Source organism: Chinchilla lanigera, unplaced genomic scaffold, assembly GCF_000276665.1.
Source record: "Chinchilla lanigera isolate Chin_1 unplaced genomic scaffold, ChiLan1.0 scaffold00112, whole genome shotgun sequence".
NCBI classification, from domain to species: Eukaryota; Metazoa; Chordata; class Mammalia; order Rodentia; family Chinchillidae; genus Chinchilla; species Chinchilla lanigera.
In genome coordinates, this window is record NW_004955513.1 from 547,653 (window position 1) to 607,734 (window position 60,082).

At 52.6% G+C, this 60,082-nt stretch overlaps 1 protein-coding gene across 4 annotated transcripts; it reads left to right on the top strand.

Moving 5' to 3' along the window:
- The first annotated feature begins 549 nt into the window (after positions 1–549).
- Positions 550–47,775, top strand: Fubp3 (far upstream element (FUSE) binding protein 3). 4 transcript variants are annotated; one of them, XM_005408344.2, is made up of 19 exons: positions 550–729; positions 14,789–14,894; positions 24,801–24,834; positions 27,047–27,096; positions 27,480–27,551; positions 28,728–28,785; positions 30,702–30,864; positions 31,857–31,955; positions 34,263–34,367; positions 35,206–35,308; positions 37,035–37,135; positions 38,639–38,780; positions 41,837–41,997; positions 42,663–42,736; positions 43,015–43,095; positions 43,197–43,273; positions 44,985–45,053; positions 45,681–45,814; positions 46,426–47,775. In XM_005408344.2, exons 1-19 carry the CDS (start codon positions 646–648, stop codon positions 46,432–46,434), a joined length of 1,722 nt encoding a protein of 573 aa, XP_005408401.1. In that variant the 5' UTR covers positions 550–645; the 3' UTR covers positions 46,435–47,775. The 4 variants fall into 4 exon arrangements, with proteins under 4 accessions (XP_005408401.1, XP_005408402.1, XP_013362170.1 ...); XM_005408345.2 differs by having other exon boundaries at positions 24,804–24,834; XM_013506716.1 differs by lacking the exon at positions 550–729 and adding an exon at positions 2,357–2,448.
- The last annotated feature ends 12,307 nt before the right edge of the window (positions 47,776–60,082 follow it).

A 60,082-nucleotide genomic window follows, 5' to 3' on the forward strand; every position in this document is an offset into this window, starting at 1 on the left:
CGAAGACGTGCGATGTCACCAAGCAACTCAGGCAGAAGTGGTGTTGCCCGTTCTCTTGCAAACATTACCTGGCCTAGGGCCGGGGATTCCCTGCACTAACATCCTTTGGCGATGCTCCTGGCCCTCCACGTCGCAATCTGGTCCTCACGGTGCCACTGCAAGGCGCTTCGTCCCAATATTCTAGCCCAGTGGTCATCCCAGGGCGGGACTGTCAAGAGTCAGAAAACCCTGACAGCTGGGGCGGGGGGTGCTGTCCTAGAAAAGTCACGTCTCCCCATTTAAGTTCCAAACTCAGACAGTCGGGCACCGTCGGCCACATCGAGTCTCAAGCGCTAGTCAAGACATCAGGACCGACCTGTACCAATGCCCTTCTGCCTAACTTGGGTTGTGATTCTCAACGCCGAAAGTGCCCAGGGCCCTGGATCCGCCCCTCGCGCTGCAGCCCCGCCCCTATTTCCGGTTGGACCAAAGTCCCCGGCCCCGACCCCGCCCCGCCCCGCGGACGCGGCTCTCCTCGAGCGAGCGTCCCAGCGTCCCTTCCGCCGGAAGTGGGGAGACTTTCCCTTTCCGGCTACGGGTCCCCAAGCGGGGTGGGAGGCCGGACCCGGGAGCCGAGCGGCGGCGGCGGCGGCGGCGGTGGTGGTAATGGCGGAGCTGGTACAGGGGCAGAGCGCTCCGGTGGGCATGAAAGCCGAAGGTTTTGTGGACGCTCTGCACCGGGTCCGGCAGGTACGGCTGCAGCCGGCTGGCGGGAGCGCGAAGGCCGAGGCGGGGCCGGGCCCTGAGGAGGGGGTCGGGCCTGGGGGCGGGAGGCAGGCAGAGCCGACGCCTGAGCTAGCCCGGGTGTCTGCGGGGCTGCTGCGGCCGGGATGCAGCTCCGCCGCGAGGCCCAGGCCCAGGCCCAGGCCCAGCCGGTCGGGCGGGTCTCCCCAGGTGCCTGAAGCCGCCAGGATAGAGTTTGCCCACTGCGCTTGCCCCAGGGCGTCCCCGTGCCCAGGCTGGACTGAGACACAGGGTCGCCAGCGCGGATTTCGGGGGTTCGCGAGGGCGTTGTGGAGCTCGTGGTGAGCAACCGGGTGTAGACGAAAGGCAGCTGTCTCACGCCCAGTGAGCAGCTTGTTAAACCTTAGAAAACACCCGTCTTTGGACTTTCTGTGTTTCGAGAGTGGAGTGGAAAAAACCCTGGGATATTTTATTTTTAGGGTATTCTTTAGAGGGTGGTGCTTAACCTCTTAAAGAACCTCTTAAAGGATGGTCCTTAAGAAGTAGAACTCGTTCATGGCAGTAATTTTCCTCTACTAGAGAGGTTGTGATGTGGACTTGGGCAGACAGCGAAATTTTACCGTCTGACAATGTCGTGCACTTTTGTCAGATGTCAGCTGGTTCTTAAGAGGTTACAAGCTTCCCTGGAGAATGAATGTAGGGCCCGCCCAAAATACACGCTGGTTTCTGGCATGATGCTTAGAACAGATCAGTATTGTGTCTAAAACTTACAGGTTGGCCCTAAAACTTAAACTGCTTCGTTTGCTTGTCTTCATCTGCTCCTGTAAGCACTGATGCTTAAAAAAATTGGGCTGTAACTAATGACTGCTTGATTCCTAACAGAAAGCCGCAGGACTCATTGTGTTAGAAGAAGGTCTCCACTTGGGCGCTTGAAGATGTGGTTTTTCCATCTCTTTCAATATGCCAAGGGAGGGAATTCCATCTCTCTCCTAGACGTTGACTTTTCATGTTAACACTGATGCTCCTGTAGACATTACATTGGATCCCAGAACTTTGCAAACCTGTTTCCACCTAAAATTTTCTGATGAATCTTTACTTGTTGCTTAGTTGTCAACCAGTACAGTAGTGAGTGTCCATCTTATTTAGACTTCAGAGCAACCAGCTGCCTGTAATGGATGAACGTGCCATCCAGCTCCTTTTCCATCGTTCTTGCTGGGACATTGCTATGCTGTCCTCCACAGTACAGGATCCTGAACCTTGTTTCTCACTGGTTACTAATAATGTAATGGCTTTCACTCTGTGCAGTGTGTGACAGTCACCTTGTTGGTCTTCTGTGTCCAGGAAGATTTATAGTCACTATCCTAAAAGAACCCAGACCCTCAGTTTAGAGGAGGCCTGTAGTTGAACATTAAATGAATTTTGAACTATTGCGAAGACTGTGCTTTTCTTGAGCCAGTGGTTGAACTCGTATTTTTGGACAGCCTGCTCAAGAGGGAGACCCTCTGTTAAATGCTGACCTGATGTGGATTATTGAAGCAATGGTGTTTACTCCTAGCAGTGAAAACTTCATGGGATTTGTCCTCAGCTGTGAGGTGCACCATTGACTGGAGCAGTCATGAGCCCGCCGGAGCCAGGGCTGTAACTGTGTTCCGTCTGAATTTAACAGCTGAAGGTCCTTACTGTGTCCAAGGATTTGATGGCATTTAAAAACTAAAGAAGAATCAGGTTTGTGAGTAATATTAGGTTTACTTTATAGATTTGTATTGGGCAAGGATTGCATGTTAGAAATCTGTAATATTGTGTGCTTGTAGTAAGGCTTACCTCAAAGGCGCTCAGATTATTTAGACCCCTGGATGGGCATGGTTGTCCTTCACATTGAATACACAGCATGTTGTAGAGTTGTGGGGTTTTTTTTTCCTCCTATTAAATGAAAAGACAGTCTATGTTCTTATTTAAATGGCTGCAGAACGTCCCTCCTCCCATTTATCTGTACTCATAAATATCAGTGAAAGTCTGTAAAGAGCCTTCTGGGAAGCTTGTAGGACATTTGTTTGTAACCTGTCTTACAGTCAGTTTTTCCAGGAAATCGTACTAGGGTCCTACTGGACTTCGAATCTGTAGTCTGTTAAGTCTGGTATGGAGAATCCAGCACCTAATCCGCTGAGGTTCCTTTCCGGCATCTTGAAGCCTCGAGACTTATGTATCTCTTGGACTCTTCCTAACATGAATCGTAGATTGCTGTTAGTTTATTTGGGCATTGTATTCTTAGATCAAAAGAGAGTCTTTGAGGATGTCATATGAAATTGAAATATTTTTTCCAGTAGGTCCTGGGAGGTCCTGTGAATTAATAGTGTTTGACACAAATGGGTAATTTACGTGCATTCTTAGGAAACGTGATCTGATTTAGTCCTGTTGATGAAGATCTAAAACTGCGTATTTAGAAACATCATGACTGTCTCTTCCAAGTCATTGGTTAGCATACATGAAATGTCTCTTCAACTGGTTTAGAGAAGGCGGGATCATAATAAAGGTGGGATGTGGGCTCAAAGCTAAGGTACGCATCATCCTGTTCCATGGCCATACTGTGTACCTGTGTCCTATAGTCTTAAATTACAAGGGACATCACTGAGATTATGGGCCAGCAGATACAAGGCTGTTTTATTTTCTTGCAGTTTCCCCAGGAAGTCTACCAGTAGTTAGTAGCACCTGTCAGTGAGTCCAGCCAATCAGATGTTAATGGAGTAGTGTGCTACTACCAGTTACAGATTCCCAAGAGCCTTCTGTGGGCTGGGCCAGTTGTCTTTCAGGCCTCATCAAAAGATAAGAGATTCTCTTGCCAGATTGCTAGTACTGTTTTGTGTGTGTGCGTTATTGGGATTGAACCCAGAGCCTTCACACTAAACCACATTCCCTACCCATTTATTTGCTTATTTATTTATTTATTTATTTTCCGGTGCCAGGAATCCAGGAATCGAACTCACGACCTCGTGCTTGCCAGGCAGCCGCTGAGCCGCTGAGCTAAATCCCCAGCCCCCTTGCTTTTTTATTTTTGAGACAAGGTCTTGCTAAGTAACTAAGTTGCCCAGACTGGGCTTGAACTGACAATCCTCCTGCCTTGATCTGCCAGGTCTGTGCCTGGCTCTGCTATTGCTCTTTAAGGACTTTAAGCTCCTGTTTTGGTTGAGACCCAGGCAGTGCCCTTCCACACTGCACAACTGGCATATTCTGTTGTATAGAGTGCAGTATCATGGTGGCCCTGCACCCAGATGACTGTCACCAAGCCACTGTAAAACCAATAGAAGGAATGTTTTGTTGACTTTTCAGGCTTAGAACTTAGTCTTTACTCATACCTTTCGTGTGTTGCCTCAGAAATTCGCAGTCCTCTGAAAGTGCTTTCCCATGCTGCCGTTTCCCACGTTGTGCCTGAGCGGTGGATAATTGGAATGTGTCCTTATACCTTGGGCTAATTAGTTAGTGCTTTAAGATGCTGATTCTTCTACCAGCGTTGAATCTCCTTTGAGAGAACAGTGTGCAGAGAACAAGCTCCATTCATTGGCTGTTGGCTACACCTTGAGAGATTCTGCCTTTGCCCATTCAATATACACGTGATTTTGACTCATGGTACAACTCAGTGTGCTGGACGCTCAAGAGATTTCAGTTGTATGCTGTTGAGACTGTCTTGTGGACAGTCCACTGGTTGAGTCACTCAAGTAGGCATTTTACAGGGTACTTAACTCCTGCCTGGGCCCTCAGTAGCTTTCTCAGGAAACCAGTGTCTGTGTGCAATCTACGGACCGCTCCTGTATCTCTGCTTTGATGGGATCCAGTAAAGTATCCTGCAAAGAGCGAGTCCTCCTTAAAGAGGGGGGCAGTGATGTCGTGGAGCCTGTCCCTGTGCGTTAATGGGAGTGCTGAACTTTTTACTGGTATTGAGAAATAGATGGTAAATGAACTCCATTTACCAACTGCTTCTGAGATGTGTCGTTTTCAGCTGAGACTTCACTCAATCTGATATTCCAGGTGTACTGTCAAACTCTGCTTTCTTCTGAAGCTTCAGTTATCTTTTCTTTCTTTTTTTTTTTTTTTTTTTTTGGTACTAGGTATCAAACTTATGACCTCAGGCTTGCCAGGCAAGTGCTTATGCCACTGAGCTATATCCCCAGCCCGCTTCAGTGATCTTGTAGATATCTAGATCACAGTTCTCTGACTAGTGGCCCATGGGCTAGAGAAGATTTACATTGGAGGCTTGCTCTGTTTGACCCACACAATACTAGTACTTATAAATGAGAGTGATTTTGCATAAAAATTGAGATTTTAGCTTCTTTAGCAAAGCTCTGACCATTTTACTCTCACATTCTGCATGGCAGTCACCGGCAGGAGCCGGACAGCTGCCTCTTCTTCCCATGGGCTTCAGCTGAGTTGCTTTTACTCCCAGGCTTTGGTATTCTTTCATACCTATTGAGATTCCTGATGGACTGCTGATCACTTTCCAGATTGCGAGCCCACCATCTCGCCTTTTTCCTTGAAATTTCTGATGGAAAGAACTCTGGATGGTTGCTTAGGGGGGTCTGAGTCCTGCAAGTAGTTGCAGGACCTTGAGCTAGGTTGCCTATAAAGGGTTTGAGTATAGGCTTTTAATTACCAGATTATCCATGGAAGAGTTAGGGGGCAAATAAGTTTGGGATATACCTGGGTAAAGTTGAATTGGCTTCTATACTGCAGCGCCTCTGGGCATGTTTAGTAGGTTATATGCATTAACTCCTGCATGGCTGGAAGGTGTGCACTGTAAGTGTGCTGCAGTTACATGGTGCTGTGCCCTCCTTTCATGGGACCAGGTCATACTCTGTGACTCAGACTTCACAGTGCGTAGCCTGTGGATATAGCGAGGTGGTACGGTACTTCCTAGCATATACATAAGCCCTGGGCCCAGTTGTAGTAACACACACCCAGAGGCAGCACTTTAGGGGATGTGTTAGATGCTGTCAGCTGTCCCAGATCCATGAGCGTTCAGAGCTTCAGTCTAGCTGGAATTGAAAAAATTTTTGACCATATTATTGTGGTTCTTTTTCTTCCTATATTGGATCTGTATTCAAACTTCCTCTATCCTGTGTTCTGTGCAATCCTTTTGTTGCTTTACCTTAGAATTATTCCAACTGAAAATGTTTTGCAGTTGGAATTTTATTATAAAGATTGGGAAGAATAGCTGTTACCACTTTTGGAGTCATGAACTGTACTTTTGTTCCAATAATGGATTGTGACAAATCACTTGCAAGACTGAGTGGTGCTGGTAGAAGCAGTAGTGTGGTTCAGATCACTTTTTTTTTTTTCTTTTCTTTTTGAGACAAGGTCTTGCTATGCAGCTCAGGCTGACCTTGAGCTCACTTTGTAGCCCAGGCTGGTCTGGAACTCGCAACAATCCTCCTGCCTCAGCCTCCTGAGTGCTGGGATTACAGGTGTGCGCCACCACGCCTGGCCCTAGATCACTTTCCATTATTTCAGGAGCCACCAAGTCTGGCCTGTGGCTGGGTGCTGAGCCAGTGCGAAGACTCAGACAACTTTATAGCTGTTTCATCTCATAATGGAGCTAGATTCATCCTCACAAACACCGGAGCAAGGGCTGTGATACTTACTTCATATTTGAAAATAATGAGACAGAGGGAAATAAAGCTATTTTCTCAAAAAGGCACATACGCAGTTAATCCTGTACATGCAGTGGTTCTTGGACCCAAATCTTCCGCATGTTGAAAAGTGGTTTCCTTGCTAGGTTAGTCTGGTCTCCATCATCATAGGATTGCTTGTTCTGATTTATGCCAGTAAATAGGGCAGGATGGGCAGGGCCTCTTCCCTGATGACAATAGCTGCCATTCAGGGCGCCTGTTCTGTGCTGGGTGCCAGGCAGGAATTCTTAGATCTGTTCTCTTCATTTGATGGTCCTAAAGTCCCCATGGATAGCAATATTGTGAAGTGGCTGACCTTGAATCCAGGCTTCGAAGTCAGTAAAATTCTGATCTGCCACTTAACTAGCATGGTGACTTGGACAAGTCATTTAACTTCTTTAATCCTCAGTTTCCCCATCCTTGAAATGGAAATCAGGCTGGGTGTGGTGGTGCACACCTGTAATCTCAGCACTCGAGAGACTGAGACAGGAGAAGCCCTGTAAGTTTGAGGCCAGCGTAGGCTACATAGCAAGACCCTGTCTCAAAAAAGAAAAAAAAAAAAAAAAAAAGGAAATGTGCTGGTAGTAATTTAAAAACAATAGTAAACTGGAAGAAGTGTTGCACACCTATTATCCCAGCTACCCTGGAGGCAGAGGCAGGAGGATCTTGGTTGGAGGCCAGCCGGGGCAATTTAGTGAGACTATCCATAAATACATAAATAAGTAACAACAGCTAATCTTGGGTCTCTGCCCTAATGGGTGGGGGTCATGGTGGGGAGTAGGTAGTGCCTGCTGAAGGGAGCCTGAGGCAGGCGTCTGGCGTGCCAGTAACTTTCTGTCTCCTTCGCTCCCTCCCGTGCTGGGCTGGAACCCAGGGCGTCAGCAGTGCCAAGCGCATACTCTGCCAGGTCTGCCACTGAGATACACACCATCCGGATGTTCTGTTTTTCCATCTGGCTGCCAGCTATGTAGGCATTCTAGTTTTTGAAGATACAGTGAGCTGTAAATTGAAGGTGTGTGTATTTTTCTGTGTCACTGTTATACTTCGGTAAAAGGTTACAGTTGCAGACCTTCAGGGTTCCTTACTTTGTGTCCAGGGTGTTGCTGGGCGCTTTATATTTGTTACCTTGTATCCCCATGGATACAGTGCCAGGCGGACTGGCTCCAAATCCCATAGTAAAGAGAGCAGCAGCTACTTTGTAAGGTCAGTGAAGATTAAACGAGGGCACTGCCAGGCACTTAGTAAGTGCTCGATAAATCTGAGCTACTGTCTTTTGTGACATTAATGGGAGTGGGGTGGGAGAGTAGGACTTGGCTCTGGCACCATTACTCTGGGCCCTCTCTCTGGGACTTACTCCTAGCCACACTAGGCTCTCCTCCCTCGCACATACCTTCTCTCCAGCCTTGGGGAGCAGGGGCTGCTTGGTCCGCCCTGCGTATTTGCGTTCTCCTAGTCAGGGTGGCTCTGGTGGCTGCAGAGCCCAGGTTGCAGTGTTGTGGGCTGGGCCTCTGTGCCCCAGGTGTAGTGAGACCCTCTGCTTGCTGTGTCCCTGGGAATCAACTGTATCTTTATTACGTGGTGAAGTCCTAAGAATGTACGTTGTAGAGGGTGCCACAGCTTCCCATTGGAATCTGTAAGGTGAGCTACTTTATGAAATCGATATTTTCCCTTCAGGAGTTTTACCATAGCAGTATACCCTCAGTATACTACTCACTTCATGCTTTGTTGTTTTTTGTTTTTTTTTTTTTTTTTTAACTTAGATTTGTTTAAAATGTTTTTAAAAGCAAAGTAAGTCATTATCATAAGTGGAAAACATTGTCACACATAGAAAGTTACTAAAACAAGCCAGGCATGGTGGTGCACACGTGTAGTCCCCGCAGTTGGGGGCGAGGCAGGAGGATCACTGTGAGTTCGAGGCCAGCCTGAACTGCATAGTGAAACACTGTCTCAAACAAACTGCCACCCAAAAAAAGTTACTAAAACAAGGCATTAAGTTTTCAAGCACTGATGGGTGCACCCCCCAGAATCACCTGCGTGTGTCTCTGGGAAATGGGCTCAGCCTGCCCTGTGTTGCACAGGTGCCATGCGGCAGGGCCTCTGAAGGACTTACCCAAGGTCACGTGTTGGAACCGCTAGCTGGAAAACCAGGACTCCGTTCCTGGGACGGTGCTCCCATCCCCCACATCTTCTGAGTAGTGGCAGCGGAGGCTAAATGTCTGGCGTTGGTTTACTTTTCATCTATCACTGTGCTGAAAATAGTGCAGGGAGTGAGATAACCCATTGTCTCCCCCACACACAATGGGGGAGAGTGCCTTGTGAGGTAGAGAGAGTCCCCTCAAGGTCACGCTCGCAGACAAGGGACTAGAGTGGTTGTTTCAGTGACTCATCTTCTGGCAGAAGGTGCTCTTCCTGAGCTAAAGGCTGGAGTAGCTACTGTTGGGAACCATCAGCTGGGCCAGGAGGCCAGGAGTTGAGATGTGTAAGGAAGTAGTAGGTGGAGGACAGGGAGGGAGCCTAGTGATTAGGGAGCCTAGACTCTATAGAGCAGTGGTGGTGAACCGGTGGCACGCATGTCCCAGCCAGCTGTTTGTTACCATTAAAAGCTCTAAAAGGTTTACCATCACTGCTGCATAGCGTCGGGGCGGCCCAGGTTTTGGTACTGTGTCTGCCTCTTCTACGATGGTGATGGCTTTGGGCAGGTCCCTCAGTTTCTCTGAGGCAGTTTTTCTTGTCTTAAATGGACATAATAGAGAAATGATGTTTGCTTACAGTATTGGAATATAGTGTGTAACAATATAAATGTAAAGTACAGCATTATTATAGAGTTAATGTTGAGCTCATAGCTGACATTTATGAGTTCTCTGGCTTCAGAGCTATGCCTTTTAAATATCCCGTGCTGCTCCACCGCAGTGGAAAATTCCAAAGTTATAGATGACTGAAGCAAGTATGAATTTAAAAAATACAAATCTGAAAGCTTTAGTTACATTTTAGGATACCTGTCAGTTTAATAAAAATTAGAAATAGGGGATTAATATAAACTTCTAAAATATCAGCTATTGGGAAAATGACATCAAGAAGCATGACACTACTGTATAAATTATAAGGGAGCCTGAGGGCTCAGTACCATGTTTCAGCACCTTCCTTCCTTCCTTCGGTACTAGGAATTGAACCTGGGCCTCATGCAAGCTAGGCAAGTGCTGTACCACAGAGTTATATGAGCTATGTCCTCAGCCTTTTTTAATTTTTTATTTTATTTGGAGACAGGGTCTTTCTTTAGCCCAGGCTGGCCTCACATGTGTATCCTTCTGCCACAGCTCTGCACTGTCTGGGGTTACAGGTGTGTGCCACTGTGCCCAGCTCACATTCCCTCCCTTAGAAAGAAGGGCAAGGAGGCGGAAGCTAGGAACTGTCCTCAGAAAGAAGCGGGGATGTTGCGGCTCATGCGTGTGGGGTCTTGTCTGTCTGGGCATGCGATTCGATACGTAGTACTGTCTGCTGCTCGGGACTTCACCGAGAAGCATGGCGCCTTCGCTCCTTTTTGTTCTGTTCTGCAATCACTGGAGTCACCTTCACTGTTTACTGGGAATGTTTGGGGCCTGTTTTGTTTTGTATTTTTCAGTTCTAGAGATTGAACCCAGGGCCTCTACTCTGAGCTACATCTTCAGCCGTGTGTTTGTTTTTGCAGTTCTGGGCAGTGAACCCTTGGGCTTTGCCATGAGCTACATCTCTGGCCCATTTTTTATTTTACTTTATTTTTTATTTTGAGACAAGATCTGAGTAAGTGACGGAAGTTGCCCAGGCTGAGCTCAAACTCCCAGTGCTTTTCCTCAGCCTCCCAGAGTCCTGGGATTGCAGGTGTGCGTCACTGTGCCTGGTGTGGGACCAGTAATCTTGACAGCCCTTACTCTAGCCGTTGACTGCTTAGCTTATCATGCCACTGTGAAAGGGCCTCTGTGGGGTAGAAGACGTTGCAGCGCTCTTACCTTTTTAATCCATCCGCTGTGCTGGCTGAGGCCTGAAAGCAGCGTTTGCATCTTGAGTAGCCACCCAGCACAGGCTTATCCAGAACACATCTGGAGGGAGATTGCAGGCAGGGGCAGAACGCAGTGGCGCAGGATTTCTGTGTCAGAGTCCTGTTCTAGAGCAGACGCTCCTACCCGGAGACTTGGCTAGGGGAGGGGGGCTGGTGTAAACAGGCACTTGTCCAGACTTCCATCCTCTCCGGCCTAGACAGGGTGAGCCAGGTGCCCTTCGAGGTCCGTGTAATAGCACGCGTTGCATGCAGGCTTTGTGCCCGGTGCGATCTCCGCAGCTCCTGGTGACGCTGCCATCATGCAGAGGCAGCCACAGACCACACAGAAACAGGTGAGCGTGCTGTGTTCTCCTCAGGGCCGGGACACCACACCCAGCAGCTGCAGCCTGAAGGAGAGGCACTCTGGCCCATGTTGTAGTCTGTGGTTGGCTGGCTCGAAGGCAGGAAGGTGACGGGGAAAGGCCTGGGCGGAGAAGAGCTGCTCACGTCACAGCAGACAGGAAGCAGAGATGAGGGAGCCTGGGGAATGGGAGAGAGCCAATCAGGCGACTCCCCCATCCCGCCTCAGCCAGGCCCGCCTCCTAACATCACTTTCACGTCACAGCACCGAGCTTGTTCAGTCACCTTTCACAAGCCCCGCCTATGAGCACCTGAGCTTTGTGGGGGACATCTAAGATCTAAGCCATAGCACGTGCTAGGACTTTTTTCCCAGCACTAGAGGTTCACCTGAGGGCCTTTGCGTGGGTCTGTGTCCCTGGCCCTTGTTTGGTTGTTTTTTTTTTATTTTGAGACAGACTCTTTTTTTAAAAAATCAGATTTTATTGTACATTTTAGATACACATGATGTTCACATTCATCACAGAGAATTTGTACCCGCACATGATATAACTTGTTTCTTTTTTTTTCCCATTTCACTAACCTCCCTTCAAGTGTCCTCCCCTCCCCGTGTACAAAAGCTTTGTTTCCATTTTTTTCCTGCTTTTCTCACTTGTTTTTTATTTTACCCTTCTTTCTTTTCCCTCTTCCTCCTCCCCTTTCATCCTCCCCATTTGAACATTTTCTTCTGTTACATAATACCTATTATACATTTTGGTCCTTATTTGCAGTTTGAGTTTCTCAAACCAGAGAAACAGTGCATGTGTCTGATTTATTTCATGTAAAAATATGGTCTCAAGGTGCATCCGTTTAGCTAGGAATGTCTTGAGCATATCCTTCTTTATGGCCGAGTAGTACTCTGTTGTATTGAAAAACCACATCTTCTTTATCCATTCACCAGTTGATGGGCATTTGAGCTGTTTCCAAGATTGGTCTATTACAGACTGTACTCTGTAAACATGGGAGTGCATATGTCACTGTGATGCTTTTAATTCTGTCAGGAAGATACCAGGAAGGGGAATATCTGGGTTAAATGGAACCTCTGGTCCTAGTTCATTGAGGAATCTCCCCACTGATTTCCACAGTGGTTACACCAATCTGCACTCCCACCAACAGTGGAGAAGCGTTCCTTTTTCCCAAGAGCCCCGCTAGCATTTGTTGTTGGTTGATTTTTTTTTTTTTTTTTCTGGTAACAGGAATCGAATTCACAACCTTGCACTTGCCAGGCAGGCACTGTGCTGCTGAGCTAAATCCCCAGCCCTGTTGTTAGTTGATTTCTTGATAACAGCCATTCTTTCTGGAGTGAAATGAAATCTTAGCGTTGTTTTAATTTGCATGTCTCAAATGACCAGTGATGTTGAATATTTTTTCATATATTCATTTGATTTTTGTATTTCTCCATCTGAGAAGTATCCATCTCAGATGCCCTTTTTGGGATTGGGTCTTTAAATTTGGGGGAGTCTGATTTTTTTGAGTTATTTATATATTCTAGATGTTAGTCTTTTGTCAGAAGAGCAACTGGCAAAAAGTTTTTCCCACTCTGTGGTTGTCTCTTCACTCTGTTGGTGGTTTCTCTTGCTGCGCAAAAGCTTTTTAGTGAGATCCCAGTTGTTGATTCTGTGTGATAGTTCCTTTGCAATCGGGCTTTTGTTCATAAAGTCTTTGCCTACACCAGTGTCTTCAAGAGTTTTACCCATTTTCTCTTCCAGTAGATTTAATGTTTCTGTTTTAATATTTAGATCTTTGATCCATTTTGATTTTAGTTTAGTGCATGGTGAAAGATATGGCTCTAATTTTAATCTTCAGCATGTAGAAAGCCAGTTTTTTCCAGCACCATTTATTAAAGAGGCAATCTTTGTTCCAGTGCATGTACTTGGCACCTTTATCAAAGATAAGGTGGCTGAGTATGTCTGGAGTTGTTTCTGTACCTTCTAATATGTTCCATTGATCCTTGGGTCTGTTTTTCTTTTGCCAGTACCATGCTGTTTTTATCACAGTAGTTTTGTAGTATACTTTGAAGTCAGGGATTATGATGTCCCCTGCCTTGCCTTTGTTGTCCAGAATTGCCTTTGCTATTGTAGGTGAGACAGGCTCTTGCTAAGTTACTGAGTTGTCCAGTGTGGGCCAAACTTGCAACCTTACTGCCTCTGCCTCACAATATGCTAAGATTACAGGTGTGCACCACTATCCCTGGCTTAAAACTTATTTAAAAAACAGCTGATTCAGCAGTCATGTTGCCTGACCCCTGACCTGGACCACAGCAGTGCCTCCTAACTGCGTCTCTGCCTTTGTCCCCTTACAATCTGTGCCCCATGTAGCAGTCAAGGAGCTCTTTTAAATACAGAAATGCAAGTGTTTATCCAGAAACTTAGCGCGTTTCTCCACTGATGAAGGCCTGTAGTAGCCTCCCATCAACCATTCCGTAAACCCTGAGCTCCTTACAGTGGCCCACAGTGAACTGCCTGTCAGAACGCGGCTGCTTCCTACCACGTAGCCACCCTTTTCTCTGCTCACACTTGCTCTAGCCTCAGGCCTTCAGTATGAGCTGTTCACTCTGCCCAGGACCGTCTTCCTTTTGTTTGCTGTGGCCAGCTCTTGGTCATTGTTCAGGTCCCACAGGGACATTGCCTCTTCCCAGTGGCCTCCCAGGACCACATTTGGTTGAGGAGTTGCTTATTTGTGAAGCATTTCTAGTGTCCAGAGTACTCTTTGTACAAGAACTGTTATCATCTTTTGAGACACTGAGTAATCAGCATCATGCCCAGGGGATCTTGTGCATTGAGAAGAGAGGCTGTCTCCTGTCTCAGAACTAAAATCGGCCGGAAGGAGACCAAGGAGCCCCTGACCCCAGCGTGCTGGGCATCTTGAGCCCAGTGCTCGGTTTTAAGCATCACAGTTTCTTTGGCCGTTTATTTGATGAAGGTCGTGTATCTCTGTGTTGGTCCCAGGCAGCCGCAGGCTCCTGGGAACCAACTCAACACAGCCAGTAGGGACTTTGCTGTACGGGAGCTGTGCCAGCTGCTTCTCCACCCACCCTGTGTGGCAAGGGCAGCCGGGGGCTGTGCTGAGATCAGTAGACAGGTCTTTGCTACCTTTGCTTGTAGGAGAGTTGGCTTATTGTGAAGATCGAGTTTAATTTCCTGCTGTGAACAAGGTAGACAAGTGAGTCCTGTTTCCCATTTATTTCTGTAGAAAATTGTCAGTAGCTGTGTCCTTTTCTTTCACTGATGGCATTAGCAGCGAGGAAGCTCGCAGACGTCTCCCTCTGTCTGACGCAGGCATCGGGAAATTGCCTAGACACATCCTTTTAGAAGGAGCTTCATGTGTCTGTAGCTTACACCCTCGGCTGAGAGACCTTAAAGTTCTTAGGATGATGGATCTGAAGAGTTGTCACTTCTGAGCAAACAAGGGGACTGGGGGAATGGGAGTTGAGTCCAGGGCCTTTGCACTGAGCTACATCCCCAGCCCCTCTCCCTTTTTTTTGTTTTATGGTTGGTTCCTTTTACTTATTTTGAGACAGAGTCTTACTAAGTCACTGAGTTGTCCAGGATAGGCTGGAACTTGGCAGTCCTCATGCCTCAGCCTTCCTGAGTGCTGGGTGTACAGCTGAGCACCACCATGCCAGGCTTCCTTTCTGAAATTCTTGAGTAATGTATTGCACAAGGGAAGAAATCCTGTGATAAAACCTTTCCAACAAAGAATTCCATATTGTTTTCCCACCACCACCCCCCCCTTAAACTGTGGCATACCTATTCTGTTTAGTAGCTACTTAAAATACTTCGCTTATAGAAGACACATTTTGGAAAGTATTTTATTTCTAAAGACACATTTTTATTAAGACCATAAGAAAGCCACGTTAATTAGGGGGCAGGTTTGTCCCATCACGACAGTGGTGTGCGTTTTTCCAGGTCGGGCAGAGTTGTGGTAAGGGCCCCGTACAGAGGACTCCGCCCTTTCTCCTGTGAATGTACTGAGCATTTAAATCTGATTCTCTCTGTAGATCGCTGCTAAAATTGATTCAATTCCTCACTTGAATAACTCCACACCTCTCGTGGACCCCTCGGTGTATGGATATGGAGTGCAGAAGCGGCCCTTGGACGATGGAGGTAGGTTGCCACAAATGTCTTGCCTTTCAAGATGGCAGTGCACCTGCCAGTTTAGCTTGACTGTGTGTCAGGCCATCCCCTCCCCAGCCTCTCCCCGGCACCCGTTAGAGGAAGAGCAGATGGGAAGTGTTGAGGGTGGTATTTTCAGCAGTTCACCAGCCTTTAAGTTCCTGTTCACCTCGATACCGTGGGAAACCTTTCAGCTGCACCCCGAGGCAAAGCCTGGGCCTCCAGCATCTGTTCGGGAGTCACATGAGAATTTTGTTCGATTTCGCCCCATTCTTCCGGGACACAAGTGGGGCTGAAGTTCCCACTTTCTCCAGAGGAGAACAAAGACGGGGTACGTGGCCCTGAGGAAGCAGTGGCTGCATCCTGAGCTCCAGAAGAGGGAAGAGAGGCAGTGACCTTTCCGCAGTTTCACTGCAGGGTTGTCGCCATCCCTGTTTGTGACAGGCCATTCATTCATCCATTCATTCATTGTTTTACTGGTTGGTTTGTATTGCCTGCTCCATGCCAACAGGAACTTGAGCCCACTTAGAAGTAGTGCTTGAGCAGAGTTTGCCCATGTGTTTCTGCACCGTGCTTGGCTCCCTTTCACGTGTCTGTCTTGTGTTGCTCTCCAAGGGGTAGAGTGCCCTAGGCTGCGCGTGAGTCTTCTCTGCTGTTCTTTCTGCTGGTCTGCATATGTACCCAGTGGTTTGTGTGTGTGTGTGTGTGTGTGTGTGTGTGTGTGTGTGTGTGTGTGTTTGCTTTTTTTTTTGTTCCTTCCCGGTACCAGGAATCAAACTCACGACCTTGCACTTGCCAGGCAGGCGCTGTGCTGCTGAGCTAAATCCCCAGCCCCTGTGTGTTTGCTTCTGTGATAGATCAGGTGGAAAGATCAGGGTGCAGAGTAGTATACATTGTGTAATCTCCTTTTCCAAAACAAGTGCGTGCTTTTCTGTATGTAGAGTACAACTTAGTGTGACTGAGTCCTCTGGTCTCTGGGAATTCTGAAAGAGGAGATGGCCATTGTTTTTAGATGTGGGAACGTTTTGGGGATGATTATTGAGATTCACAGGGTGAAGCGCTTTAAGGCAAAGTGCTCACTTGATTGTGGAAGTTCTTGTCTATTTAAAGCTGTTTGGGGCTGGGGATATAGCTCAGTGGCACAAGTGCCTGCCTGGCAAGCACAAGGTCCTGAGTTCAATCCCCGGTACCACAAAAAAAAAAAAAAAAAAAAAATCTGTGTATGATCGTACACACGGATGCTGCACTCCAGGGCCGTTGAAGTGAGGTAACTCTTGGAACTGCTGCTGCACACCAGTGCCCTGTGAGCTTTTTCTACTCGACTGGTGTTGGAGGTGTCTGCGTGCTTGCCCAGTGATGAGTTGCAGTGCAACGTACGGTCACCTTGGTACCTTGCACACGGAGGGCAGTTGTGCTTTCTCCCTCCCACAGGATGTCAGTGTAAAGGTAAAACAACTGTCCGCTCCTGAGCACAGGTCTCGTTGATGAACAGTGTCTCCCCGGCCCAGTGTTTCACAAGTCGAGATCATTGTGTTTTACAACTCGTTCGGCCTTCCCTCCCTGACAGCTCAGCCTTGTCACCCACTGCCTGCTGTTGAAGGGCTGACCCTTAGGTGGGCAGCAAACAGGTAGTCACCATGTCCTTGCGCAGGGAGCCACGCAAAGGGAACGCCTCATGTTTGCAAATGGAGCCCGACAGCCTGGTGCAGACATTTGCCTCCCATCAGTGCTCTGCACACCCATTTGAAAAACCCAGCAAAAGGCCCTGCATTCATCAATAGAGAGACGCAGGCAGCAGACGGAGCTGATGTAGCCAGGGCTGCCAGGCGGCCAGAGCCCCACCTGCAGCACCGTGTGTTACAGCTTTCTTGTGAATCCTAGTGCTTCATGTCTGCCTTTGGAGAGTAAGTTCTCCAAACAGGAGAAACGTGGCTGCCCTTTCCCCTCGGCACAGTGACAAGGCCGAGCAGGAGCCCGGCTGTGTTCTACAGATCTGCAGACTTCTCCGGACACGCACGGCCTGTGGGACAACAGACTGTTTGAAGGACAGGACATTTCCTCAGGCCTTTTATACTTTGCTTAACAGTTTGATAAAATCATTCCTCTTGTTTCATTTTTTTTTTTTTTAATTACGTATCCCAGGCTGGTTTCAAACTCACAGCAATCCTCCTGCCTCAGCCTCTAGAGTGCTAGCATTACAGGGATCACCAGCATGCGTCACCACAGCCAGCCATTCTTCCTCTCCTGTTGAGCACTTTTAAAGAAGAGTTGTACACATTTGTTTTCTCCATGTGTAGAAATCGGGCTTACTGTCATTCACTGGGAGCCTGGGAGCCCGGGAGCCCTATGTGGGGCCTGCCGTAGCCTCACAGTGTCCGTTGTCTTCTGGTGGCAGTGAGGATGGAGAGGAAATCAGCCACAGATTCCGCGGGGCCGGTGCTCACGTGCGCACCTGTGCTGGCTACTTTGTGCCTCACAGCGTGGGGGCTCTCGTGTGAGCAAAGTCTGGAAAAGCCCCGAGGCGGAGCAGGACACACAAATCCAGCACTTCCTTCGTGGTGGCAGCGATCTCCAAGGCTTTTGTTTGGTTTGGCCAGGGCTTTTCTGGACTGAAGCTCCCAGATCGCTTCTTTAGCAACCTGAACTTTCTCACTCTCCTGGGAGCAGAGTTCTTTAACCTTTCAGAGGGCAAGGTCCCGTGCCCCAAAACATGGAAGGTGCTCTTCAGGCCCACTTAAAAACATGTTAGCTTTGACTTTAACTCGAAGGAACCTGACAGTGGGATTTATTTGGGGTGGGGAGGTTTGCGGGCAGGTGCATGCGTTGGAGCAGCGAATGTGTGTGAGACTGTGATGCACATCGTCCTGATGTAGAAAGGGCGGGGGGAGAGGCATTCCGAGCCGCCTGTGAGAATCCTCTTGGAGCCCGTAGCCCGGCTTTCAGGGCCTGCTGGATGTCCTTCCTGGCAGCAACAGCCCTCCTGCGGCCCCCAGCCTCCGACTGAGCCACTGTTACTATTAGCATCTGCATTCTTGACACCTGCACGTTGTAACGGTCTGAAGTGTGCCGCTGGCACCGCACCAGCTCGGGTCCCGCCCTGCTCTTGCTGGAGCGCTCCGTCGGGTGAGTTCGCGCTGCTCTGGAGCCAGTCTGACCTGTTGGAGTCCTCCTGTGGGGTGGGTGTGAGCTTCGGCACCCAGGTAGTTCCGATCTGCCCGCCACCTCGCCGTCCTCCCAGTCTTGCACTCGGCTCGGCCCCTGGCTGCCTTCTGGCTGGCAGCTGTGACTTCCTCCTGGGGATGTCTCGCCTGCCTGCCGCTTCCCGGCCCCTCCTCACACTCGCCTCACCGGGAATACTCGGTCACATGCCCTCCGAGTTGCAGAAGTGGCCCATTGTCACGTCCTTTGCTCTGCAGGGACTAGCAGCTCTCGCGCACCTCTTGTACTGGTGTCTCCGAGACAGCGATCCTTGTTTCCGCAAGCACAGGCAGTGGAAGCAGGAACTGTCCTGCTTAACTTTTCCTTCACTGAGTCCAATCATCAGCATTTTCTTCTCTCTTTTTTTTTTTTTTTCCAGTCTTTTTGAGACAGAGTCTCGCTATGCAGTTCAGGCTGGCCTTGAGCTCACTTTGTAGCCCAGGGTGGTCTCGAACACTCAACAATCCTCCTGCCTCAGCCTCCTGAGTGCTGGGATTACAGGTGTGCTCCACCACGCCTGGCCATTAGCATTTTTAGCATTGTGAGAGGTAGGCTCCCAGTGGAAAGGATGGTGTCAGCAAAGTATTAGCTAACTTAAATTCAGCCAGGAATTGATAAGTTTTTTCCTAAAGCACCAGGCAGTAAATAGTTTGGGCTGCAGGCCCTGTCCCACTGCTCAGCTGTGCAGCTGCATCTCTGGAGCAGCCAGACACAGAGGTAAACAAGCCATAGCCACGTTCAGTTGGACGATGCCCTCGGGCGTAGAGCGCTAGCCCTATGGCAGTTGGTCCTCACACCTGCTTGTCCTCCGGAGAGTCCCTGCCACTGTCCTTAAACCAGTCTCCTAAGCCATGGCAGGTCCTGTCACTTTGCTGTCCTCGCCCCGCAGAAGCCAGGTGACCTCGTGTTTGCTCCTGAGCTGGTGGACATATGGAGAGGCCAGTGTCCTCTCAGCACTCCTAGCAGGGAGTGCAGCCTTGGGGCCATGCCTTACCCTCTTCCCCACACTATGACGGGCCCAGATCCTGACCTGGAGGTGTGTGGAGCCTTGCTCTTGCCAAGTGACTTTGAAATACAGCCACCTTCCGTCCCAAGGACAAGTCTCTGGTGCTTTTGTGATCCTGTTTGGTGTGGTACAGCACAACCTTGGGTTTTGTTCATTGAAACAGGGTCTTACTGTGCAATTCAGGCTGGCTCTGAACTTGTTATGTAGCCCAGGTTGACCCTGAACTCTGGGAGATCCTCCTCCCTCAGCCTCTGCAGTGCTGAGATTACATTTGTGCACTACCATGACCACCTGCTTTTATTTTATTTTATTTTATTTTATTTTATTTTATTTTATTTTGTGGGGGGTACCAGGAATCTCATTTTATTTTGACAGTATTTTTTGAGGCAAAGAAAGATTTCTTGGGCATACTATCAGATGAAATATTTAAGGAAGATTGGAAGAAAATACTTTTATGATCCTTCTCAGGTCTCGTTTCAACCCCTGTAGCACAGGGCAAAGAGAAAGAAAAAGCAGAGGGAGGAGGAAATGTTTTTTGTTTACTGGGTTTTTTTGGTGGGCTGTTTTGTTTGTTTTAGTTTTCTGTACCGTGGATGGAAGCCAGGGCCTGCACACCAAGCTGCACCCCCAGGCCCCCTCCTTTTTGAGACAGGTTCGCATTATGTAGCCCACACTGGCCTTGAACTCAGGATCCTCGTGCCTTGGCCTTGCAAGGGCTGGCATTACAGGCATGTGCCACTGTGCCCAGCAGAAAGGTTTTTTAAATCCCAGACTGAGAAGAGAGATGATAGCCAGCCAGTGGTGTACACCTATGATCCCAGCTACTTGGGCTGAGGAAGGATGATCTCGAGTTGGAGGGAAACCTGGGCAGCTTAGTGAGATCCTGTCCCTCGATAACATTTTAAAACAAGACAGGCGAGGGGAGCTGGCTGTGCCGAGGTCTAGGACGGTTGCTGCCCGGCGGCCTAGGCCCACAAGTCCCAGAGGTCCGGTTAGGGGAGAGAGGTGGGACTTTGCAGTGCAGTGCTTTCCCTACCTCAGGGTAGCCGCTGGAAGGGTGGAGAGCAGGGCCTGAGCCCGTGCAGAGAGTGGGCCCAAGAGCCGGGTGTGAGGGGCGCAGTGAGTTGGTGCCTGGGCACTGCCCTTGGGCTGCTGCATAGGGAGCCGGTGACTGCTGCGAGGCTGTCCATTGGCTTCTTGCCCTTCCTGGGCAGGTGTGAGGGTCTTAGACTGGGGAGCCCCAGGTGACATGCAGGAGTCTGACTTTATCAGCAGCAGCCCTGCCCCAGCCCCATCTGCCCTTCTCAGGACGGAAATTCAGGAGCAAAGGGGCATTGCGTGGGGCCCGTGCACATGTGAGGAGGCAGAGGGATGCAAGAGCCTCTTTCCTGTGAGGGGGAGCGGGGCGGAGTAGGGCCTGGCTCTCACAGGAGTCCAGCAGGTCTGCGCATGCTCAGCCCCTTAGCCAGGGCAGCAGAGGCGCTCGCTTCACGGGGTCCCTGGATTTGCAGAGCTCTTAGGGAGTAGCTTTTCTACCCCAGGTGGATGTGAGAATCCATCCAACCTAGGAAGCTTGTAACACTTACTGTGACAGTATGGGCTCCCCACAAGAGTGTTTTCACAGTCCTACAAAACTACACACGTGTCCCATGCAGCCCATGGTTGCACCCCTTAGCCTTTATCCCCAGGAAATGAAAACTCAATGTTTGCACAAAAGCCTCTCCACAAACCTCACAGCAGCTCTATCCTGACAACTCCAGAATGGATGTCCTTCTGCCAGTGAAGTGATAAACAGTCAGCTGTGTCACAGAGTATTACTCAGCGGGGAAAAAGGAACATACAGTCTGTGCAGCACCCTGGACACAGCTCCCAGAAGTGTGCCGCGTACAAAAGGCCAACCAACATTTTTGGGATAAACAGTAGATGAGAGATGGCAGGGGTTAGGGTTGAACACTGCAGGAGGTACAGGAGGGGTAGGACAAGACCACATTGCAAGGGAAGCTGCATCGACTGGGGCTTAAGTCCCAGCTCTGCCGGCTGTTAGCTGTGTGATTCTAGGCAGGGATTAACATCTCTGAGCCTGTTTCCTCACCTGTGAGCTAGAGCTCCTTACATTTATGTCATGAGATTATCCATTATTTATAAATGCCACTAACAATCTGAGTAAACAGTTTTCCATCAGAACTGGTCGGCATATACATATTAAAGCATGTGTCATTGAAAAGGTTTAGGAAATGTACACCCTTACTGTATTACATTCTGTTTTCTGTGTCAATTTCAAATAAAGCTCCTTGTGACTCCCTATCCTGATTTTACTGGCTTAAATGAAGAAACAGCTTAGTGCTATGAGTGGAAGGTTGCAGAGTTGGTGTTTGCTCACTGTGGCTGCACGGCTTTTCGGGGAGGCCGTGGCCCGCACTCCTCAGGGCGCCTAGTCCCAGCTCAGCCTCCCCCAGCCAGGTGAGGCTTCCAGATCACGCAGCTCTTCGCCATCCCGCCTCCGGATCTCAGCCTCTCCTGCACTGTTGCATCCTCGGGCCTGGCCCCGAGCTCAGCACCTGCAAGGCCCAGCCGTAGCCACAAAGAGTGAACGCAGCCCAAGACAGCAGGCTGCGCCCTCCTCTCAGGCAGGCGGCGCGGGGCTGTGCAGGGAGGCACCGGCGGGCTGCAAAAGGGCGCGAGACTGCCAGGAGGAGCGACAAGGTTGGGATAAACTTGAATTTTCTCTCGCATTTGAAAAATACGTAATTTGCAAAATTAGTAACAAATTAGTAAAATTAGTGTCTCAAAAAGACAAAAAAAAAAAAAAATTAGTAACCGGTTACTTGCCAGGGGTCTTCCGCTTGAACTCTGGGAGGCAGCAAGACACAGGAAGCCTTTGTGTCTCCCCAGCACAGTGGGCGGAGGGGCCGTGAGGACTCCCAGGCGCCAGAGCAAGGTTTGCTGAGGTTTTGCCGGGCACAGAAAGTGCCATCCCCCAGCTGAGCTGTTCACCTGCGCTTCTGCAGACCCCAGCCATGCCGCACCTGCCGTCCTGAGCAGCGCTGGCTGCTCCCCTTCCTGGGGCGTGTGGGGCCAGCGGGTGACAGGGCTGGCACCTCTTAGAAAGCTGGGTGTGTTGCCCAGTAAATAACTTTGTTAGCGTTTCTTTGGGAGAAGAAAAAGGCTTTTTTCCTTCCTCACTAATATCTCTGGCCACCTGACTTTTTTTTTCGGAGCATTATTGAAATTGGCAGAGTATTACTCTTTAGAAAGAATTTCGTACGTTGTAGGATGACTCTTTCTCTGTGAGATTCATTTTCCATGCGCAGCCCAAGCAGCCTCTTATTATGTGGTGTGCAGGATAAATGAGAGCTGCCCCTGTGCACGTGGGTGCGCTGGAATTGAGCTAAGGGGAGCTCGGAAGAGGGTGAGGCATTGTCGGCCAGCTCGCACCATTAGCAGGAAATAGGACTGATTTTATTCAGCCTTTTCCTCCTTTGCAGTAAAATGACTGCAGTTACATTAAATTGAACTTGATAGGCTTTCCCGCCGGCCTCCCTGCCGTGCCCCTCCTCCAGGGAGAACTGAGGAGAGGTCCTGGTCCTGGAGCTGGACACCCATTTGCTGTGTGAGCCGGGGCCTCTCCTGGCCATGCTGGGTTTCAATTTTAGGCGCCAAACGCGACTGTGTCCTAAGGGAGGGGAACCTCAGTCTTGGGTCACAGCGTGTGCCCCAGGCGAGGTGGGGGAGGGGGCCCCCCTAAGCCTCCCGTCGGCCCACCGGGTAGACCGGGTCTGGGTTTGGTTTCTCTCCTGGGTGGTGTGGCCCCCACAGTCTGTCTATTTGTGGAGTGATGGTGTGTGCAATTTTACCTTCCATCTCTGTGGGCACCTGCACTTGTCAGAGTGTCACAAATGGTACTGTGTACGTGACGCTTCCAGTGTACACTTTGTCAGCAAGAGGGAATTTCCATTTTGGTGGTGAGTAGAATGGTTACTTGGGAATGGCTTTTGAGCGGAAGTGTTCTGCCCAAGCGGGGTTCTTTGCGGCAGCGCTGCCCTCTGCTCTGTTTCTGTAGCTCTTCTGAGACTGCTGAATCCAGAGGTCCTGGGCCGTTTGCTGTCTGGGACCCAGCAGGCGGTGGCCAGGGGCCTGGTTAGTGGGCAGCTCTCCTCTGACCTCGTAGTTCTAGACATTCAGCTCCCCAGACTTCAGCGGTTCCTTTACTCCCCCGAGACGGTCCTGATGGCAGTTAGGGGAGCTGCATTTGCCTCAGGCCAGAATCGCTATGCAATCCCACAGGCCCTCTGCCTCGCTGTGCTAGGTGTTTGCTGCCTTCCCTCTGCCTTCAGTGTTGGGCAGTCCTCCGGAGGAGGCAAGGCCTGTCCTGGGCTAGGGTTTGGGGTGAAATAGTCGTGAGCACTCTCTCTCCCAAGCAGCAGCATTTGTTACAATCCAAGTAGATGTGCATAGAGAACATTTTAAGAGTCTGTTAGAAAACAATGCTCTTATCCCTGAGACAAGCAGATTAACAGTATATACTGTCAATAATTTGGCTGCAGACCATTATCTTGCTATTGATCCAGAAGAGATACCTGGTGGAATGTCAGGGAGCTCAGTAGCTTTGCCTACTTTTTGCTAGTGTTGTTTCTGTGTGCTCTCTGTTCTTTCAGAATGTCACGACATGCTTTCTTCTCCTTTGTCTCTGACCAGCTCCTGTCCAGACTGACAAGATTACATTTGAACAGGAAGAAGAACAGTTGGAGTTGTGTGTTTCCTGTATCAAACCGCTTTGCTCTTTGTCCTGAAGTTGATGTAATGGATCCTTCCCCACTTTCCTCTTAGCTATTCTTTAATAACTTTCTCCAAAGACACATATTTGAATGCTCTTTTTAGCATCTTGGAAGGTACATTCAGTTCTTTGCAATATGTTTGGGGTTTGTACTTATTGTCTGCTGACTATATTTCCTGAGCTGCATTTTTCAAAAGAGAAATGCCACAGAATCATTTTTGCTGATGGCCAGTGGAGGAGACACTCATCAATAGCTGAAAGAAGAGAAACTGGAACAAAAAGCGTAGCTAAAGTGGTTTTGTGGGAATGTGATTACAGAGTCGGTTTTAATAATGAGAGGCTGTTGGGCACTGTTGTCTCTGTGAAATGGGCTTGAGAGGCGGCTGCGAGTTCCCGACGTCCACTGTGTGCGGACGGCCGTGTGGGCCCGCGGGGAGGAGGCCGGGGAGGCGGGCCGCCAGGGACATATGCGCGTGTTCTTAGTGACTACAGCTGCCGCTGAGCATCCGTAACAATGCTTCTGAGGAGGGTAAATCTTCTCATTTGTTTTTAAAAGAGAGAGAAGGAGCCCTCTCCTCCGGCTTTACATTGAGTTGGGATCCCAAGCAGGAGGGCAGTAGGAAGTTAGAGGGATTTAGGCGGGCAGGATTTTCTCCCAGGCCTCTCAGCATGGGGACACACAGATCAATTTCTTATCCTGCATTCAGCTGGACACTGGGTTAGAGACTGTGCTGATCAAGGCGTCCCCTCCTGTTTCATATCATGTAACGCATTCATCTCAGCCACTGAGCCTAAATTACTGTTTGCTTTCTTTCTGCCGTCCTTTCTCCCCCTGAAATGGTAAGAGCTCGTAGAAGGATGAAGTTAGTTTATCCTCGCTAATGCTTTGATTTTTCTTTTCTCTTTCTCTTTGCCACAGTAGGTAACCAGTTAGGGGCCTTGGTACATCAAAGGTAAGCAGTGGGTTATGTTTTATTATTTATTGATCATTTCTAATTGTTTATTGATCCACCATCTGTACTAGAGTGTTAGGAAGTCAGAGGTTGGGAGTGTGAGAAACCATGGGCTCCATTTCTTTAAGACTCAGGGTTTCCTGCAGCCCCTTCCAAGACAGTGTAAGCCCAGGACGAAGCGCTGGAGGACACTGGAGATCGGCCCCTGATGCACAGCAGCGCCAGGACTTTCAGAGTGCTGGAGTTGCTGTCTTCTGACAGTGTACATTTATTTTTAAAGGAGAGAGTGAAATTGCCCATCGGGTTTGAGGGTTTTGCCCGTGTCTTACGAACTTCAACGTCTTCACTCAAAAGCATGAGGCCTTGGGGTCACAGAGAACACTCCTGATGCTGCAGATGCCAGGGTGCCAGCCTGCCTTGACCATCGGGATGTGGCAGAGCCTCAGCCACGTGCCCGCTGAGCCTCTGCCTCTGTTTCCCCTCACAGCCTTCCATTAACTGCCGAGGAAAGACGGCTGAGCTTTAGAAAAGCCAGTTTGTAAGATCAGCTGTCTGTTGTCACAGTGCCATCCCCAAAGGGCAACAGGACGCTGTGCCGCTTTCCTTCCTGTCCCGTCTCCCTTAACCTTCACTGCCAGCACCACAGCTCTGACCTCTGCATTCTGCGTGAATTTTGGAGCGTTTTAATAAGCAGGCATCCGTTAACCAAAACATTTATCCCAGGTTGTCTTGTTACCTTCTCTTTTTTTATGAATTAAAATAATTTAAACAAGGCTGTTAGTATCAGGCCTTTAATTTCCTGTTACACCATAGTAGAGTTTTACTTTCCCAAACAATAACGCTTGGTGCATTAGACGGGTCCCAGCCTCGCCTTTAGGAAAGGGCTTTTCTTCCAGGAAGCCCAAAGCAGTCATCTTGGGATGTTTCTTCCCCAGAGAGCCTGTTAAGGTTGCTGGAGGCCCGGGAACTGCCCCAGCTGTGACACTGCCTGACGCAGTGCCTTGAAGACCTCTAGTCAACCCCCGAGTACTGTCTCCCACGAGGAGACAGCTCATGCGACCCACGATGGGAGCAGCAGCCAGCGGCTCTGTGTCAGGGCTGCTGTCACCCTGTGGAGCAGCCAAGGGGCGCGGGCTGACAGCCGCCAGCGTCCGCTGCAAGATGTTAGGCCTGCGGGGCTGATTAGGAAGCCAGGCGCTGGCTGCATCGGGGTGACGCCGAGCATCCTGAGAGAGACGGCGCTGCTGTACGCGGGCTGGGGGTGTACACTGCACAAGGAGGAGACTGTTTGCTCCCATCACAGTGACAGAGTGGCAAGTGCTATTTATGCTACTGCGTTTCTTCTAAGTGCCGCACTTTCCCGAAAAACATGCACTTTATTCAATCCTCCTCGTGATGGGTAAAAATCCAGCTGTGTGAGAGATGTTTAAAAATGCTTGCCTTTTTTTTTTTTTAAACTACTCGCATTTAGCTTCCTCCCAAGGTAAATGTTTAGATTTAATTGCTTTCTGGGGTGTTGGGCAAATTGGATATTGTCCACAATACACTGTATGGCCAATTTGAAGGTTTGCTTGAAAGAGCCAATGCAGTAGTTTAAAAAGAAGAAAGGCGCATAATGGATGGGCTAGCATTTGGCCGAGTTCCTCAAGGGGCGAGGGAGGTGATTCCCTGGTCCTGCTCAGCACTGAGTAGGCCCCTGTTGGGTGCTTGTTCCACTTGGGGCACCTCACCCAAAAGACATAGATAAATTGCAGGGAGACCAGGAGGCGACAGCAAGATTGGGAAACAGCTGAAGGAGACCGAGGGTTTCTTCAGCTGGGGCGGGGTCTGTGACAGAAGTCTGAACACCTCCAGAGACTCAAAAGGACCTTTAAGGTCCTGGGGCTCCATGTGCCAGGGAGGACCTAGTGAGAGGTGGATTAGGCAGCCGAGTGCAGCTGTGCAAGGCAGAGGTAGGTCCTAGAGGAGTTGATGGCTTCAGAAAACCCAGAGGTTTCTTCTCTGATGGGAGAAGATGAAGGCTTGATCTTTTCAGGAAGCGACTGAGCAAAGGGCTCACCAGCCGACACTCTGTAGAGGCTTGCGGTTTATTGGTCGGCTGGCATGGCTTGTTTCAAGTCTGACAGCATTGCCAGTATGGGAAATTGGGGAGTCTAAAATAACTGCAGAATTTTTTTATTCTACAATTTTTCCAAAATGTTTTTGTTTTTAGGGCAGTCATAACAGAAGAATTCAAAGTGCCTGACAAAATGGTTGGGTTTAGTAAGTATCCACCTCATCCTTTCCCCTCGTTTCTGTCTGCCCTGTTGCTCTACTCGCTCTCACGTGAGCCATAGCCAAGTACTTGTCGCATGTGTTCACACAGCCGAGTGCTGCGGGTCTCTCGGGCCACACAAGAGCCCGAAGTGTTGGGTGGGGTTCGCACGCCCTCCTTCCCTCCGTTAGCGTCCTCTGTGTCTGTCCACTGTGTTTAGCGTGTGGTGTCTGCCACAGTGGTGCCCGTAGCGTGCACGTGAGCTGAGGACACCAGCTTGGTTTGTCGTGAGCTGTGAGCCAAGTGTAATGTTTGTTGAAGTCATTAAGCCATTTGTGCATGGTTAAATGTGAGCTGGAGCTGTATTCTGACTGTGTTCAATTTGTTTCAGTTATTGGCAGGGGAGGTGAGCAGATTTCACGGATTCAAGCAGAATCTGGTTGCAAAATTCAAATTGCCTCAGGTAAGACTTCTTTTTCACAGACCTCAGTTCAGTACAAATCAGTATTTTGCAAATGTTTCCAGCTTCAGTACTTTGGTTTGTTGCTGAGAAGGCAGGGGGCTTAGGTAAGTATGTGTCGCTGCTGTTTCCCTGTACTTCTGGAGTCGGGCTCCTGCAGGATCGCTAGAGCCGAAGCCAGCTCAGAGACAGCCTCGCAGAGAGCGCCGTGACAAAGGCCTGCTGCCTAGGACCTGTGTTTTCTGCACCAGAATGTTATGCCGGGCATAGTGGGGCCTCAGGAGTCCCGTGGCTTTGGGGTGACTCTTCGGGGACTGCACACTGGCTCCCCTGGCCGAGACCATCCCGTCCGTCCCTTTGTGGAAAGAGGACAGCTAGGGGTTCTGGCCAAATCAACATGTGTCAGACATATTTCCAGCAGGACCAATTTGGGTCATGTGATATGGAGAGAGACAGATTGAAGAACAGTTCTTATTTTATTTGCCATTGTATCATCTCATTTGAGTTTGACCTTCTTCCAGGGGGAAGAAAGGGGCCTGGGGGTACTTGATTAGAGAGATGTTTGTTGTTTTAAAAAATGCTGATTAGAGTATCTCAAAGGCAGTAACTGCTATTAGCTATTTTCTTCTCTGAGGAAAGATTTTAAGAAGCAGCTTTTTAGAAACTAAAGCATCACGTGTGGTGTTGGAAAATAAGGTTTGCGCCTGTGTCAGATGGCCAGGACCAGTTGCACATAGCGTCGCTGATCTCTTGGGACAGGCATGCAGTAACTGGTGTAATGGTCCTGACATGCTTACCTCAAGTTCCTTACCGGTGTGCCTCAGGGCTGTGTGCAAACATGCAACCATTAAACTCCTCTACAGCGGAGAAGCTGAGGACTAGCACAGTCAAGTGGCTCAGCCAGTCGGTAGCTCACGGATGGTACCGAAGCTGGGGCTGGTACTTAGGACCAGTTCACAGCCCTCTACCGCGTCCTCCTGACTTCCTCTGCGGGACTTGTTTCTCTTCTGAGAACCAGCTCATGTTCTGTCCCCACGCGAAGCAAACTGTCTTTTTGGGAGGCTGGGCTGCTGTGGGGCTGGTGTAGGAAGCAGCCCCAGAGAGCCACTCTGCACACAGGCAGAGGCACCCGTTGCCTGATGCCCACCAACACACCTCATCTTCTTGATTCTTCTCTAGAGAGTTCTGGGATTCCAGAGAGGCCCTGTGTACTTACCGGAACCCCAGAAAGTATTGAGTAAGTTTGTTTTATTTACTTTTTCCTTTCACTCTTTTTTCCTCCTTCCCCGAGTGGGGAGAAATGGAAGGGCAGAGTCCTTACTGAACACTGTCGGTCTGTGCTGCAGCCTGGCCACCCAGCAGATGCTCCCGTAGGAAAAGACTGGGAGGGCTCCATGCCAGGGGAGCTTTTCTGTTACCTTCCCAAGGTGTTGCCTCTTCCTCTCACCCTGCAGAGCGCCTCACAGCTGTCCTAACATCTCCTTTGCAAGCGAGGCCAGGTCTCCTCGGGCTCAGACATCTCCCCACCTGAGGGTGCTAATCAACTTCCTCCTTCCTGTTAGCACCGCCTTACCTGGGCAGGTCCAGATTAGAGGGCCTGTCCCTGTGACTGCAGAGTCCTGGCCCAGGTGTTTCATCGGGGCTGACCCTTCCGACATTAGTGAGCCCAGTAAATCCACCGTGCGTGGCCTTTGCTCCTCTCAGAGGGCTGTAGGGACCAGCAGGAGGCCTCTTGACTTTGGGGCCCTCACACTGGCCATAAGACTGGCGCTGCTTTTCTGTCTGGGTCCGCATGCTCAGAGCCTCGTGCCAGATACAGGCCCCCTCACCCCAGACCCTCCTGGGGCAGGGCTATGCTGACTCTAATCACCTTACTTTTCTTCTCCAATCTACTGAGTGGCGCTGCATATGGGGACGGGGCGCTAAGATTATGTCTGGCTCAATAGGTACGGTTGTTTTATTGTTTCCATTTCTCGGGGAGTCTAGATGAGTTTAAATTCTCTTGTTCTGCTGCAGCATTGCAAGTGGTGAACCAGAATAAATACTGCTAGCAGGAGTGCATTAGAGGGCAAACTGGATGGTTTGGCTGGAGTCCAGGCATTTTTTTCTTCCAGCACAGGTTAATCTAGTGCACCAGCAAAATACTAAAACGCCGCTGTAACTGAGAAGATAGCGTGGAGTGATTTTGTACACAAAGACTACAAAGGCAGCATCTATTTCCTGTCTGTCCCTCCTCTCTTCCAACTCTGCTAACACTCCTGCTTCACACCGACCCAAGGAGTCCAGGCGATGGGATTATAACTTGGGGGAGCCGCTGTTTCCTCCAGGGAACATACAGCGGCCTGTTGAGGGACTGAGTTCTGTCCAAGGACCCAGAACATAGATGGCGTACGGTGGTTTGAAGGATAAATTCTGCAAGTAACAGCCAGGAAAGATTCTGGTGCAGAAAAGAGAAGAGGCTGGCCCAAGAGATGACACTGGTGGGCTGGCCACACCATTGCTGCGGGGCGGTTTCCCTCCCGACGCTGGGTGGCTCTCGGTAGCCTGGCACGGGAGGCTCGGGGTCCCTGCCGGGCAGCACAGAGCAGCTGCCTGTGAGTGCGCACCCAGCGGGCTCGCCTCCTGCAGCCACACTGGTGACTTGTGGCCCTGCTTTGAAAGTCAGAGCAGTTCTGTTGGTTGTGGAGAAGTAGTTTGAGAACTGGGGGTTCAAACAGTGACGACTAACCCTCGCTTTCTTCCTTCCGTCTCTCATTTCTCTCTCCTGCCCTTTCTAAACAAGCGTGTGGTGAGTGCGTACTCTGCAAGAGCGCTAACAGGGTTGGTGAGAGAGATGTGTGCAGGGCTAAGAGGATGTCCCTGTCACCAGAGCAGCTGGCATTCAGTAGGAGGCAGCCACGTTTGTGGAGACACGAGGAGGCACGGGCAGGGCAGTGCCCTTCTCGGCGCAGCGCCCCGCTGAACGGTGGTGTCATGGTGTGTGTTGCTTCTGAATTCTAGCCTAGTAGCGTGGCGGATGGCAGAGCGACCTCCCGGGCTGTGGGGGCAGGAGCTGGAGCTGGATGGAGGGCTGCCCTGATGCCTTGTGCTCTCTCCGCCTGTGGCCCCAGAGCATTTAATACTGATTCCCCTGTGGTTCTTCTCCTCCCAAAGACAAGCCAAGCGACTCCTGGGGCAGATTGTCGACCGCTGTCGGAACGGCCCTGGCTTTCACAATGACGTGGACGGCAACAGCACGATCCAGGAGATTCTTATCCCTGCATCGAAGGTGGGCCTGGTCATCGGCAAAGGAGGAGAAACAATCAAGCAGCTGCAGGTACGCGAGCCCTACACAGCCCCGGGCGGAGCAGCCGGCAGAGCAGCCAGGCTGACCTCGCCCGCCTCCATCCTGCCAGGCTCCCGTGAGCTCTCAACAGCGAGGCTCTGCGGGGCGTGCTTCACCATAAATGGCAGCATCTCTGATGAAGGGCAGTGCCGGACAGGGCGCCTGGCCCGCCACGCCCTTGGTTAGTCCCGTGCTCTTAAGCAGTGTCCTCCATCCTTGTCTCTGAAAGGGGGGCACCTGCCTCTCATGGCAGAGCTGAAAAAGCACCCAGTGTTTTATGTGAGTCTGGCTGAGTATGTGCTCCAAGGAGCTGCTGTTGTCTCCAGCAAGGTTTGGGTTGGGGTGCACAGTCAGATGCATATTCGCAGCCACGCGAGTGGCCACTCTGGGTGAAAGGAAAGCTAAAAACAGGCGTATGTGAGTCATTTCTACTGCTGCCATGTTAGCTGGGAACACCTTGCTCTCAGAGTTGTTTGGCGTTACAGTTGCAGGTGAGGGCTGAGGCTCGCTGTGCTTGCGCTCTCGCAGCCCAGGCCTTGGATCATGGAAAGCAGCCTCCATGGAATATCAGAGCTTAGGGCTCGGACTCCGGAACCGAATTGCAGCTCACTGCGGTGAGCCCTGGCTCTTGGGCAGCCCGCTTGAGGACCGTCTTCCGCTGAGCTCACGGCACAGGCCGTCCTCCCATGGCGCACCTGCATGGGAAGTAAAGCGCATATAGCATTGTGTAGAATGAGGAGAGTCCCTGGCGTTCAGGTGTCCTGGGCGCCAGAAAGAAAGAAGGAGAATTGTTTCGGGAAACGGTTTTATGAGTTGCATTTGGATGTTGTCTCGCACAACCTGCTATGTGCATTCCCAGAAGCCAGCTCCACAGGCCAGGTCACACGATCACAGTGGCTGTGGCGGGTGGGACCTGGGCTCTTCGTGGACGTAGCCCGGCCGTCCTGCATCCCTGACGGTGAGGGCTGTGCTGGTCCCCACAGGAGCGCACGGGGGTGAAGATGGTCATGATCCAGGATGGCCCGCTGCCCACGGGCACGGACAAGCCTCTCCGCATCACTGGGGACCCCTTTAAAGTGCAGGTAGGGATGAGGCCGGGGCGGTGGGTCCTGGGTATGGGGCTGTCGCCTGGTGCTGGCCTGGGCTTCGGTCTTACATCGTGTTATGCGTGCTCCTGTTTGGAGTAAGCCGTTTTCCTGAGCAGGCATGTGATGCAGAGGACATGGTGCTGTGCTACCTGGTGTGGAGCTGCCAGCTGCAGGAGGCTGTCAGAAGCACTCAGGTTGGAGAAGGGCTGGTCCCTTGTCTCCACGGGCCCTGTGTCACGTGCTGGGTCGTAGCGTGAGTAGATGGTCCTCTGGGATGGAGCAGAGCCGGGCAGTGTCTGTCAGGACCGAAGGCTGCGGTGGCCGGTGCAGTCAGGTGGCTCAGGTCAGCGGCCATGGTGAGCCCAGTCGCGGCTTTTTTGGCTCTTACGTCTCATCCTGTCCCTGTCAGCTGCAGCAGAAGAGGGGCACAGGTGCCAGAGCCACATGGGCACATGTGGGGCCTCACACAGGCATGTTGTGCCTGAACCCCCGGGACGACAGCTGTGCTGCCCGAGAGCATTAGGGCCTTGGCCTTCACTCGTCCAGCCCCTCCCCCTGCCATCGGGAATGCGATGGGGCTGCTGGCTGTGGACTGGGGCAGGGCTGTCTGCAGTGAAATGTGAATGCTCTTCCTGCCGCCTGCAGCCCGCCTCGCCCTGGCTGCGTTAGAGCAGCTGCCCAGTGATGGCTCGGAGAGCCGGGCCGCCGTCCACCACCGTGCCTCTTTAGGAGCTCTGGGGCTTCTTACCCTTCTTGGCCTTCTCGATCAGCTGAGCTGGTCGTGATCCACATGTGAGCAAAAGACCAAGGGCTGGTGGTGAGCCGGGGGCTTTCCTTGGGTTTTAGTGATGTGACTCCTCTCCTTCCTTTAGGCCTGGGCCTTCCTCTTCATCTTCTTTACGTATAAATGGGGGCGGGGAGGGCAAATTTAAGAAAATCAAATTGCAGAGCTGGGCATGGTAACATACTCCCAGCACTCTGGGAGGCTGAAGCAGGAAGATCACAAGTTCCAGTCCTGCCTGGGGAACTATTGAGACCCTGTGTCAAAATTTAACAAAAGGGCTGGAGATGCAGTAGTGTGAAGGCTCTAGGTTCTATCCTCAGGACAGCCAAAATTTTAAAAAACCAGATTGCACCAAGTCCTGTCGGCATTTACCCATTGCAGTTCATGGGTCCTGGTACTGTTAGGCCCTTGAGCTCCTCCGGAGGCACAAAGGGGGCCTGCAGCAGGCTGTGCCAGCCCCAGGCCGTCTGCCATCTTTCTGCCTACCTGGCAGCCCTTCGGCCCTCTCCGGCACAGCCTGGGGTTGTGTCTTGCAGGGGAAAGGCCCGAGCAGAGTGTTTCATTGCAGAAAATAACGATAGCCTAAGGTTTTCAACATTTTCTAATTTTAAAACCATATATTCACTTTATTTGGCAGAAATAGTTCCCTGTATTCAGGTTAAATTGTTTTTCTCTCCCCAGGTTTTATGAAAAACTTAAAATATTCGTAAAAGGAGAAAAAGTGCAGTGAACAACTGTATGCCCTCAGCCTACTCAGTGTTTTGCTGAGTGTATATTTTTTTCTCTACCATTCATAATATGCAGATACATTTCACCCCAAACCCTAAGAATAACCAGGCCCAATCCTCAGTGTCACCAGAAAAATAAAAACAATAAAATAACCAGGCCTGAAAAACTTAGCGGTGATTCCATAGCATCAGCTCATATCCAGTCCATGAGCCCATCTTTCCAAATGTCCTCAGGCTCCGCTTACTGCTTGGGTCGGTTGGTTCGGCTTTTTCTGGAACCACGACTCGGTCTTGGCGCCTGCATCCCCTCACGGTGCTGGGTACGGCAGGCCTGGTGCGGGTGAGGGCAGCGGAGTCACCTTGAATGCTGTTGGATCCACAAGGCAGCCTTGCCAGCATTTCCAGCCTGTTTGCCATCCCTAGCCAATTGTACCTTACCGCAGGGCCTCTGTGAGGACCCTCTTGGGGTCTTTGTCACCTTGGCCACCCCTCCCACTGGAAAGGCATGACATCAGAACCTGTTTTGACCACACAGCTGTGCTGACGTGGTGTGGCTTAAGAGCTGGGCCCTCACTGCGCAGACCTCTGGGCCACCTGAAGAGCCCGTTGTTCAGGATTTGAATCTGCAGCCCTTACCAGCCGCCTGCCCTAGTCCCACAACTGCTGTGCTGAGTTCTCCCTCAGCTGAGCACCCTCTGAAACTTTAAGCCCGCTTTGGCAGGGTTGGACTGGAAAGTTGCACCTGGTGCAGTCTGTTCCCCATAATGCCTTGCATTTGTATTTACACAGCAAGCAAGAGAAATGGTACTGGAGATCATCCGAGAGAAAGACCAGGCTGACTTCCGAGGTGTGCGCGGTGACTTCGGCTCCCGGCTGGGTGGAGGCAGTATAGAGGTACGCTTGAGTCCGGGGTGCAGTTGTTGGTCACTCTGCTCTAAGCACCCTAACCTGAGTAGGTTAGTTAGCTGGCCTTGTGTCTCGGAAACTCGGAGTCTGCCTCTGGCCGGGGTTTGAGCACAGACGCTGTATGAAAGGACGGGAGGGTCTCTTCCCCTGACCTTGGGGTTTGGCTCTAAAGGTTATCGTGCTCCCCGGATAAAAACCAAAGTCCAGCTTTTCGCAGTGATCTGTTGTGATGTGTTGATGCCAGCCTTGAAAGCCCATTTCATGGATGAGGTGTCCATCTGATACATGTCGCAGCGTGGTGGACCTTGGGGACGGGCCTGAAAGCAGCGAGCCAGCTGCAGAGACCGATGCAGACCAGGCAGACAGAGGGGCCGGGGCCAGGAGGGAGAGTGGCTGCTGGCTGGTCAGAGCGCGGGGCGCGGAGACGTTAGGGCGCGGAGGGCAGTGGCTCTGTGGCGCCGTGAAGGGTTTAAGGCCAGTGCAGATGCACGGTGCACCTGGCTGCGCATGGCTGAGGGGACGTGCTGTTGCTCTTTCCCTCGTACCGCCGTGCAGAAAATGAAGACCGTGTGCAGGATCGTCGCTGTATCGGTGTGTACGGTATAATTGTACTTCCTTTATAACTTTTCATTAAATCTTAGACTTATTGGATGAATATTTCATTGTCAAGAATGCAGTCCTTAGCGATATTATTCTTGAGAGGAAAACAAAATTCTTTATTATGTTACTTCTAGCATTATACTGTCGTGAAAGCCAAATTATGTTTTTTAAAAAATAAAATCAGATTCAAGAAAGCTCTGACGAGGTCTTGTTTTTCTGTACTTAGGTGTCTGTGCCTAGGTTCGCCGTTGGGATCGTGATAGGAAGAAATGGGGAGATGATCAGAAAGATCCAGAATGATGCTGGTGTGAGGATTCAGTTTAAACCAGGTTGGTTTTGATGATTCTCAAAAACCCTTAGTGATAGAAACCGCGGGGCCTGCGCACCTGGGCTCTCCTCGCCCCCGCCCCAGCGTTCGGCCGCGCGCTCGGCCGGCATGCACCGGCCTGGCTGGCTCCCTCATGCCGCCACACGTCGGTGCTCGGTTCACAGGCTGCATTCTCCCCACAGCCCTGACCTAACCCTGTGCTCCGAATGCGGTTGTAACCAGAATCCAATTGCAGACGGAATTCGGCGCACGATTCTGGTTGCAACCAAATTCCAGGCGTAGAGTTAGGGTTACGACAGTTGGGCAGAGTGGATTCTGCCACCAGACTATGGAAGGAATTAAGTTCGTGAACCGAGCACCACTGCACTCCATCTTAGGGGTTTTCTCTCCTTGTACAGCATAGCACTTCCAGTTCATAGTTTTGCTAAGTAAAGATTTTTTTTAATCTGTTAGTTTGATTTTATATAGAGATAATTTATTATGATAAGAAAGGATAAACATTGTAGGGGATTTTATTTTTTTTATTTATGGGGGAGTTTGTTTTTTGTGTTACTAGGGATTGAACCCAAGGCTTTCACACTAAGCTATATCCCTCACACCCCACCCGCTCTTTTTACTTTTTCTTTCTCCTTTTAGACAGAGTCTTGCCAACTTACCCAGACTGGGCTCAAGCTTGGGATCTTCCTGCCTCAGCCTCCCAGAATGCTAGGATTACAGGCAGATGCCACAATGCTCAGCTCTTTAAATATTATTATTTTTTTTTTTTTAAAGAAAAACAGTAACAGTGGTACAAAATTTAAAAACAAGCTGAACATGGTGGCTCATACAGGTAATCCCAGCACTCAGGAGGCTGAGGCAGAAGGACTGCAGCAAGTTTGAGGCCAGCCTGGGCTACAAAGTGAGTTCAAGGCCACCTTGAACTGCATAGTGAGACCTTGTCTTACAAATATAAAAAAGGGGGGGATGGAATTTCAAAAGATAATAGAGTAACAATGGTTAATACATTGCATATTGGTATTTTCAAAGTATTTGCTCAGATTATAAGATACAGGCATGAAAAATGGATCAGACAGTATAAGCGCAAACCTTTCTTTTCAGTCAACTAATTGAAATTAGTAGTGTAACTGTCTTAACTATCTCGTATATTTATATATTTTTTTCTTTAAATTTTATGAATTGGGGCTGGAGATTTAGCTCAGCGGCACAGCGCCTGCTTGGCAAGCCCAAGGTTGTGACTTCGATTTCCAGTACCGGGGGAAAAAAACCTAAATAAATAAATAAATAAGTAAATAAATAATAAATAAATGAATTTTATGAATTTGCTTGTATGGGAAAAATTTTCTACACTGCATGTGTTTTCTTTGTTTCTCTGAAGAGAGGGAAGCATTATGATGAGGTATGCGTTATGATGAGGTATTTTTAGATACTGTTGCCTTAATGCCATTCTGATTTCTTTGGCCTTTTGAGTTTTGCTTTGCTTTTCTGTTGATACCTTTTTAAAATAGCTGCATTTGTACTTGCTTGAGAATTGAGTATTGACTTGAAGTAGGCAAACAGATGTAATCACACATCTCCCTGTCTTCCAGACTCGCCATAGCACAGGCCCTTGGCCTGGTGGCCGTCTCACTGCCCGTGTGGCACCAGTGAGAACGTCGACCGTGCATCAGCCTGGCCCTGCTTTCCTAGTTTGGGGCTTTCTTAATCCCGTCTCTCACTTGGCTCTGCAGATGACGGGATTAGTCCAGAAAGAGCGGCGCAGGTCATGGGCCCTCCAGACCGGTGTCAGCATGCAGCACATATCATCAACGAGTTGATCCTCACGGCGCAGGTGGGTCCCGTACTCTGCTTGTCCTGTGCAGACCGGAAGTGCACCCAGAGGAGCAGGCACACCCTGACCCAGCCTTATCGGAGACCAGGGACCTCTGTGTGTCCCTCTGTTTCCTGTTTCCAGCTCTCAAACAGTATTAACATGTCCTCTCAGTTCCATAGTCCTGGTGCATCCTCAGGCACCTAGGGCCAGGCTTGTCTTTGAGACATGCAAGTGGTGTTCCACCCCTGCCTCACTGTGACCTGTGCTGGGAGCTGCTGGAACCGGCAGATTGGCACATCCTCCTGTGCAGGGGCTGATTGAGGAAACTTGTTTTGAGAGCGACTTGAGCCAAAGCAAAAGCAGCTGGTTAGATTGGAGGCACAGCTCCGCCCTTGGCCCTAGGACCTGGGACAAGCCTTGGAAGCTCCCTGACCTCATGGCCGACTGCGGCTTTTCTTTAGGAGGCGCTGCTAGGTGGCCCCCTGCGAGCCCCCAAGGTCCTTCTAAAGTATAAGTGAATGGGCCCACCCGGAGCTGCAGGAGGGGTTCTCTGGAGAGGCCGGGCTGTGACCAGAGAGCCAGGCTGCGGTGGTTAAGTGGGACCCACGGCTGGCTGCTGTCTGAGCGGGAGATGCCTGCGCTCTCCGGCTGGGCGTGTGCATGTTTTAACATAAATCCCTCAAATTACCTTGTTTACTTGTCAGTTGTCTCGCATAAAAGCAGAGCGCAGGGAAAAGCACTCCAATTATCTCTGCTCTCTGCTGGCTCTGACTCTGGTTCAGTTTGCCTGTCATCGGCATGAGCAGGCTTTGCCGAGCATTGCTTCACTGTGTTGAGCGGCGACACTTGGGCTTCTTGGCGTGAAGGAGCTTGCAGCATGGCCAGGTTTGCCCTCCGTACTTGGCAGGTCTCAGGTCCTGCAGCCCCTGAGCAGCGCAGCAGTTGTGTCTGGGACAGGGCTTTCTGTGCGCTGAGGGAAGGGACTCCTCCTGGGAGGCTGGGATTGAGGCTGTGCTCTCAGCCCTGGCCCCTGGGCTGGCGGCAGGCCCCTCCCTTCAGCCACCCTCAGCAGTCGCTCTTGAGCAAATTTCTGCTTTTCCCAGGCGTAAGACAACCTGTTTTCTTATATCACTTTGTCGGCTTACTGGTTGGAGTGCAAGGTGCTGGACAGCAGTGACTAAATGGTCCCACATTGCACCACACGTCCGTTCCGAGTGCCCAGAGGTCCTTGGCATCTAGGATCTGGCTTCAGACATGGGGTAGAGCAGCTTCAGCTTGGTAGAAAATACCCAAGTCTTGATGCCTGTAGGTCGAGTGCTGTGATCAAAGCTCCAAGGCCACTGGGCTCAGGTGCAGCTGCGTGTGTCCACTGCACCATCCTCAGGCACACCTAGGACATGTGTCAGTCCCGGGCTGAAGGTGCTGGTGGGTGACGCTGATGAAACCCTGTCCCTGAGCCTCCTCCCCAGAGAAGGAGAAGAAAAGTGGCGACCTGTGTCCCTGAACCCTTGTCCTTCTCAGGAAAGAGACGGCTTTGGAGGCCTGGCAGTAGCCAGGGGAAGAGGCCGTGGCCGAGGCGACTGGAATGTGGGTGCCCCTGGTGGCGTCCAGGAGATAACGTACACCGTGCCAGCGGATAAGTGCGGCCTCGTCATAGGCAAAGGTGAGTGGGAGCAGTCGGGGGGCGGCCCACAGGCTTGGGGGCTGCAGCCAGCTGGCGCGGCGGTCTGTGCCATTGGCCTCCTTCTGCAGGGGCCCTACCTGGTGCAGGCCTTGTCTGGGGCCCCAGCTCAACCCGTCTCGAGGGGCAGGTGTGAGTGTGAGCAGACCTGTGGTCCTGCGTGGAGTGACTGGCTGGTGACGGACACGCCTCGGGGGTCCCAGGGACAGTTGTGCTCATGGAGAGGGCGCTTTCTGGCACAGGTGTTGCTCGTTGGGTTTGAGCGCTGGGGCTTCATTGATGAAGAAGGTGCGGATGGGCTGTGTCCTCTGGACACAGCACTTACGGGGAGCAGGCCATGTCGGGGGACATACAGGTGGACTTGCTGGCAGGGCCGCGCCTCAGCCCTGACAGCTGGGAACTTGGACGCAAGGCAGAGCTCTGGAAGGAGCTGCGCCTGCGGGGATCCCCGCCTGCTGCAGGCCTGGGGGGAAGCGCGGGTGGAGGGGGCCTTGTCGCAGCAGGCCTTGTGTCTGAGGCTGGATTCTGTACTGTCTTCATTGTTCATGTGACAGCATATGGAGGAAATAAATGCCGTCTGTTCCCCAGAGTTCCTCAGATTTCTTGCATCACCAAATACCTCTCAGCTGTTTCGGGGTGGTCACGTTGCAGGGAATGTGATGGCAGCAGGCCTCGGGAGCGCGTGGGTGCCGCTCGCCCCTCGGCTGAGATCCGCGCTTGCTCTGCTGGAGGACAGAGTGCGTTCTGTGTGCTTTCACACCTGCTTCTGCGGTGTAGACCTTGCCATTCAGATCAAGCCATTGTACCGTGGGGACAGTGTGGGTGGTGATTTTTGGCGCTGCTGCTGTGACCTGGCTGTCACTGCTGCTCGAGTGCTGCAGTGTGTGTGTTGCACACACCACCCAGACCCTCTTTGCTGATAGGAGATTAAAGTCTGTGGGCACCTGTGGGAGGACGACCAGAGCCTGGTACCCCGGCCTTCTGAGAGCCATCGTGTCCGAGGTTTTCACTCGCCTGTCTCCAGCAGGGAGCGCTTGCGGCCACAGAACAGCCCACGCATGTGCGTGGATGTCACCTGCCGCAAAACCCCCCAGGCAGGCCCTGAGGGTGGAGATGCAGGGTGGAGTAGTGCCTGCCGCCAAGTCTGCGTGTGCTGCTTGGGTAGCAGCAGCTGCAGGAAGTCCAGCGGGAGCTGTGCCGGCCACGCGGAGGGTCTTTCCCATCACCCCACGGGTGGCGCGGCTTGTTTCCTTTCTGGGGGAAGCATGTGGGTGAGGGAGAGGGAGCCGAAGCAGCCGGGCCAGCCCTCCTGGGCTCTGGCCCTTGGACAGACGCATGCCTCCCCGGGCCCCTGCTGGATTTCCATGATAAACACAGCAACATTGACAGATAGCGTGGCCAGCCCTGCTCTTGTCAGCCAGGCCTTTTAGCAGCGTTGATTAATTGCTTTACGATTTCACGTCCAGCCGGGGGCCACTGGTGGGTCGCTTCTGCCCCCCCATCAGGTGGAAGAATGGAGCAAGCTGCTGAATGAGTCGATAGATGGCCACCATGTGCCAAGCTGGTGACCTCATTTTGAAGGAAGATGAACTTAAATTAACTCCTTCCGGCCCCGAGCAGCTTGGCGGTGCCTCCTCGGGCATTAGCATGCTCCCGAGGCCTGTGGGTTGCGTGACCAGGCAGGGCCGTCTGGGCTACAGATCGCTAGTCCCAGCACTGCCTCTGTCCTAACCTGCAACCAGACAGCTCGGGGCTGGCCCCGAGAGCACCCCGGAGTGCCCCCCCACAGCCTCCGTCTCTTCTTTGTTCCTCATTGTGCCCCAGAAACTTGCCTTGGGGGCAGAGGTGCTCACTTTTCCTGGGGCACAGAAGATAAAACCTCTGACCTCAGGAAAGGGCCCAGGCCGCTGCACACCCGCCTGGAGGAGCTTTTGGCTGGCTCGGCCCGGGAAGGCCCCAAGCCAGGGGACAAGAAATTCTAGCTGTTCTTTAGGAAAAGCAGGAGCGCAGAACTTGGGTGGGGTGTTTCTGGTGGGTGGTTTGTTTTCCCTTAAATTGAAAATGGCCCTAAACTAACACAATACACACCAGCCAACACTGACTGATTCTTTGCCCGGCTGCCGGCTGCCCCTGCCCTTGCTGAAGGATCGCCAGACCCACCCTCCGCTTTTTCCTCTTGACCCTTGTGGAATCCTGTCGCCCTCTCAGGATAAAACAAAGTGTGTCCCCTCCTCTCCTGCCCTGCTTTGCAGAGATGCAGCTGCAGGGAAGGCTAGGGTGCTCACAGGGCCCGGGTGCCTTAGGGGAAGTGATCCATGTCGCTTCTGGTTGGTTTTGACTGGGTGGGCAGTGTTGGCACCAACACTGCCGTAGGTCTTCGCTGTCTGTTATCTGTTGCTCCTTGCTTCCCTGTATCAGGCTTCCAACGTTTTGTCTTTTGCCAAGTTTGCAAAAACTCTGCTGTAACTTTGCGGTGTATTCCAGCTGCTCCTTTCCTCTCCAGGAGCAATCTAAGTTCTGTGAAACTTCAGAAGTAGAATCAGACCATTGTTACGCTTCTGGAGCTTTTGTTACGCAAATTTCAATAAGAAACTGGGACTCTTGCAGGTTTTTGAAAGAGTCCAACTGTGTCCTATCAGCCCCACCCCCGCCCCCACAGAGGCAACAGGGACTTGCGAAGGGACGGGGTGGATATCCAAGGCCCATCTGACCACCGGAGGAGAGCTGCGCAGTGGCCCACCCAGCTGAAGGGCCCCTTTGTGCTTGGGCCCTCCGAGTCCCTGGTGCCTTCTGTAGGCTGCGCCTGTGGCCAGGGGATCATCAGTGGCTGCCTCCGGGCCAGGCTGGAACACTGTTGGGCCTCAACCCAGCCCTGGGGCCGGGGCCTGTGCGCCGGGCTCTGCATTCCTCCAGGCAGCAGGGCTGCTAAAGGGTGAACATTGGGTTTTGTTAGAGCCCTGGGGGGTTCCCAGTAGAAAGCACTGCTGGGGGCATTGCGGCTGGGTACCCCTCCCTTACCCCCTGCCTCCTGCCTGCAGGGGGCGAGAACATCAAAAGCATCAACCAGCAGTCAGGCGCGCACGTGGAGCTGCAGCGGAACCCCCCGCCCAACACCGACCCCAACCTGCGGATATTCACCATCAGGGGCGTCCCGCAGCAGATCGAGGTGGCCAGGCACCTCATCGACGAGAAAGTCGGTGTACGTACCCGCCCTTTCCCCACCTGGCCAGCTGCAGCAGGACGTTCTGTGGGATGTCCAAGGTGCCTGTCCTCCCTGGAGCCTTGCACTTCCTGTGCCTTCCATCCCTGCATCTCGGGAGTGCCCCGCTACTTGGCCGAGGCCAGGTCAGAGGCCCAGGGAAGGCAAGCTTCTGGCAGGACTCCTGGGGCCGCAGCGGCTCGGTCCGCAGCGCGTGTCCTGTGCAGGCTTAGATGACAGCGGGCGTCGCCTGCCCCCAGCCCTGCAGCCACAGCTGTCATTGACTCTGGCTTTAGTTTCAGGCACCTCAAAGCAGATAAAGAAAGGGAGTGTTGATGGAGGACAGATGGGCCACTGATCACCTCAGTGGGGACGTAGAATGGCAGAAAGAGCCCTGGGCCAGCCTAAGTTGACGGGAGAGTCAAGCAGGTTGGTCCTCCCCCAGGGTGACGTGCCAGGGCAATTGTGGTGGTGCCAGGATTGGCTGTGTGGTGGTGCTGGTCACTTGAGGGCAGCGCCATGGCTGCCCGCGCAGTCGCTGTGGAAGGAAGGCTAGTGTGAGTGCAGGGGCATCTCCTTCACAGCTGTCCCAGAGCGGGCTCACCTGGGGCCTGGGCGGAGGGCAAGCCCGCCACAGGGGTGACAGCCGCTCTCTGCCCACACAGGGAACTGGCCTGGGTGCCGCCGGAGCCTTCGGACAGAGTCCCTTCAGCCCGCCACCTGCCGCCCCCCACCAAAAGTGAGTTCTGCGCCCACCGCCCAGCGGGCCGGCACCACAGCCTGGTTCCCAGCCCTCAGCTGCCCCAGGCTCTGGGTGCGGGCAGCTCTGCGTCCCCACGTTGGCGTGCCTCTTGCTGAACCGCCACATGCCCAGCAGTGATGGGGCAGAGCCCCCAAGCTGGAGGTCCCCAAGCCCGCCACTTCCAGGGAGCCCCTCCCTGGTGGGAGGAGGGTGGCGAGCCCGGCCAGCCTTGACCCTCAGCGGGGCTTTGCTTGGCGTCCCTTCTCTTCTCGCAGCGCCTTTCCTCCGAGGGGCTCAGGTTGCTTCCCCAACCTCGCTGCTAAGGTGAACGGAAACCCCCACAGCACCCCCGTGAGGTAGGTGGCGGCCAAGGGCAGTGGGCCGGAAGAGGCGGGCGCTGGGCCGGGGCTGGTTGGAGAGGCGTGCACAGGTGTGAGTGACTCTTCGTTGTCCACAGTGGCCCTCCTGCCTTCCTGACCCAGGGCTGGGGCAGCACCTACCAGGCATGGCAGCAGCCCGCACAGCAGGTCCCAAGTAAGTGGCTCGGGGGTGGGGCGCACAGGGCTGCTCCAAAGGGTTGGTACCAGCAGCCTGTGGCTCGGTGGGGACACAGGCTGCTCTCCGAGGGCCACCTGCCCTTCTCAGAGCTGTTCCTTCTGCCCCCCAGGGGCTGGGTCCACCCAAGCCTCTCCTGCGCCTGGGTCCTCTGCCCTGCAAGCGTGGCCCCGCTCCTGGCCCAGAGCTTCGCTGCACTGCTCTCCCAGGCTGTCCCCTCCTGTCCTCAAGGTAGTCTTTGCCAGTGTCCCTCTGCTGCAGCGATGGTGAACCTTTCAGAGACGCCCAAACTGCAACCCCAAACCCACTTCTTACCACAGACACTGGCACTGCGACTGAACCCAAATACTGAGGCTTTAGTTTAGGAAGAACAACTGTGACGGGCTGCTCAGCTGCTGGGGCGACGTGGCTCCCGTGCCGACGACAAGGGCTCCTTACGCCCGCGGCAGCCTGTGTGCCACAGCTTTGCCACTGCTGCTCTAGGTCCCTTCACCCGGGCTTCCGTCTGCCCGACTGGCAGCATCTCCCCCAGAGCCAGCTGTGAGGAGGGGGTGCTGGGCAGGATGGAGTCACTCAGCGCTCCCGTGAAGGCGTCCCGTCCCCGTCCCCGTCCCGTCCTATGCGCTCGGCCACCAGGAGCCCATCTACAAAGTTCTGTTGGGCCTGGTTGCAGGTCCTCTGCACAGCACACAGCTGATCGCCAGTGTACCCTCGTGTACCCCTAGCCGGAGCGAAGCCTCAGCGCCTACACTCGGCTCCTATGTCTCTGAAGTCAGGGTCTTAGCTCTGGAGCTCTGTGGTTGCAGTTTTTCCCTTTCCCGCCAGTGTTTCTTTGTGTGACCCTTTGGGTCTGGGGAGAAGTCTGCTGGGAGCTCCTGAGCCCCCAGGCCCGGCCGTCGGTGCTCGGGCTTGCTGCCTCCAGGCCTGCTGCCCGCAACTTGGCCGCTCCACGGCTTCCTGCTGTGTGCTCTGCTCGCCTGCACGGGTGCTGATCTCTGGACCCCAAGCAGCAGGGTGATGGGAGCCCTTGTTTTGCCCCTTTGTGCCTAGAGGACCTGTGAGGAGCCCTAGACTGACGGCACACTGTAGGCACAGAGGAGCCTGGGCCTTCCCTGGAAGCAGCCTTTGGGGCCACAGGTGGCACCTGGTTTCCTGGCCACGGTCTTGAGTGACTGCCTCAGGGTGTAGGAGTAGCGTGGGCCAGGTCGGGGAGGAATCCAGGAAGCAGAGCCCTGGCCACCCTTCTCTCAGGGAAGAAGGGAGCCGTCTCGCCCCCATCTCTCCCCTGCCCGAGTCCTTGCCAGCCCTGCAGCCTGCACTCAGCCCACACTCAGCCTGCAGTGGTGAGCAAAGCAGAGGGCGCCCTGCCCGAGGGTACCTGCCACGCTAGCGGGGCTCGTGGACAGCGGAGCGCGGCCCTCTGCAGGCGGGCACTTGAGCCAGCCTTGTCTCATCCTGCTCGCGCTGAGGTCTGTGCCCCTCCGTACGGCCTGGCCCTGAGGTCATCTCCCTTGGCCCAGCACCGCACGGCAGGCAGAGAGGAAGAGACCGCGTATGCCCTGTTCCCTCTCCCCCCGCACCCAGCGGTTGTGTGAGCCGTGGGCGCGCTGCGCGTGTGGCTTCTGTTCTCTGAGGAGGGCAGGGCATGTGCGCTGGGGTAAGCACGGGGGACGCCCTTTGCTCTGCACAGGCCAGCAGAGCCAGCCGCAGAGCAGCCAGCCCGACTACAGCAAGGCCTGGGAGGACTACTACAAAAAGAGTGAGTGCCGTGCGGCCCGCCCCCGCCTCTCCCCTGCCCTGACCGGACCTTGCCTGTCCCTAGAGTCCATGGGGTGCTGCCAGGCCCAGGTCCAGGCGTCCTGCTCCCTGCCGCTCCCGCTGCTGCCTGTCTCTGTCGGGCCATTTCAGACCGCTGAAGGGCAGGTGGCACTTAGCGAAGGGACCCACCGGGCCAGGTGCAGGCTGGAGACTGAGCAGCCAGAGTGCCTGGCAGCGCTGGAGAGGTGGCGCTGAGCCGCGTGCGTGTCCCGTGCACAGCGGCCGCTGTGTCTTGTGGCCGTAGCACCTCGCTTGGTCCCCGTGCTGGCGAGCTAGGCCTTCCCATGGCCAGGGCGGAGGTGTCAGATTGCCACCAGCAGGGGACCCCGTGGAGGTTCGGATGCTTGCTCGCCTTCCCCAGCTCCCGAGGCCGGCGTCACCAGCTCCTAGTGGGCTCTAAGCACGCTGAGCAGACACCCACGCCGGGCGTCCTGATCTTCTCCCCAGAGCTGTGGGCGGGCGGGCAGGTGCCTCTGGAGAGGAGCTGGGCGGGCGGGAGGGCGGCCTCACAGCAGGAGCCAGCGCGTTGGTTCCCACCGAACTGACTGCCTTCCTCCTCCACCCCCAGGTCACCCGGGTCACGCCCCCAGCGCTGCCCCTCAGGCCAGCTCGCCAGACTACACGATGGCCTGGGCCGAGTACTACCGGCAGCAAGTTGCCTTCTACGGACAGACGTTAGGGCAGGCGCAGGCCCACAGCCAGGTCTGTACCGTCCCGGGCCACTCCCTTGCCAGATCAGCCCGGGGGCCTGCCCTGAGAGCCCAGCTGCAGCCGGCTGTGTCCCAGCCAGGCACAGGAGGGGGACAGCAGCCTCCGAGGGGCTCGCGTGAGCATGGCTTCTCCCCTCCGGGCCTGGCTCCCTAGCTGCAGCGCGCTGAGCATCCATCTGCCACTGCAGGCTCAGCTGCTGCCCCGGAAGGCCGTGGGCAGCATGGGGGACGGCGGCCCGCACACGCAGGGCAGGGCAGGGGCCACACCGGCTCTTGGCCTCGCACACGGAAACCTAGAGGGCTGTTTCAGCCAAAGCTGGGCGTGATTTCTCTTCACAGGAGACAGGGAGTCAGGGGCCCCTCGGGGTGCGTTTCAGGTGACCTGCGGCTGCCAGCCAGCACCCGGGGAGTGCGAGGCCCATTACCAGGGCTGGCGCTCACGCCGTCACCCTTGTCCATTATCCCTGGCAGGAGGGAGCCCTCCCCTGCCCCAGCCGCCACTGCTTAGACCGGACTCAGCGGCGTGCTGGTTGGCACGTGCCACCACCCACCCACAAGGGCACCGAGGCGCCGCCCGACTGACCACTGTCCTTCCTCTCGCAGGAGCAGTAGAGCCCGATGGCGCCGGCATTTCCCCTCGAGATCAGTGTGAAAGAAACCTGTTTGTGACAGAGGTTTTAGATTCGCGGACCTTTTGATGAAGAGCTTTGTTTTGTTCTGTGAAACACTATATTTAGATTAACAGAATATTTCTAAAATCCGGGAAAATTAGTTACTAAAATTGCTGATAATTTCGTTTCATTATTTTTGTTTGTTATTTCAAATGTGTAAGCTCTGGGATTCTTTTTGGAGCAGTACCTGCAAATCCAGGTGCCAGAATGTGCCTCGGAGCAGTGACATTTCAACATGGTATGTTTTGTTTTGTTTTGTTTTGTTTTGTTTTTGTCTTTTTATTTACAGAGTTTTTTTGTTTTTGGTTTTGGTTTTGTCTGTTGCAACAGAAGGTGGCTTGGAAGTCTTAGGTAGTATGTAACAAATTCTTTTTAAAAATTTTTAAACAGTATTTAAATATTCTTAAATGTGTAAATTCATTAAGTGTTTTACTTCTAATTTCTTGTATCTTGGCTGTCTGATTTTATTGCATTTTTTAAAAACCTGAACTATTATGTATTGTAATTAATTATGTGAATTCTGAATTGAGACAGATAATTGTATTGCTGTCCAACAGGGCTTGGGAGGGGACGTTTTGTAGAGTTTATATAATTTCTAGAGTTTTAAGGGGTAATATAAACACGTGTGGATGTATTTAGCAGACGTTTTTTCATGTCTCATTACCGGTTGCGATTGTGTATCTAAGACCTCCAAGCTGGTTTTAAAAACAAAACAAAAAACCTTTATTCTCTCAGAAATATAAATACTGTTATTTTTAATATTAAAAAGAAATTCAATATAACTTTTAACAAACACTGTGGAACATTAAACCATATAAAAATGTAGTAACTATTTTTTAATTCCAAGGTGTTTTTTGCTTTTTTCTTTTGAATATTTTCTTAATATTTGTCGGATTAACTAGATGAATTAATAAACCTAGTATTAACCACAGTATGAATTAAATAATTGTGATTTAATAAAGGGATATGATTTCCAATGTTTACTGTAGTGTATCTTGTACAGATAACATGTATTTTTAAAGGAAAAAAACGGAACCGAAGCTATTTTTTCTTGCATTTGTAATCGACCTGAGGGACATTCCGTCTGAAATGTACTGAAGTCAGTTTCTGGTTTTTCCTCCTTGTTTTCCTTACAGTGCTTGAAATGTCTAACTATTACAGAGGACTTGGAGAATGTTATGCATGTTGTTTTAAAAGGTGTTCTTTTTATTTGACTGACAATTCATTTTACACTCTATATAATAAAATCCCCGCAGGCCACAGGTCTTGTGGATGCAGCGTCTGTGGTCTGTGCTGGTCTGCGTGCTTTGTCTCTGCCGGCCGTCCCCTCCGCGCCCTGCCCCGCGCCATGTGGCCCGTGTGAGCGGCCTGGGCGACCTAGCCAAGCTCCCTCCGCCCCTTCAGGGCTCTGCGCAGGTGGGCCTGAGAGCCGCGGTTGCTGCCAGCCCTGTCCCTGTCCTTTCGGAGGTCGGGGAGCGTCCTGGCCGCGGGCGCCCTACCCTGAAGCCTGAGAGTGCAGCGGCCAGCGTGGCAGCTGTCCTGTGACCCGGACTGCGCCTGCCCCCACTCCGCGGCATTCGTTCCTGCCGCTGCTGCTGTCGTCTTCCCGCCCCGCTCACCGGTGGCTCCCACGGGCCTTGGGCAGCCCCAGGAGGGAGCCTGGGGCCTGGGAGAGCTGCTGGGTGTGGGTGCTGTGGGTGTACGTGCGCATTTTGTTTTGTGTGTTCAAGATGGGAACAAAGGGAGCGTCCTCCCTCGGGCCTGGGCTGCAGGGAGCAGAGGAACTAAAGGCAGCCTCAGGCTTCTTCCTGTCCCCGTGGCCGTGGCCGTGGCCGTGGCCGCAGGACTGGCTTTGTGCTCAGTTGTCCACGCGGCCCCGCCCTCGGTTTAGACACATGGGCCCCTGTCCTGCTCGGAGCCCTCCTCTGCCGCCCGTGTGCGCACGCGTGCGTCTGCCCGTCCCGTCCGGTCTCCACTGCAGGCGTTAAGAGTAGGGAGAAGACATCTGCGGCTCCTCCGGCCCGAAAGGGGGTGGAGAGCGGCCCAGCTGGGCCACGCTGCGGCCTGTTGAGAGCCGGAAGACAGCGGAGACGAGGCATCTTTAACTACACCTCTAGAGAATCGAGGTTGACGTTGAGAGATTGAATAGTGCAAGCCGCTGTGAGGGGGGCGAGGGAGGAGGGCGCCGAGGACGGTAATGGGGACTGGGGAGAGGGCATTACGAAGACTTCCTTCTAATTCATCTTCCAAGCTCCGTGCCAAAACAGCATTTGGCATGGTTCACAGGGAGCGAGTGTGTGATAATGAACCCGAAGGTGTCCCTTAATTGAAGACTGAGCATTGCGGTCTGTGCCAGGAGTCGTAAATGGCGCAGGCTTGCGGGAGGATGCATTTTCTTAAATGTATCGGTAAGTACAGATTAGCGCCTGTCCCCAGTGAAATGCCCGTACTATAAATTATGGAAATCTCTCTCCCTTTCTCTCTGATGCAATCTTTTCTGGGGGGGCGCAGGCCCGCAAGAGGCGGGGGAAAGTTTGCAGGCGGATGAGATTTGGCCTCGCATTGACATGGCGCCCGCCCGCCCGCGGACCCCGTTCCATCAGCCGTCAGCAGTCTGCTGCCCTGCAAGGCTAAAGTGCTCCGAGCGGGCCACGCGCAGCGATTGCCTTCCATTAAGAAAGCTGCGTGGTCATCACTGGGGCGGCCTCCGCTTGGGGAGCTGGTGCGGGCTGGGCTGTCTGCGAGTGCCCAGGTCAGGCTCCTGGACGCCTCTACCAAGCCGCGCCCACCCCCACCCCAGTGTCCGTGTGGCCTGGGTTCCCCAGCTGATGGACCCCTGGTCTCCACGTCTTCCCAGGGTCCCCCCGAGTAGTGACCCCCCCATGGTGTCCGGGGCACAGGTGGCACCTTAAAATGTGACATGCAAGAGGGCACCAGGCACCCTGGGGCCCCCACGTGCAGCAGGCTACAGCTCCTCTTTCGCAAACCCACTTCTGGCCCTCTGGGGCCCAGCTGGAGTTTTGAAGATGGATAATGCAAATGGTCCTCATGGACTCTTAGAAATTAATGGCCAGAAAGTGGCCTGACAATTCCACAGGGGGCTGCTGGCCCCGGGCCCGCATCTTGTGCAGTGCAGAAGGATGAGAAGACCCCTCGCCAGGCTTGAGACAGGGTCACCTTTGCTGTTCCTTGTCCTGAGAGCCTTTCTCTGGCACCTTTCAGGAGCGTTCCAGAGCTGCACCGGGAAGAGGGGACTGCGGTTGCTGGGTCCGGAGGCTCAGGGACCGGCCCTTCTGCACACAGGCATGGAGGGCAGGTTCTGGGCCAGTGCCCCTGCCCTTTACCCACGGCGAGGGTGGCCGCGGCTCCTTCGTCATGATGTCCCCAAGGCAGGTAGCACCGGGGTGGAGAAGCAGCCCCTCAAGTCAGCAGACGGCATCCTGGAAGCGAGTGACAGTCCTTTCCAAGTCCTCTGCAAATCCACCTCGAGTGTGTGTGACCTCAAGGTCACTACTCAGACACTTCTGCGCATTTTGTGGCCAAAATTGAGTTCCCGCTGGGCCAGATGCAACAGGACGGTGCTAAAGCCCTGCGTGTGGTGCCACGTTCCTCATGTTTCTCTGCCTTTTACTGGCGATGTTGCCGTTTAACCCCCGAGTGCAGGGTCCAGGGCCCAGGAAGGCTGCGTGTGCCTCACAGGGAGACACAGGTGCCAGGTAAATCGGCTTGGCCCGAGTGACAGAGCCGCTGGCCGTGAGTGTCACATCTCTAGAGTGGGCCAGGGGTCTTCAAACAGATGCGCGAGACGCACTGGGAGTGGCCTGGTGGCTGCTGACTTCTGGGAATCCGCCCATCTCCCCTGCTGTGGCTGCACACGGTTGGTCGACCACAAAGCTCATGCTAATGTAGGATTGTGGTGACCGTTAGGAGGAGACGGGTCATTGCGCGGGATCAGTGCCTCCCAGAGCCTCAGCCACAGTCAGCTTCTTCCTTTCCTTCTCTTTTTAGGTGCTGGGGATTGAGCTCAGGGCCTTTCCACTGAGCTAGATCCCCAGCCCTCATTTTATGTTCTTGAGACAGGATCTTGTACAATCACTGAACGGTACAGCATAGCCTCAAATTTGCAGTCCTCCTGTCTCAGCCTCCCCGAGTGCTGGGATGACAGGTGCACACTCCACACCCAGCTCGCTCTTTCTGTCTCAGCCTTAGGCGTCCTCACAGATGAGGAAACAGATGAGGACGATGGCGTAGAAGCAGGAGGTTCAAAGTCTGTGCCTCTGGGGTGACTTTATCCAACCTCACCGCCATAGATAAAGAGGAAATCTCCATGACTTACTTTCCTTTGAAGAAAATGCTCTTCTCACCCTCTTAGAGATGAAGAAACCAGCTGCCTAGGGTGCGGGCCAGTCCTGCCGGGGCGTGCTCAGCAAGCCAGGGCTCAGACCTCGGGGACTGCGGAGCCTGTTTGTTTCTGTGCCCCAGTGTGGACAGAAAGGGGCTCGTGTGCAAGGGTGTGGTCCGGGGGCTGTGCAGCTCAGCCCTGGGGCAGCAGAGCGTAGGGTGCACATGCGTGACACACTGGGCTGGGAGACCCCCATCAGCCTCCGTGTGACCTAAGGCCAGGTATTTACTATTCTGCGGCTCTGGGTTCAGCTCCCTCAGGTGAGGCGGAGGTGACACACCCCTGCTCACGGGGCTGAGCACCAAGCCAGCGGCTCACGTGGAAAGCGCCTGGCACCTGACGCCCACTGAGCACTCCAGAAATGGCAGTGAAAATGGGGCATTGTGGCACATACCAGTCATCCCAGCTCTCAAGAAGCTGAGGCAGGAGGATTGCCGTAAGTTCAAGGCCAATCTGGGCTGCACAGTGAGACCCTATCTCAAGCAATAAAGAAAGAAAAAATGACAGGAAAAAAAAAAAAGATGGCAGCGCTTTGTGTACTGGTTGTTTCCACCTCACTCTGAGCACCCCAGGGGAAGCTGATCTGAAACCAGGGTCCGGGCAAAGAGGACACCACGGCCCCAGCACACTGCTCAGTGACCCCTCAGCCATGGCCGCTGAGCCCTGAGAAAGAACAATCTCCAGGGGCCACTGAGGCACCCGAGAAGGGCCAGAGCCACCCCGCCTACCTCTGTGTGACAGCTGTGGGTGACACCGCTGTGACAAGGGCAGGAGCCTCAAGGCTGCTCAGCTCCAGCCTGCAGGCTGACCGAAGGAAAGCCTGCTTCAAGCATTTCACAGACACGTGCGTGAGATGAGCTCCTTGGGTCTCTCCCACCTATGTCTGATCCTCCAGCCTTGACTTCCCTGAGAAGCAGGTGCAGACGTCACCACCAGCTATGCCACCAAGGTCACAGCAAGCCCCAGGAATCCTCCAGCCTCCTGCTCCACCCCAGCAATGCAGGTAAAAGAAAGAGGCAGGCCGGGCATGGTGGTGCATGCCTGCGATCCCAACACTCCGGGAGGCTGTTAGCAAGATCCTGTCTCAAAATAAAAAATGGAACAGGGGCCAGAGATGTAGGTTAGTGGGTTCAATCCCAAGTACTGCCGAAAAGAAAAAGGAAGGAAGGAAGGAAGGAAGGAAGGAAGGAAGGAAGGAAGGAAGGAAGGAAGGAAGGAGAGAGGGAGGGAGGGGAGATTTAGTCAAGGAGAGAAGATGACAAGCCGTGAAGCTTAGAGACCTGGCTTTGCTCCCCGCTAGGACAGCGGACCCGCCCTGTGACTTGACAGGTCATAGCTCTTGATCTGCGCCTCCCTTCCTGGGTTGCACCACACCAGTGGTTCCACGTTGTGTTGGGCTGGGTCAGGGGTGCTACAGTTGCTTGATTCACATTTCAATAAGACAATTATTAAATACAGTCAAAAAAAATTATGGCCGCCAGCTGGGGGTGTAGCTCAGTGGCAGGCCACGAGCTCCATGCCCGCACCAACAACAAACGAGGCTCCTTACAGTGCGGCATTTCTATTTTATCAACCTCTGCTTGGTCCTTGTGGCAATTTAAAACTATTTTAATTATTGTACCTTTATAGTAAGTCCTTTGGCTTTACTGTAAATAAAAACAGTAAATATAAATTCTACTCAACACTGCAGATTGAGCTCAGGGCCTTCACGCTGAGCTACGTTCCCACCTTTTTCTATGTTTTATTTTGAGACAGGGTCTCGCTCAAACACCAAATTGCCCAGGTTGGACTCAAATTTGTTGTCCTCCTGCCTCAGCCTCCTGAATAGCTAGGATCACAGGTGTGTACCTAGTTTCACTGCTCTTTACAAGGTTGCCTTGGCTTCCCAAAGCCCTATGCAAACAAATTTTAGAATCAGCTTGTCTATCCCCTGCCCCCTCCAAAAAACAATTGAGACACTGCGATTTTGGTTGGGACCGCATTCAATCCATAGGTCAACCTGGGAAGCACTGATGATCTAACAGTACTGAGTTTCCCACTCCGTGAACATGGCTGTATCCTTTCTTTAGTTGATTTCCCTTTATTTTTAAGACTCTTCCACATAGAGGTCTTATACAGTTTTCTTCCCATGTACTCCCAATCTTCCATGCTTTGCTGTGACTGGAAAGGATGTTTTATTTGGTTTTTATTCCTTTCCTGCTCGCTCGAGTGGAGCTTATTTTTAGATACTGACCGTGGTCCCTAAGGTCTAGCTTGAGTTCCCTTGTTAGCTCTAACAGCGTGTGGATGGCTTTGCTTTGTCTGCGTTCACAATCGTGTTGTGTGTGAAGAACATGGTGTGGTTTTTCCTCCCTCGGTACTTATGCCATTGCTCTGTTGGGTTAGATACGTTAGGAAAAGTAAATGGTCGTGGCTGCGACCACAGCTGGTGGTCATCGTGGGGTTAAACCCACGGCTAGTACAGCCGAACACCACCGACTTCTTGGCACTGTGTGAAGCTCTGGGACGGATGGCAAGGGAGAGGTAACGTCGCCACTCCCCTTATGGAGCTGGCCTGGGACAGGCCCCTGCTCGTGTCCAGCGTGGTTGGGGATTCAACTTTGACTAAAAAAAAAAAGGTTCTCCTAACTGGGCACAGGGGTGCACATCTGTAATGCCAGCTACTTGGGAGGCTGAGGCAGGAAGATCACAAATTGGAGGCCAGCCTGGGTAACTTTGTGAGACTATAAAATAGAAGGGGGGGATATATATATGAGAGAGCTAAGATAATTGTACTACTAATTTCTGTTGGTTTATTGAAAGGAACAGTTAATGCTTAATTTTTTTTTTTTTTTTTGTACCAGGAATTGAACTCATGACCTCACTTTTGCCAGGCAGGCACTGTGCTGCTGAGCTATATCCCCAACTACTATGATTAATTTTTTTAAAATCAATTTTGCATGACCATAGCTAGAAATCTGAACAACTACTTTGAAGATAATGATATGCAATATAACAACCAGTGGTGAATTCCTACCATCTTGTTTTGAAATTCTGTATTGTTTTAATGTTCTTTTAAAATTTTTTATTCTCTTTAAAATAAAAATAAAAAGGCTGGAGGTGTAGCTCAGGGTAGAGCACTTGCCAAGCAAAGGTTAAATCTTCAGTATCGGGGCTGGGGACTTAGCTCAGCGGCAAAGCACTTGCCTGGCAAGCGCAAGGTGGTGAGTTCGGTTCCCGGTACCGGAGAAAAACCAAAAAAAAAAAAAAAAAAAAAAAAAATCTTCAGTATCGGGGAGAAAAACTTCCTTCCGCTAGGTCGGAGGTTTTGAATCAGCTTCACTTAAAGCGTCTAAGGCACAAGGTCGACAGCTGCAATATTTGCACGGGGATCATACCCACCCTGGGGGGCCAGTAGGAGCTCACCTGTCACCAAACCCCCTGTTCTGAATCTGCCTTCAACATAGCAGCCACACTGTTGCCACTGATTGTGGGGACTGGCAAGAAAATCCTCCCTGAATTTGTAACTCAACTTGTAAGTCTGTTGCCATCTAAATGCTACTATTTTGTTGTTGTTGTTGTTGTTGTTTTTCTGGTATCAGGCAGGCACTGTGCCGCTGAGCTAAATCCCCAGCCCCTAAATGCTACTGTTGTATCATGTATCTACTTTGTTTGGTTTCTGGCATTCTGAATATGTAATGTGTGGTGGTGGTGGTGGTAGTGGAAAGTGTGTATACTTTTTCTTTGCAGGGGACAGGGTCACATTAGGTAATCCAGGCTGGCCCTGAACTGGTGGTGATCCTCCTGCCTCAGCCTCCTGAGTGGTGGGATTACAAGTGTGTATTACCACAGCTAGCGGGGACTCCCCGCCACACTCTGTCTCTTTCACCCCTTTTGGCTACCCCAACTATGCATACTCTGCACCTTCTGAAACTACCCCACCATTCTCGGACATCCTGTCCTGTTTTGGTTTGGGAAGCTTCTGTGAACTCCTCTGCAAGCTCATCAGCTCCCAAGTCCCGGTCTGCAGGGCGCATTTACCCACTGGTCCACAGGGGCTGGCTCCACCTGCCCCGGTGCTTTCCACCTCCGATGTCTCCCGTGGGCTCCTTCACAGTTCCTGCCCAATGGCCCCGTTGGTCCCCTCGGGCAGGCCGCCCACTCTGCTGTCTTGGCCAGGGCCTGCACATGGCCACCATGGGTACCCGGCATTCCCTGTCTCAGCCCCCCATACCTGTCACAGCAAGTCTGGCTGTATTTCACAAGGAGTCACTCCTCCCTGTCCTGCACAGCTGTCGGGGTCTCTCAGACACGCCCTGGAGGGGACCCGAGGAACAGCAGGGAGGTGGCTCTGGTCTGCAGGACTTTCTCACCCTGATGCCCGCCCACACTCAGCCTCCATACTTTGTGAAATCTCCCCTCCCGTGTCCCCACCAGCCTGTGGCTGTAGTCACTTCTGCCCCAGTGTCACCTGTGATTCTCCAGTTCTCTGCCTCTCCTGATTTTCCCGTTTCCAGAGGTCTCTCCTGTCCCTGCAAACTTGGTCAGTTCTTGGGCCACAGAACCGACTAGCTGTCCCTTGTAGGGACAGTGACGGGGACGGCCTCCCATCCTCCCAGGTGGGAGCTGACACTGGAAGTTCAGTCTGTGTTCCCATCAGTTTGCTTCCAAGACTGCCCCCAAAGAAGCAGGTCACAGCTCAACAGTCCCGCTTTTTTGGGCCGGGGAGACAGTTCAGCGGCATAAGCGCCTGCCTGGCAAATGCAAGGTCCCGAGTTCGATTTCCGGTACCAAAAAAAACCCAAAAAAACCAGTCCTCCTGTCCTGCTGCACCTGGGTGTGAAGGTGTAGGTTCCCCACTCCATGGTGGGGCACAGCTGGATGCTGTTGGGGACAAGAGGACACCCCTCCCAGGGGGAGTACAAGGAGGAGCAAGTGGCTCTTCTCTCCGGGAAATTCTACAGAGGACTATGTAGAGGGGGAGGGGTTTCATCTGGCCCACGGTTTCAGGGGATCGGCACGGCACGAAGGCATGGCAGAGCAAAGCTGCTCAGCTCCCCTCAGGCAGGAAGCAGAGAAGGGGAACAGTGCCAGAGAGGAAGGGTAAGGAACCAGGAAAGCACCCAAGGCCACGCCTCCACGAGCCACCCGCACACCCAGAAGTGTGTTCCGTCAGTCATCTGGGCGGGTCCAAAGCCAATCAAGTTGACACCACAGTAACTCCACGAGGGGATAACGTCCCTCAGCATGTCCTGGGCACCGCCTACGCCCAGCTTGCTGAGGGGACATCGGCACCTCCCAGAGCGGCCAGCTGGGTCTTCTCTGGCCTCTCCTGCTTCAACAGGGCCTGCACAGAGCAAGGTCACAGGAGGCACTGGCTGAACTCATCCACCTTTCAGGAAAATCTCCAGGGCTTTCAGGAAAATCTCAGAAGCTGCCCCAGCTGGGCTGATGTGGCCAGCCCTTTGCACAGTGCTCCAACTCCAGGGCCAGCCTGGCACATGGGGGGTATGCATGCACTGCTCGCAAGACTTCAATGAACAAGGAGTGGCCTTCTCACCCACCACTTCTCCGGGGTACCCAGAGGGTTTGGAATATATGGGACTTGCTGACATTCCTCCTCCCGAGTGCCTGGAGGGGAGAAGGAGAGACGGGGTGGGGGTAAAGCGGCAGGGGAGTGACGAGAGGTGTAGTTTGGTGGTAGAACACACACCATGCACACACAAGCCTTGTCTTAGTTACTTCTCTCGTTGCTGGGACAAAATACCTGACCCCCCAAAGTTAAGGAAGGAAAGGTTTATTTAGCTCAGTTTATGGAGGTGTCAGCTTGTCATCAGTTGGACCGAAGCAGGGTAGCATGGTAAGGGACAACAGTTCAGGGCTGCAGGAGACAGCAAAAGCAACAAGAGCAAAAAGGGTGGAGAGAGCAAGCCTCTTTTCCTCCCTTAGATCGTAAGCAGGCTGTCCCCCTCTAGGGTGGGGATAGCACTCACATCATCCCGGGGGGTCCTCTTGCACATGCTCAGGATGTTTACAAAGGACAGACTCTGGCCCCCTGCTGCGTCACTTAAACTTCTAAACTTCTCAAGGTGACACAGTGGGCAACATCTTAGAGCTGTAAGAGCATATCTTCTGCACCCCGGGATGTAGAACTGCTGAGTTAGTTAAGCTTCTAGACGTCTCAAGTTGACACAATGTATCAACCATTACAAAGCTCTAGGTTGTCATCTTGTCCTCGGTGCTGCAATCAGCAATCAGTCTCCCTTCCATCCCATTTAACACACATTTTCTTTTTTCTTTTCTTTCTTTGTGTTGTTGCTGTTGTTTGAGATGGTCTCATTACCTAGTTGGCCTCCAATTCATGGAGGTCCTCCTGGCTCAGCCTCCCGACTGCTGGGATGACAGTTGCATGCCATCACTCCTGACTTTGACACATGCTTTGTGACACCTGGTTGCACTTGCACCAGGCACAATGACATGAAGTTGTCACCAGAGCAGTTTTATTCTCTGGGCTGCAGAGAGCATGTGAGGGCCAAGGGCAGCACAGGAGCGTGGGGTGCATTCGCTACCCTAGCTGTACCTCAGTTCCCCCTAAGTGGGGGCCTTGAACTGCTGCACAGAGCCTCAGGCACACAGCGGCGCCCTGGTGCTCAGTGTCCCACTGGGTGCTGTGCACAGAGGCACCTGCAGCAGAGACAGGCAGAGACTGAGGCTGAGGCCTGGGGACATCCAAGGCCCTGGCTGCGGACAGGGAGGGAAAGTAGGGCCTCAAGAGCCCTCTGCTCATGTCTGCTCAGGCTGCAGCATGAGGGACTGAGCTCGGCACCCAGCATGCTGCTGGGCCCGGTTCTGAGCCTCTGGGCCGCCTCATCTGCCAGGGGTGTGTGCTTGCGCTGGGTGCAGGGCAGGAAGCCACAGCCAGAGCCTCCCTGTCTTTCCGGAGCTGGCTCACACCTCCATCTCTCCTGTCACCCACTCATTGCTGGAGCACTCGCACGTGTGCCAGGCCCAGTGCCAGCCTCAAGGTGCCCCGAGTTGCAAGCTCCTCTGCATCCCTCATGCCCAGAACAGCTGCTTGGGGTTGGCAGCATCTTTCCAGTTTCCCCTGAGTCACACTTCTTCTGGCTCCTCGGGCAGCCCTAGCCAGGATGCTATGGTTAAGACCTCAGTCCTGGATTTGGGTTGACAGGATTTGAGTCTTGTCACTGCTCCCTACCGAGTGTGTCTGACCACGAGCATGCCAGTAATGCCCTGCCCCCTTTCTCCCTTCTGCTTCAATGTGATGGCAGGGCTGCTGCAGCCATCTTGTGGCCATGAGAACAGAAGAACCTCAAGCTTCTCATCTTTGACCTGCTGAGGCCTCTCAGACCCCCCACCTATCCCCACACTCTGTTATGCAGGAAAAGAAACCTGTTTCTTACATTAGCCATTGAGGTCAGGTTCACTGTTGCTTGGGGCAACAGAAGTGTTTTGGTTGAGATACTTGAGATCTCAGTGACTCAGTTTCCCCTTATGGGAACTGGGGAGAGTAATTAAAATTGCTTGGGTGCACTGGGAAGAGGGTAGGCTGAGACGATCACATGAACTATTTAAGATAGCACCTGGCACTCAGTGAGTACCAGCCTGACATATAAATGGTCATCATACCACCATTGCCATTGTCTTGACATCTTGGGCAACTGCATTAGTTTTGCTAACAGCCCTTGGTGGGTGACATTTGGTACCCACTTCGTACTTTCCTCATTCCCCAAAATTATAAGCATCGCTTTTTTTTTTTAAACTAGGGACTGAACCCAGGGTCTTCACCCTGAGCTCCATCCCAGCCCTTGTTATTTGTTATGTTGAGACAAATTCTTATTGAGTCACTAAGTGCCCAAGCTGGGCTCAAATTTGCAGTCCACCTGCCTCAGCCTCCGAGGGTGCTGTGATTACAGGGGAGTGCCACCATGCCCAGCTCCACGTGTTCTCTTTTTTTTGTACTGAGAATTGAACTCAGGACCTTGCACTTGCTAGGCAGGTGCTGTGCTGCTGAGCTACACCCCCGGCCCTCAGTGTGTTCTTTCTTAAGTGTAACCAAGTAGCCAGTGTGTTCCATATATCAAGTGCATCCCCTATCTGCAAGCTTTTTATGTGCTGTCTTCTGTCCTTCACAAAAGTTCTTCCATGGGCGGGGGGTGGCACCGGCCTGCAATCCCAGCACTCTTGGATGCTGAGTCAGGAGGATTGCAAATTTGAGCCCAGTCTGGACAACTTAGTGACTTAACAAGACTTTGTCTCAAAAAAAAAATCTTTTTTTTTTTAAATGCTAGGGGTGGGCCGGGGATACAGCTTAGTGGCACAAGCGCTTGCCTGGCAAGCCTGAGGTTGTGAGTTCGATTCTCAGTACCAAATAAAATAAAATAAAATAAAATGCTGGGGGTGTATCTCAGTTCAAAGGCTGTGGGTGCAAACCCTCCCCCCAAAAAAGCCCTCCCAGTGGAGGTTCTAATGTTATCCCCATTTTGCAGAAACTGGGGCTTAGAGAGGGGCCGAGGGTGCCTGGGTCCTACCCCATCTTGGCGGGAGCCAGGGGGACACACCTGCGCTCATCTGCGGGCCCTGGGCATTTCTCAGCGGGCCCAGAAGGCCCGCACACGTAGGCCGAGGAGTCACCGTGCAGAGGAGGCTCATCCTCCGGCTCCATGAGGGGCGCGTTCCTGCTCCCCTCTACGAAAGAAGCCAAAGCCTGTGGTCACCAGCAGGCCCCTCACTGTGTGCCAGGGCCCAGGGCTGGGCCTGGGGACCGAGGAACAAGGCATTAGAGTCACCAGGGTGGCCGAGGACAGGTCGTCTCCGCCTCTGACCACCGGAGCACACCCTCCGGAAGCTGGGCTGTGAGATCAGGGACAGGGCCTGCCCCGGCCGCCAGGGTGCCCCAGGCTCCCCAAGGGCCTGGCACACAGTGGGGGCTCGGTAAGTGCGGACAGAACGGAAGACCACGTGGAACGCCCAGGCTGAGGCCGGAGGCCCCGCTTTTCTCAGGGACGCTCTCCATGCGCACCCCCATGTCTCCCTCTGTCCACCTCTACCCGCCCCTGGGAGTCTCCCCAGTCCCCCCCGTCTTTCTCTGTCTCTGCCTCTGCTTCCTCCTTTCTTGGGGTCTCTGCTTGGCCGATTTTGACGTGATCTCCTCCAGCCTCCACCTCAGTCTCCCCTACCCCCCCCTCCA

Coding starts and splice junctions, on each gene's coding strand:
- Fubp3 (XM_005408344.2), top strand. CDS start 646: ATGGCGGAGCTGGTACAGGGGCAGAGCGCTCCGGTGGGCATGAAAGCC. Junction 24,835..27,046: donor GGGGCCTTGGTACATCAAAG/GTAAGCAGTGGG, acceptor TTTTGTTTTTAG/GGCAGTCATAACAGAAGAAT. Junction 27,552..28,727: donor CAAAATTCAAATTGCCTCAG/GTAAGACTTCTT, acceptor ATTCTTCTCTAG/AGAGTTCTGGGATTCCAGAG.